At 39.7% G+C, this 72,089-nt stretch overlaps 1 protein-coding gene across 1 annotated transcript; it reads right to left on the bottom strand.

Moving 5' to 3' along the window:
• Positions 1-28,170: 28,170 nt before the first annotated feature.
• LOC115349554 (vitellogenin-1-like) lies at positions 28,171-71,665 on the bottom strand. Its single transcript, XM_030033976.1, has 36 exons — positions 71,626-71,665; positions 71,296-71,316; positions 70,920-71,071; positions 68,220-68,471; positions 65,869-66,030; positions 65,029-65,180; positions 62,101-62,251; positions 61,844-62,001; positions 61,565-61,730; positions 60,355-60,477; positions 58,565-58,783; positions 56,246-56,463; positions 56,067-56,164; positions 51,818-51,942; positions 51,631-51,732; positions 51,425-51,544; positions 50,976-51,165; positions 50,793-50,886; positions 50,498-50,683; positions 45,283-45,427; positions 43,487-43,706; positions 42,432-42,601; positions 41,373-41,793; positions 40,900-41,207; positions 40,761-40,817; positions 39,658-39,900; positions 38,394-38,600; positions 37,196-37,338; positions 36,544-36,682; positions 35,221-35,356; positions 34,314-34,500; positions 33,793-33,890; positions 33,093-33,187; positions 32,828-32,987; positions 31,465-31,626; positions 28,171-28,489 (listed from the first exon to the last, which is right to left on the bottom strand). The coding sequence occupies exons 1-36, from the start codon at positions 71,663-71,665 to the stop codon at positions 28,371-28,373; spliced, it is 5,739 nt and encodes a 1,912-aa protein (XP_029889836.1). The 3' UTR covers positions 28,171-28,370.
• Between the last annotated feature and the right edge of the window lie 424 nt (positions 71,666-72,089).

Below are 72,089 nucleotides of genomic sequence, written 5' to 3'. Positions count from 1 at the left end.
TGACAGCTGAATAACAGTTACCTGCCAGTGTGATTACAGCAGTGTCCGCCTTCATTTTCCAATCCAATTTGCATTTAATAAAATGAAAGATGAAAGCAACCTGGCTGAAAGTGCATCATCAGCACTGGCTTACTGAATAATGGATTTGAAAGACTGGAAAGAAGTCACCAAACTAGTTACAATGTTGGAGTGAATCTAGGGCAGGGAAACTTCAGCATGACTTATTGCAAGCTGATGACATAAATCATCCAAGAGAGGCGAGTGAAGACCAGCTACCGAGCTTATTTATTGTAGAAGAGATTGGCACTAATGAGCTGGAGGCGCAGAACACGTTCATCTGGGATCAAAATATCGGTGCGTCCTTCAAAGTAATGGTGACGATCCAGAAAACGCTATAGCCAACGTGTCCAGAAAGACCCCTTGCTCCAAAACACGGGAGTGTTTCCTGCTGACTGCAATGCCACACCGACATATTACATCGCCCTCTGTGCAGCAACGAGAGCTGGGAGAACAAGAAACACAAGAGCTGGACATGGGCCAGCTGTGATGGCACGGGCTAATCCATTGCACTGGCAAGGTCAACAGGCCTGTGTGGGGAGTGGGAACGGGGGGATGGATGCTACAGCTCTTGCTGCTTTTACAGCTTGGTTTTCCTGGGTTCAGCTGACATCACCTATTTTGTCCTAACTCTGACTGCATTTCCATAGGCCTGCTGCGGGTGTGAGGGTTGTGGGGGGAAGCTTGAGGCAGTATTACTTAAAGATTGTAGTAAACCAAAAATCAATCCCTAGTGAAAAATGCTGGGTATCTCTTGCTGTGATTCTTCTTTGTGGGCACAGGCAGAGAAAATATTTCAGCTTCGGTTCATGCAGGTTGAATTATTGTTGTTTGCTGCCTTTGAGCAGAGAGGATTGAAAGTTTGTGGTTTTGGCACTAGTCTTGATTAAGGCCTTTTTTCTGCTCTGGGGTATAAATATTCAGTACTCAGTTGGACTGGGATATTTTCCAGTGCACTTCTGTTTTCAGCTGTGATTTCCACTTACCTTCCATTTCTGAATCAAAAACCTTTACAATGATGATTCTGGATGCAAGAAAATGGAAGTAGCTGGGTTGGATTGTGGGGGATTGGATGTAAGACACCTTCCCTGACGATGTACATATGTTATTTTCTTTCCTTTATGTGCTGTACTTGTAAGGTCTGTTACCTAACTGTCATTTTCCTGGCTGGATTTTCTTTTTTGTGTTCCTGTCCCGGGGTTTTTATTTCTCTTCTGTCTACACCTGGCGCTCGTAAATGTCTTAATTTTGTTTTTTCTTAACATTTTTCTGTGATGCTTTATTTTATAAAAGAGGACACCTGGCAGGGAAGCCTTGTTTAGCCCATCAGTTCTCAAGAGTGTTTATTGAATCAAAGAACTTCCTGATGTTTCTGAAGGCGTAAATGAGTTCAGCTACATCTAACATTCAGAGTTGTAAGTTATTTTAGTGGTCGTCTTTTGCAGGAAATGAAAATTACACAACAGTCTTTTCTTTCAAGTTTTATTATCACATGGATTGCAAGGCATGGGGGAAACTCTTTGGTTTCAAAAATCTATGTGTCTTAAAAGGGATATGACTTTGGCTCTAACTGCAGGCATGGTCCCTACAATGCTTGTCATTTTAACAAGCTGAAGTAAATATCTAAAAGTTAAGCTATATAAAACATGCTTCTGAAGCAAGGAAGGAGGGCTTGAATATACGGAAGCAGTAAAGATGAGCGTAAAAGCTGTATAAATCTTACTCTGGGAGCTGATGTAACTGGAACCAGGATGTCAAAACTTTTAAAGGTCTGACAGCTATCAGCAGGACCTTAAGTGGGGGGAAGCTTTTGTTCAGTGGAGCTGATGAACAGCTCGCTGATGTTAATAGGATATTTTCCATGTACTTCAAATTTTTGGACTTTGAATCAGGTCTAACATTCTCACTGAATGTGTGATATCGCACTCCCTCTGTTGTCATAAGAATGACACCTTCTTCAGAGGAGATTATTTTCTTTTGGAAAGGGAGGGACCCAAAAAGGAAATAATTGATAGTCTTAAATCCTGTACTTTGGAAATTCAAGTTCTTTTTTATAATCCTCACAAAATAGGAGAAATGACTAGCAGCTTCACAATACTTAAAGCACACCTGATAATGGAGTAATTATTTTACACAAGAGCACATTCTTATTGCAAAGATGAGCATTTATTCTATCTATACACAGCTTTGTAATAAAGGTAATAATTTCCAGCAGAACATGTACGATTAAGTGAGCAAATCAGTATAGAGTTGTCAATCCTGAATGTTCTGGTAGCGAGGAAAGAACAAGGACACCTTGTCTCTGATTACTGTTATTGGGGTGGGAGTGGGCAGAAAGATCTTATGAATAGTGTCTCAACTCACCTTAGGTGTATCCTTTATATCCACAAAATACTGAATATAACTGAGAATGGGGGGTAAGGGGAATAAAGAAGCTAAAATGACTGCCTGCTTGCTGCTGAACAAAGCTGTCACTAGGAAAAATTGATCTTGAAGTAGAAGCAAAAGGTGGGCGAAATGCATGATCTGTACCTGAGGAAAAAATATGGAAGTAGAGAGAGGAAAAATTAGCACAATTTAAAGTTTAGGAGAATAGCATTATCTAAATTAAAATTATAGTGCATTGAAGACAATAAAAATATTTTAAACTGTAGTTTTCCACATTTTGAATCTGTTTTTTTCCTTTAAATTAGTAAGAATCAGAAAAGTGAAGCTCCAAGCCATTTTTTTAAAAGATGCAAGAAGCAATGTTATTCTTTCTAATGGTACATATGAGTGGATTACTGTAACTTAAAAAAAAATGATTCTATTTTTTACTGCTGCTTAAACTGATAATTGCATTAGTGGTTCATAATCTATTAATGGCAATGTTACTTTTGTGTATTTTGGGTAAAAGACACACTCCAAAAAAGAAAAAAAAAAGCATGAGAGAAGTGCAGTACGATCCTCAATGTGCTGGAAAATACTTGAATGCAATATAGTGGATATTAAAGCAAATTTTTAGGAACAAACATTTGTAATTCACAATTTATATCAATGGTGTGTCCTTGAAGAACTGTGTATCACAGCAGCAGGAACTACTGTGCCTATTCAAACTGCTAACCTGGTAACATCTTTGGAAGTTTTACTTTAGGGTAAGCAGTTATCTTGTGCCAAGTGCTGCACCTATCACACAATACAGAAAATAAAGAAAGGTCATTTTCTCATCCCTGAGATTTTACATTGCATGGTATGAATTCTGATTAGCTTTTGCTTGCACATTGTGTAAGCGGTGGAACTATCTGCAGTATTTCACTGGTTGATATCCTGTGGCATTGAACTCCAGACTGTGTTTGCATGAAGGGGTGGGGATGTTGCCTTTTTTTTTTTTTTTTACTTCTGACTTTCCTGTTATTTCTCACGTCGAACGTTAGTTTGGGAAGAAAAAAGAATGTGATCTCTGTTCCCTGAGCCCTGTTACAACAAGAGTTGTTTTATGGGAGCAAAGCACTGGCAGAGGACAAGGACAAGGATGTATTTGTTGGTGAGCATGCAACTGTAGCAAAACATCAAGAGCTGTGAGCACTTTGAATCACAGAATCATAGAATCATTTAGGTTGGAAAAGACCTTTAAGATCATCGAGTCCAACTGGTAACCTAGCACTGCCAAGTCCACACTAAACCATGCCCCTAAGTCCCACATCTACACGTCTTTTAAATACCTCCAGGGATGGTGACTCAACCACTTCCCTGGGCAGCCTGTTCCAATGCCTGACAACCCTTTCAGTGAAGAAATTTTTCCTAATATGCAACGTAAACCTCCCCTGGCACAACTTGAGGCCATTTTCTCTTGTCCTATTGCTTGTTACTTGGGAGAAGAGACCAACACCCACCTCTCTACAACCTCCTTTCAGGTAGTTGTAGAGAGCGATAAAGTCTCCCCTCAGCCTCCTTTCCTCCAGGCTAAACATGTCGCATCAGTGTTGAATTTGTCCACTTGCTGATTTGCTACTGTCCAGATGCTGTCCTCTTTGGTGGGAGAGATGGGATCTGAATGGATGGGGCTTTTCTCACCATTCTCCTGAGGGCCTCTTGGCTTTTGAGGTGTTAGTACTTTGCTACCTATGCTTACACAGGTACTTGGAAGTGAGGTGTTAATTAACACATAAAGGAAATATCTGCATTCTGTATCTATTGAGTTATATTTCTCAAGATGTTTCTTAGTTCTGGCTGTTCTTAGTGATGCAATTCAATGTTTGTTTTCTTACACAACCTGAGAAGATTTGCTATGGCACATGGTTGTTGTGGTTTAACCCCAGCCAGCAACTAAGCACCACACAGCCACTCACTCACTCCTCCCCAACCCAGTGGGATGGGGGAAACAATCGGGAAAAAAAGTAAAACTCATGGGTTGAGAAAAGAACAGTTCAATAGAACAGAAAAGAAGAAACTAATAATGATAATAATAATAACACTAATAAAATGACAACAACAACAACAACAACAACAACAATAATAATAATAGGACTGGAATATATAAAGTGATGCACAATACAATTGCTCACCACCTGCCGACTGACACCCAGTTAGCTCCCAAGCAGTGATTCCCCCCAGCCAACTCCCCCCACTTTATATACTGGGCATGACATCACACGGTATGGAATACCCCTTTGGCCAGTTTGGGTCAGCTGTCCTGGCTGTGTCCCCTCCCAACTTCTTGTGCCCCTCCAGCCTTCTTGCTGGCTGGGCGCGAGAAGCTGAAAAATCCTTGACTTTAGACTAAACATTACTTAGCAACAACTGAAAACATCAGTGTTATCAACATTCTTCTCATACAGAACTCAAAACATAACACTGTACCAGCTACTAGGATGACAACTTACTCTATCCCAGTCAAAACGAGGACAATGGTTTATTATAAAATGACTGCACAAATAATATTCACCTCTATTTAAAGAACCCAAGCTACACAATAGCATTGTGCCAGTGAAAGAATCCGTACAAACATTCAGCCACCCTCTCATGTTTGTGAAGCCTACATATACTGTGAAGGTAGATTCTTACTAGGTTTGAGCTACTGAAACAAGATGTTGCCCTCTGTAACATTTATCATTTTACCCATCTGGACTGGGCTGTATGTAAACAAATGCATTACCACCCAGCTACCAAACTGCTGAACCAGGTTAATGCAACTTTGTTCTTTCTTTGCAACTGGCAACACTGAAAGCCATCTCATTTTGGGAATCTGTTATTAATTCCGTTATTTTCTGTCCGTTAGGGCTGCTGGTGGTTTCATTTCTCTATTGAAAGGAAACTTGCAGAACATAGGGAAGTCCATGCCAGACCCCAGCACTCGCTAGCTCACTCCTGCTGATTCAAAGGTAGAGGTAAGTGCTATAAAGCTGTGGATTTGGGGTTTAGGGAAATCTAAGCCCCTGCAGTAGAAAAACTACTCTGTGACAGAAATATAAAAAAACAATTGCTTCACAGTCCAAAGCTGCAGACCAGACTGGGAAGGAAGCATCCTTAGACATGTACATGTTTTTTTGACACAGAGGTGGAAGAAAGCAAGTGGCATCCAGAGAAACTTCACAAACCTCTTTCTGAAGAGGATATACTAAATGAAATAGGAGCAGTCAGGTATGTGTGAGAGGAAAGCCAGAGTGAGTCCCAGCAAACTCAGTGTTCCTAAAAAAGGACAGGATGAACCGTGGCTATATAGATGCTCTATAGGTGTGGAAAGGGTTGGGTTTAAATTTCATACTGGCTAAATCCTATTACAAATACACAAGAATGGGCTCTGAACCCTTGAATTCTGTTGTTTCAAAATCTACTTGTATTTTTGAGTGCGTGTGTATGCATAGAATTGGTGATTGGTTCCTTAGCGTTACTGCTAGGCCCTTTCAACCATCTCAGGGAGGGTTTCCTCTATATCCCATCCTCTGATCAGCTAAAATCTTACTGAAATCCCATCCTTTCTCCAGTGATAATTTTAAGAAGGGATGGGACATAATTAAGCTGATTTTTTTTCATTTCCCACTTTGCTCAGACTGGAAAAATACACTTCTTCAGATGCAAATATAGCATGAGGAAACATAATTTTCCAAAGAAATACTCCTCAAAAGGAACATTTTCAAGAAACACACAATGATGCCTATCAATGAGTGGTTGAACTGGATGTTTGTATTTATGAAATCATGTTTGTAGAAGGTATTTACAGCACCTATGATGAGCCTGACGTATTTCATTCAAAGCAGAGTTACTGCCTTTTCCTTCATTCAAAATCCCATTTCTATAGGATTGTAGCAGTGCTACCGAATGCATCAGTATATGGAAAGCTGCTCATTCTGCATTGCAGCTCTTTACGAGGAACTATTCTTTTGTTTTCTGTAAATTTTTTTCTTAGTGATTTTTTTGTTTTGCTGATCAGTTGATCTTCTGCAGTGAGATCACTAAAACTTTGTATAAATTTTTTTAGTGAGAAGGACTGAATGGCAAACATGCCTAAAGATCTTTGAGAATAATTTCCTTGGCTTTTCAGGGAACAGTTATAACCCCTCATTTCAGATAGTGTGCCACGTTCAAAAGAACTTGTGGGTCCCTCTCGTTAAGCATTGGGCTGGACTGCACCAGTCATCATGGTCTGGTGGTTGTGCCAAAGCATCCCTAAGATATGAATATTTTCATTTTTCATTTGCATACATCCCTAATTGAGCATTTCAGTGTCATGCCAAAGGCACTGAGGGGTGGTTATTGTTAACAAGACTAAGGGGCTGAGTGAAGATGCAGTCATCTTGGTAGCTGCAGGATGAATTTCTGCTCCCAGTATGAGAACTTCTGTTAACTTCAGTGGAGCCTATGTCCTCAGTTCAGAGCAATGCTCTCCAATTTTTTTTTTCTCTGAATGTAGCATAAAGAAAACTTCAACAAGCAGGGCATGATACTTAGCTATTGGATTTGTCTGTAAATGCATTGAGTTCAGTTTTTTTCTCTTTCTTACAGAATAATCCTTCTCTATAAAAGTGCTCTATGTGTATATATATATATATACACATATACCAATATTTATAGCTCATTATCTCTCTTCCTATATAAAACACACATTCTATCACTGAATTCTTCGGAAAAAATAATTTGAAGGTTTAGTATATAAATCCTTTCTAATTTTGTGTCAAAAATCTCTTCCCTTTCTTCTGATGATAGCTTTGTAACATTGATATTTAAGTTCAAAATTATGATCAAAATTATCAGAAAACGGAAGGTAAAATGAGGTTCTCTTTTTAACATGCATGTCTCAGTCACCTGACTCAGGCTTTGGAAATGACAGAAGTGTCAGAGATACTGGGCAGACTTTCAGTGCTATAAAAACAGTGAGGTGATATAAGCCACTAACCAGAAGAAGATAACTTGGTTTTCTGAATTCCTTCCTTCAGTGGCATCAACACTCTGAAGCTGCTTACCAGGTAAGAAGTTCCTGGTCTGACACTCTTCCACTCAATATACACAGAAGTTCAAAAACATATTCCTGCGTTAAAACTGTATGGCTGAGCCGAGAATGTGCCTTTGGAAAGACTTGTTCAGTTATGCACATGCCACACTGTTAGTCCGTGTCCTGCTTTGTCCGTGAGAACCGCAGTGCTGAGTTCCAGATAAAGTTCAGGCACATAACTCGGTGGGGTTATGCGCCAGCGAACATGTTAAGCACAGCCCTCTCTCTCCATCTGCAGGCTAGGTGACGAACTTCCAAGTGACTGTAATGCAAGAAGTTAAAATATTCCCTCAACAGCAGAGAGAATAATTCAGTCTTTGTTTCCAAGTGAAAGCGCAGACACTCGCTCGCCACTGCAACAGAAATTTCAAAATAACAAGTGGTAGGGAGCAGTCCATGGGCTATGGTGAACTACAGTTTTATTGCCTTTTATATCTCTTGTATCATTTTTAATCTTCTGGGATTCAGATTACCCAGGAAATCTTGGAAAGATTCTTTTAAATTGTCTGGGACCTAGAGGAGATAATGTATGTATTTGAGGCAAAGTATATGCATTGTGGCACATGATTTATTTTTTAGTATCATTATCAAAATTTTGGCTTATTTACAGGTAGGTGACCTAATGATTCAAAGACATCTTTTGGTAATACAGAATAAGAAATGTGAAAACAATCTGACACACTAGTCAGGACTTTGCAGTCTGGGCTAGGCATACCTAACCAAAAAAGGACACTAACCTTGTTTGCAGGCTGTTTTTGCATCTGGCTGAACAGCAAAGTTTTATTCTGGCAAAGCTGTCAGTGTGGAGAAATGCAAAGGGCACAAGCAGGGTGTGGAAAAAAAAAAAAATTCAAACAAGAAAACCAACAGCTGGTTTGAGTTGGGTCAACCCAAATACGAGTTTATGACACCCATGCAAAAAGAGGAGAAGGCAAGTTGGTTAGGAAAATGCACAGATGAAATTGCTGTGTCTATTAAGAGATGCAATTTGCTGGAATTCCAGAACTTGCGAGGTTTTTGTAGACAATAAAAATGTCAGCAAAACAGTCTGCTCTATGATCAGTCTTTATAGAAACTGTTATTTAAAATATGTCTGTAAAAATGTATAAGTAATGCAAAAGATTAGTGAGGACATGGATATAGTTTTGCTTGTGCAGGACTGACTAGTGCAATGCTTTTTGATGGCCTTTGCTATGCTTAATAGAGACAGAAAACAGTCACTCCAAAGATGGCAAAGTCCATGAGACTGTACTGATTTATACTAGTTAAAGATTTGTCTTCTTGTGCTTCTTTTCCTTTATCTGAAAAATGGAGGTAAAAACAATTTTCTTCTACTCTTGTTTGTCTTGTTTGTCCTGACTCTGGGCCTTGATGACAAGGACCATCATTTCTGTTCGGGCAGCTTTCTGACCTCAGTAGCCCTGACCTCAGGCTGGTGTTTCCAAGCACCACAGTTAAGACTATAACAATATTAATGTTACCAGTAATAGGCACAGCATCTGACAAGGGAATATATCTGTAAATATTTTTTTTTTCACTTTCCCTTTCAAGAGAAAAGAATTATCTCCAAATTACTGGGATGTAATTTTTTATCTCTTCTTTATAAGAGCTGTGTCCATGGTTACCTTGCTGCTGCCAGTCATGCCAAGAGTTATTATCAAGGTCTGACTGTTGCAGTCATACGTAATAAAAGTGATTGTGTTTATGGAGGTTTTATTAGTCAAAATTATATTTCAGCGGGAAGGTTTACTAAAGATGAAATGGAATTTCACTTTTCATTAAACAGGAAAGAGTATGAAGGAAAAAATCCTATTACAATAAGAGACAATGCACTGTATGCGGGTTTATAAATTTGACCCTAATTTTGGAAGTGGATCTCTAATCTTGCTGTGCAAGCAACGCATGCTGCACAATAATAGCACAGACATAACATCAGGTATTAAAAACTGCACATTCAATGTGGCAGAATTCCTTGGAAATGATCTAACTTTTGTGGACTATGAGTTAAAAGCAGGTTAATGTCAAAAAAATGCGTGTTTATTGTGGAAACTGTGGCGACCTACCTTTAATGTTGCACTACTATATCTCCTGGTTATTTGCAAGTGTCTGACATTTCCACTGAGACAAATTGCGTGGTAGTTAACCCTTGCAACAACTACTCGTGACTATTGTTGGGCAAGCGGCTTATCTTGAGAACTAGCTAAAGTAGACTCATGTTCTCCTAGGAGGTCATCTAGTTGTCTTTGATACTTGAATCTTAGGTACTTCTTCACCCCTACGAAATCCAAGTGCCTTGCAGGTTTAAATGCATCTATGCTCAAACTGCTTCAGTTAGATAGGAAATTGCACAGAGTAAAAGTGAGAGCTAATTCTCTAAGGAGATACAAGACATTTATGCTTGGAGTCGAGGTATCTAACTCTTGGGTGCCCTGATACCCCACAGGATCAGTAGAGCTCAAGGGTGGGATTTGTGAAAGCTGCTATCCTCACAGCCACTTCAACAGGCCAGGGGGAAATGTCCTTTCCATCCGACAGGCACTTAACTCTGGACTGTAGGCAGAAGGCTTTGTACACCAAAGGTTCCATCCAGGGAGGAGGAATGAGGCAGTGCCTCTTGCATGGTCCCTGATCTTTCGGTGCCGACCTGGAAGTGCAGCCTTCCAACTAATCTCATCCCCATTGTAAGGAGGGTGAAATGTATTAATAAAGACGAGGGCAGATGAATCATAACATCTTACTATTCCTTGTCAAATCATCTTTAGTCTAAAATCCTTGAGGATATTTACCCTGAAATCCTTTAGGGTATTCATTCCTGGGTAGGGGATTCTCAATTTTGCTTTCCTTTTTCTGCAACCTAATTAAATATTACTTGGAACAGTGGGATGATGCCCCAATTAAATGGATGACTGCTGTAATCATGGAACATCTTTGAAATTAAATGGGAGGGATTCCTGCTCCAAGTGCAGGCAGTACCATGGATACCAAGGAAATGTACAGTCCCAATTTAGAAATGCATAATAATAGTGAAGCAGTAGTAGTTACATTAATGTTACTGACTATTACATGTAAGTTCTCTCTGCCCCAGGGAATGGTAAGGTACTTTGTACCAAACTGCTTCAATAAAAGAGAAGAAAGTATGTCTGTACTGTGCCGTGGAGGGGCAGTACAGAGACACATGCCTTGTGGCATTCAAGCTGCTGCAGAACTGAAATAATATAGTTGTATCAGCACATTGCAGATCAGGTCTGCCAAGAGGACTGGCATCATTATCTAAACTAGTGATTATGGAGCTTGGCCAAGAGTGATGTATTCTTGGTCCCAGTCTCTATGTCCTTGATTATTTCTGGCTTGTATTTGTTTTTTAATCCAGATGCCATCCAATGTTAGATGTTTGAATGTCCCAGGGAGCAGAAACCGGGTCCCGTGTGTCTTCCGCTCGGATCCAGGTTTGTGCTTCTTTGGAGGCTCTGCCTGGCCCAGTCCCTCCTGCGTTTTCCCGCAGGAGGTGGAAGCCATAGTTTCAGCCCTCCTCTGCAGGGAAAAGCCTGGAATCCAGGTCTACCACTTTCTAAGCAAATACTCTACTCGGGTATTATGCAAAATGCCATGGCTGTGAACAAAAACTTGGCATGCATTAAGATTGCTCAAAGCATACCAAATAAATCAGACTCTTCAGGAGGGACAGCTAGTTTGTAAATCCCAAACAGCCTTTGTTGACAGAGAAGTGCTTAGATTGTCAGCTCAGCTTGGATTTTTCAGAAATCTAGTGCAAAATCCCTTTGTGTCTTCAGTTTTCATTACCCCCTGAGCTGTGAGGCAGAGTATTCGTGTTCGGCATTCAGGATGAGGTGCATTTCAGCTCTTTGCCTGTCCTGTGCACCTATAGCAGCTGGACCCCAGAACCCCTTTTCTGTACAAGGTTTTGTGCCCAGAAAGCAGGAGCGGAGTGAGAGCAGGAGCGGCGCTAGCACTGTTTGAGGACACAAGCCTGGCAGCGTACAGGACCCAGTGAATCAGGATTCAGCACAGGAGGCTGGTGAACGTTTCAACAGGGAAGTGCAAACAGATCTCCAGTCTGCTTGCATGTTCAAAAGCTGCTTCCGAAAGAAAAGGAGAAAAAAGAGTGTAGGTAAAATAAAGAAGTTAATTTTAAAAGACCTGTATGAGCACAAATGGGTGGTTTGAGTTCAGCTCTGAAAGGAAAGTCTTTTAATACATACTTGAGCAGTTAACGTCTGAACCTTACTAGTTTCCCGAAAAGTAATGCGTATTGCTTGCAAACTGAGTGCTCAGAGCGACTGTCCAGAGGCTGTAGCCCATACCTAAGCAGCCAGATAACTTAATAAGTAGCAACAGCAAGCTGGTTTGTGCAGCTATGCTGCACTTGGCTAACTGCTCAGGGTGTCCTGGAAAATGATGTCTGATGTCAACAGCGTAGGTGAGACATTGGTGTCTTGGTTCTTATTTCAGAAATGTGAAATTAGAAAGCTTGACATGACTGTCCTGGGTACTGTTCACGTCACGCTACTCAGAAACTTCTTACCACACTGGCATATCTTTTCCTGGACAGCATTAATTCTCCAGTTGAGCTACACAATGGCTTACATATGCTAAATCTATTTATGTGTTCACAGTATAAAGCTTGCCAAGCCTTATTTGCATTTGTGGTTTATAAAACCTGAACATGATTTCCTGAATGCATGATGGTGCCATATATCGTCTCCTGATATGCTCTGAAAACCAACCTCCTAATGACTTTTAGCCTATTCCTAAGGCTGCTTACATTATTGTAATGTTGTTGAGTTACCTCTAACAGAGCCGGCAGCTCACTACAGAGATTTCATTCCCTTGTGAGATGGCAAAGCAACTCTTTTTCTCAGCTGCATTAGTTGTCTCACTGCAGATAACTCGGCCCAGATTTGCATAGGTGTTGAATGTCACAGCTGCATGTCCCAGTGGCTGCAAAAGGCACTGGGGAGTGCTCAGTGCTTTCTGAAAAATGAGACTATTCAGATTTCAAATTTACCACCGCAAATTAGAGGAGTGGAAAGTATGAGGCAATGAAGGATGGGATTTATTTGCATTCTCCTGATTCCACTATACTGGTGTGACTACTAAATATATTTTGAGATCTCCTGAGTCTTTGAGAGCATGTAATATTTTTGTCTTAACAAGGAAAGGAAGAAAATGATGGATGAAATCAGATTGTACAAATTTTATTTAAACACGCTGTCATTGATTTGCATTTTATTTCCTGGTCCAACTGGAGCAGGAAAATCCTGCTTTTTCAGCTCTGCAAGTTCTATGATTACAGGAGAACCCCCTAAAGAGCTGATAAAACAAGTGTGACAACTCAAGATAAATAATTGCTTCTGGCTAATTGTTTCCAAACTACAGATGCAGTCATATAGTCAAAAATCATCATGGCCAGTTCATGGAACAGATGTTTCACATAGAAATGCTGTGATTCATTTTGTGTTCCTGTCCATTATGTGCTCTTGGTGAATTTAGTGCAATTACGTGTAGAAAAAGGTTATTGCTTTTTCTGAGGAAGGCATTGGAAGCTGCCATTTTTCAACAGTGTATTTCTGTGTTGTATTATTCCCCCCAACAGAAAGCAGCCAGAAAGGTGTGTCAGAAAGACAGATTATCTTGAAAAAGCGCATGAAAGGTGGCAGTCTGGTTTCAACACAGTTCTGTGTAATTTATAATTGTTTTCTGTCACGTTAACTGTTAACTGTCCTATTTGGTAAAGATGCATGTTGATAGGAAAAAATCCAAATGAGAAGTGACAGGATATTCTGAAGAAAATTGCTTGAGAGAAATTTTGCTGGGCTGTTCCTCCTATAGCAACAAATAAACAAACTACCACACCAGTAGAAGAGATTCTGCCCAAACTTGGCTCTCCACCCATGGGAATGTATATGGAACTGAAGCTGCAGTCATCCTGGCTGTTAATTTTCCTGGGTGTTTGCTCTGTTACCTCACTTTCCTCCCTGTAAAATGGGATATTAATCCTTCCTTCTTTCAGAGAACTAGTTAGGTTTTGTACAGTCCTTTGGCACTATTAATGAAGGATTTCCTCTGCAAATTAACTTGCCTCTCCCCCTTCGCGTTGATACTCCCCACTACACCAGGAACCTTTCTTTGCAGAGTCAGATTTGCTGTTTTGCATTAGGAGCTGATGAATGTAAAGCTGAGATTTTCCCTGAGAATCTGGAAGAGAAGCTGAAATTGCTTCAGTGAAAAGTGAGCCAGTGTGGTGAATTTTATATCCCTAAATTAGCACTGAAGAGAAGGGGAACACTTAAGAAGTAATTTCACAGTGAAACCTCAGTGTGCTGGTGAGTAGGAAAATAAAGTATTCTTCATCCATGAATCATGCTCACTCCCTGGGAGGAGAGATAGATACTTACTGCTCTTGCCATTTACCCTCTAGCCAGCTGTCTGAAGAAGAGTCATGCACCTATAGCCACATGTTGAAAATATCTTCTCTGCTCTCTCGAGTTGTTATAATGGTTAGAACAGTGAGGAATTGTGAAGGACTTCATTATTCTCACCATTTAATTTTGCAGGATACCCTTTGGTGCTTCTGCTCTGCGGTACAGCAGAATCATCCTGATTGATGTATACATCTGGTGGACACCAAAGTAAGGCTACCACTACTAAGAAATACTGACTTTGATGTCAGGAATTACAAAAAAAAAAAAAAAAAGAAAAGTCCATTTTGGAAATATGAAGTAGCAATGCTTATTTATTTAGCAGCTATAGCACAGAAGGAGAACACCAAAAAGCAAATAAAAAACCCCTAAAGTATGGGAGTCCAGTGCTAGCAAGCACCAGTTCAGTCTTATCTCCTATGGATACAGTTGGACGCAGCAGCAGGAGTGTTATTTTCTCCCTGCATGATACGAGTTGCTTCCACAGGAGACAATATGCAATCCTAAGAGCTAAGCACTAGGTGTTTCATATTTGCTGAATCCCTTGCTTTGAGTCATTGATTTCTTCACATCGAATCTCATCTCTGGCCCAGTTAGTGAGCCATTAAGTGAGGAGTCTACTGTGTTGATGAAATAATAATTCTGTTTACAGAGCGCCTTCTCACCAAGGCACTGTAGGTGCAGCACAGTATCTGCTTAATTCACACTCTTTTAATAATTAAAGCTTTTCTACCTAATGCCTCTGTGAAAAACTGAATTCTTGTGCTGTCTTCAACCAGAAGCAATTGCAGAGAGGCTGCCTGGGGAGCAGTTACTAGAAGGTTGCCCATTTGTTTGGCACCGGAGCATCCTTTCCTCTAGAACGAAGAAAACATTTCCTTCTTTTGAGGAAGGTGCTCAGGCCATGTACACAAGCACATCAACTGAGAAGCAAAATGCAGTGGTACTCCATTTCTGTCACACTTTTGTCCCATAGGGACCACCATACTCTGAAAACATAATTCATGTGACACGTCAAAGTCTTTTTTTCCCCTTCTAAAAATTTAAGATATGCTGAAATTATACATAACCCTTAAAGAATAAATTGGCTGATGATAGCAGAGAAAGATACCAGAGACTTAGGAAAGTAAGGGCAAGGATTACTTGCTGCATCCATCCCAATCCAGAATGGCAGTTTACCCACCCAGCTGAGAATTCCCCTAAAGGGGAGGAAATCTTGTTCATACAGTTCAGACAATCACCATCTACAACACTCACTCATTTTTTTTTTTTTTTTTTTTTTAAATTCTTGTGTCTAAGTAGGGAAGGAAGGAGAAAGGAAGGAACTGAGGTGTGCTGGCTAAGCAGCCAATGTGCTGTCTCATCCCCTAATACTTGCACACTGCTGGCTTAACTATGAACACTTCCTTGGTGTGTCGCCTAAGAATCCATAGGGGCACTTGTGAAACCTGTCCAGAGTTTTACTTCCCTGGCCCACCAAAGCACATTTTTGTATGCTTAATGAAAGGAGAGAACGAAGGTTAGTCACAAAGGCAAAAAAAAAATCCTTTAACCATAAAGGCTTGGTTCTCCTTTTTTTTCAGTCTATGAACATCCACGAAGTTTTTGTAAAAAGACACGTTAGGGCTCTGTACATACCTTGTGTAGGTGTAAAAATGACACACAAAAAAAAAAAGGATGTAAAGGAACAGATGTCATAATTCTAAAGTGCCATCATTAGTGATTTGCATCTGTAGACCTGCTCTTAGGCTAATACAGTGTAATTGATTAGTTATATTGGCTGGATACAGCTCTGAAGTGACCATCTGCAGTGGGATGTGAAAAATGAACCTGAGAAACCAGCTATGAAACATGGTGACTCTCACACCTGGCTGACACGTCTTCCCTTTAGCTGTGGGAAGGGCTCCTGGAAGCTAGAGCTCTTGCAGCAGAGTTTAGGCTTTAGGTCACATTATTGTTTTTGTTTGAAATAGGCTTTGAGCAGGAATAAAGACTAGCAGGGAAAAGATGATAGTCATGTTGCCAGGAAAGAATTAATTTGCCTCTTGCACCCATGTGAACATTGGCTTCAGGAATTATAGAATCATAGAATGGTTTGCGTTGGAAGGGACCTTGAAGATCATCTAGTTCCACCCCCCCTGCCATGGGCAGGGACACCTTCCACTAGACCACGTTGCTAAAAGCCCCATCCAACCTGGCCTTGAACACTTCCAGGGATGGGGCAGCCACAACTTCTCTGGGCAGCCTGTTCCAGTGCCTCAGCACCCTCATAGTCAAGAATGTCTTCCTTACATCTAATCTAAATCCACGCTCTTCCAGTTTAAAACCATTACCCCTTGTCCTATCCCTACATGCCCTTGTAAAAAGTCCCTCTCCGGCTTTCTTGTGGGCTCCCCTTAGGTACTGGGAGGCTGCTTTAAGGTCTCCCCAGAGCCTTCTCTTCTCCAGGCTGAACAACGCCAAGTCTCTCAGCCTGTCTTCATAAGGAGAGGTGCTCCAGCCCTCTAATCATCTTTGTGGCCCTCCTCTGAACTTGCTCCAACAGGTCCATGTCCTTCTTATGCTGGAGGCCCCAAGGCTGAACGCAGTGTTCCAGGTGGGGTCTCACGAGAGAGGAGCAGAGGGGAGAATCACCTCCCTCGACCTGCTGGTCACGCTTCTTTTGATGCAGCCCAGGATACAGTTGGCTTTCTGGGCTGTGAGCGCACATTGCTGCATCATGTTGAGCTTCTCATCAGCCAACACCGCCAAGTCCTTCTCCGTGGGGCTGCTCTCAACCCACTCACCGCCCAGCCTGTATTTGTGCTTGCGATTGCCCCGACCCATGTGCAGGAGCTTGCACTTGGCCTTGTTGATCTTCATGAGGTTCGCACAGGCCCACCTCTCAAGCCTGTCAAGCCCCCCCTGGGTGGCCTCCCTTCCAGGAAGTGGTGTCTGTTCCCACTGCCATGGCATGTCCCTTGATGGCCGTGTCAGGGGACCGCCAGCGTACTCAATACATTACACTGGTTAAGCTGAAATACCTTTAAAGCGTCCAGCTTTCTCTTAATGTGCTTGTATTTCTGTGCCCTCCCTTCCTATGTTTGAAGGGTCCCTGGCTAAGGAAGGGTGTAGAGATAGACAGTCATTTCTGTTCACATTGCATCATCCCAAACACTTTTTTCTGAAGGTAATAGGCTGTAGTAGTAGATGAATAGTTCTGGTGGCATTAGCCCACTTCTGAGCAGTCTCTTTCCTGAAAGCCACCATTGTCATGGTGTCTGGGTGCTGACAGAGGGCTGGAGCTCATGGGGGAAGGGTGACCAGACCCACAGGAGAGGTGGTGGCTGAAAGCAAACTGTCATTGGCCAAACTGCACCTGAGTGGCACTATTGCATGAAGGCACGGGAACAACTAAAACTTGCAATCACCTCAAACAATGCCTTTGAAAATATTTTCCTAAGATTTTTACTTTGCTTCTGTCACAAAAAGCAAGACTGGAAAATAGTTTGAGAGCTCTTTAAGATAAATCCTTTTGTGCCTTTCCTACAGATGCAGGTAATTGCAGAGAGATTTGGGATCTGTCTAAGTCAGATCCTGCCCATTAAAAAATATATCTCAGGGTTGGATTTGACATGCAGTGTTGACATCCTTCTTTCTATAGTAAGGCAGATGATATGTTTAGCAGACAGCTACTTTGACAACTTCCCTTCTGAGGAGCTGAAGGAAAATGCTGAAAATTTCCTGTAGCTTTTGATATTTTATGTGCTTGCTAGGCTAATCTTTATAAAATCCTGACGCTGGGGGGTCACGCTTACTGTTACCAGAGGCAGATGCAACTCCAGAGACATAGTGAAATTGCATCTCCTTGCAGTTATGAAGATGGACCTCCCTTTGAAGAAAAACATGGCCTTGCTTATGTTAAGGGGAGAACAGACTCATCAGCTTCTGAGGCTTGATACCAATTCTGCACGCTTGTACAACTGCAGGATCTTTCCACACCTATCATTTCTTTCCATTAGGAAAATCACCTGCACAAACCTTTCAGGGAATTATCAAAAAAATATTATTTCCTCCTCGTAGATTAAATGGCATCTTGAGTTATTCCCTAAGCATTGTGTGTGTTCTTTACTTTCCTCCTTTCACTTCGTTACACTAGAAACTACCTTCTGTATCTTACCTTTCTGTATGTTACCTTCTGTAACGCTGAATAGCTAAATGCCCATATTATGTGATAATGACTAACTCCAGAAACAGTCCCTGAAGCCGTTATAAAGAGCTATTGAACGAGACTTGAACTGCCAATGTGCTTATTCAGAATGAGATGAAAGCCAGGCAAGTGCCTTGCAGAGGGAGTCAGTCTAGATGTTTCATTGTATCACCTCCTCCTTTAATAGGAGATTCGCAGAGCGGGGTCTCAACGGTTTTCCAGAAACCTTCCGACTGGTTACTGTGAATGTATTTTTCAAAATAATTCTTTTGCATAAGGTGAACTACATCTAGTTTGTTTTCACTTGTATTGGTTTGAATCATACCAAGGTGTATACCAGACTTTTACCTGAATATTTGTGACGAGTGTTTGACTTGCATATTTATAAAATTTTGAGAGCCCCATGTAATGAAGTGGCAACGTGTTTTGGCACAGTTGGAACTGTGAATACTTTTAGTGTGTCTGATCTTGGCGTGTCTGGCAAAAGATACCATTACCGTATCTTTTCTGAAGGTACAGTTAGACAAAGAGGCTTCTTCTCACATAATAAGCCATAATTAAAATTGATTGTATGTTAACGTAGAGAGCTTTCTTTTGTTAAATGCCTTGGTCACGTTTGCCCTCTAGTGGCAGCGAGTTTGCAAAGGACGGACCCCCAGGAGCCAGGCAGGAAGGGCGAGAGCTGCAGAGAACGGAGCTAATGGATTTTATTCAACGCTGCTGTTTGACTTACGGTTCGGTCTATTTATCAGCCTCTCTATATATGAGCATATAACTGTACAGGGAAGGCTTCTTCCCACCTAGAGGCCAGGGTGAAGCGGGAGAAAGCCTGCTTTCCCGCTGCCCCATTCCCCCAGAGGCAAGGCCGTAGAGGAGATCACCAAGTCTCCTATCTAGAAGATAAAGGCAGCAGCAGCTGGTAGGAGTGGAGGGGGCTGCCGCTAGGTTTCCTGGGAGTTTGCTGTAGGAATCTGTTCAGCTTGTTGAGACACACTTGATTTCGTAGCGCCTTCATTACAACCCTGCTTTCTGCTTAACGAGGGAAAAATAAGCCCTACAAATAGCATAATGAACAATTCAGGCAAAGAGAAGAACTTAAAGTAGGAAAGGCCTTTTCATATGAAGGAAATCTTTTGGGGAGGGAAAGGGGTAATGAAACGCAGTAGCTGTGAAATTGCTGTGTGATAACCAAGTAAGCAACCTCTCAGTCTGTCATTCAGAAAAATTATTGCAGTTTTCAGACTTGAGTCATTGCAATAGTATGGCAGACTATGCCACGTATTTTATTTCTCATATACTGTTTTAAAAGAGCTACCAACATTTCTGCAACAGAAGAAACTTTTTTTTTTTTTTCCTGAAGTGCATGTTGATATGGAGAAAATGGTGAGGTTCAATGATTTCAGTGCTGTTAGTGCAACTATTGCAGAAATGACTGAAATTCAAGGATGATGTAATGCGGAAATTATCAGATATCTTCCTGAGGGGACTGACCCTGGGTGATCCCACTTCATGTGTATTCTAAACACCCACTGACTTGAGGCCGTTAATTTTAAAAAAGTACTGTTTTTACCATATTGATTGTCTTAGGATGAAGTGCTTGTAGAACGGCGGAAGTGTAATGAGAGCCTTATTGGATGAAGGACTTCCCGAGCTAAAATATGAGTTTTGGCAGCTTGGCTAAACATACGTTTACAGCTAGCAGTGGTGAAAATCTAATGTTTTCTACAGCACAGAGGTTTTCAGAGGTTATGCAGCTGAAAGCTGTTGTGGCAGTGCAATGCTTGTCTCTTATGCTCGATATGGAGCTGCGGTTAAAAGGGGACTTGATGTCTGGAACAATGGTGAAGGGGTGGACACAGTTACAGAACATATTTATATTGCCATTATATATGAGGCAGTTCATGCATACAGTCCTGATCACCTAATCTCAAAACAAGTCAGTTGCATCTATAAATCATTGAAAAAACCCTTTAATGTGAGACTTTTAAGGAAGAATTGTTGTCCAAAAGGATGTTAATGATAAGGCAAGAATTCAAGAGGAGCAAAAACTTAAACATTTCAGCCACTCTTCAGTGCCATGCTGAAAACATGCAGCAGGTGAGTGATGGTAGCATTCAAATGTTTGTACCATAAAGGATTTAGCCTTAGAATTGGTGGTGGAGGCTTTGAAAGAAATGAGAAATCCTTCTTATTTATATTTATATTTGCATTTGAATTATTTGCATTTATATTTACATTATTTATATTTATATTTATATTTATATTGACATGTTATAAATCAATACTATAGTCTGGGCTATGACTCTGCCGTGGCCAGGCCAGGATTCTCTCTGTTGATGTTTGTTCATGTAAAGCTGCAGATTTGGTAGGACTGAGTGGCACACAAAGCACAGAACTTTGCCTGTGCCGGTAACCTAAACCTTGACCTTTAATTCAGGTAGTCTGTGCCTAGCCACCAAGAAAAAGCTGGAATTGGATGCCAAATGACGTAGAAAAAATTAGTGCTTTGGGCTCCAGATCCTTTCACAAATGTAAATTAAATAACCTCATCACACCACACCCGAAAAGCTCTTCTGTCCCCCACACGAGTGGCGAAATTGGGGCAGAGAGCAGCCCGTACGTGCTGCAAAAAGGAGCCGCATTTCAGGGGAGTTTCGGGCTGTCACATTCTGTCTCTGTCTGCGCAGGAGGGGGACGTCGGCATCCCAGCATTTCTCATGAGTGGAGCAATCCATTTTGTTGATCCACCAGCTGGCCAAAAGGTGGGGGAAGTGCCAGGTTCCCTGTCTGCCTGGTGCTAACCAGCTGGCCCTGGGCACGCTCGGGAGCCTGCAGAGCCAAGGCGAAGGCAGGAGGCAGCGCAGGGAGCTGGCTGCATGCTGGACTCGGAGCTGGCAAGTTTACCCGGCCCAGGAAGCTGTGTAATCCGTATGGCTGCAGCTGGGGATCTGAGGACTTGGCAAAGGGGGCAACCTGCCTGCCAGATTTATTTTGGTCTGTCAGGCAAGGTCACCAATTAATTCCTCTGGAGCATTTCAGTTTGGTTGCATCGGGATTTTCCAATGTGAAGTTGTAGCGTTGTAGAGATCGATGCCTAGCTTCACAGAGGAAAGTAACAGACTTAGATGCAATGTAGGTGCTCATACTCAAGACTGAAATCCTTAATACTCCCTTCTATACTTTAAATAGCAGAGTCTATTGTTGCCTAATTTTCACCATCTGTGCAGCTCTCCAGCATCCTGAAGAACAGCCTTGCCTCCGCTCAGAAGTGCTGGAAAAGCCGCGGGGCTCAGCCCCTTCTCACACGTAAGACATGAAAAGCCTCACACAAGATGTTCTTCCCTCTACACCCCTTAATCTCTACCGGTGAGCCCCACAAAAGCACAGTATCTGTGATTATGTTCATTCAATGATACAGCTGTGGTTCCCACCTCTTTTCATACAATGATTTAACGGGTTGAACAGTCACCTGAGATGTGAGACTTCTCCCTCCCCCACCATCCCCCAGCTGTGTTTCAGAAGGGGCAATGTAGCTGCCAGAACCTAGACGATGATTTCAGGTACGGAAACCTGTTCCCAGGGAGCCCAGGGGCCTGGGAAATGGGATGTGTATGATGACCTCTTCAGCATTTCCTATTGAATAGTCTAGGTATCTATCAGGCCGGAGGGGGAAGATACCTTAGATCCCACCTGAAGTGCTTAACTCTCCTTAATATACAGAATTTAGTACATCACTCTGGGGAGAAGATTGCACTCTGGCTTCAGACAGAGGTCAAAAAAGTCAGGTCTTGTAATACAGCGAATCGTAGTATCAGAGACAATGGGGGCACTATGACTCAGGGTGTAGAGATGTCCAAGTTAGTATCAAATGGAAGTGGTATAGGCGCATTTCACAAAGGTGAAACACCATTCAGAGATACCAATGTATCTGCATTGAGTCTGAAGTAATGTAGGCAAGTTAGTGTCACGGTGAGATAAATATTTGAGTGCCAGTTCTAGCCCCAGCCTAAGCCTGCATCAATCTCTTATGCCCATAGTGAATCTAATCTGTATATCATGCCCCAAGTCTCATGGTCATGAACAGGTCTTGAATATTAATAGTTTTGTTTTGACCACATAAGCAGGAATCTAAGTAGAATTCTAGCATGTTAGCTTATTCAGCCCCAATTCTTGGCTCTATTTCTTTTGCTATAATTATCTTTTTATCAGCTGGCAAGAAAACAAAGCATCAAAGCAGCTCTAGCGAGATAAATTCTCAACCGCATGAAAGGCAGATATGACCACTATTAAACAAGGCACTTCAATATTATTTCATAGAATGTCTATAAAGAATGTTGCCTTTCTACTTGCAAAGGTTAAGACGATGCATGGAGGAAATAATGTAAAAAAATAATGGGGATAGGTTCGAGGGGAGCTAGTCACGACATTTCATGCATTTGTCACCACTTACTATATTTTGAAATTCATTTCATTATCTATGAGAAGATTTCAAGAGTCGTGAAAGTGCCCTGAAGCTTCAGAATGAAAAGAGACTGTGATCCATTTTCCTAGTGATACAAAACAAAGATGTGGCAAAAGCCTGAGGACTGTTATTTCAGCACCCTAGTTTAGCACTATATTTGTTATAGTGAGCCTTGCAAAGTTCGTGCAGGACTCGGGGACTTGATGGTGCAAGTCTCCAATTAGTATTTTTCTCCAAAGCACTCACAATTTACCTAAAGGCAAAATGCATTAAAGATGATGGAGAACGTGGCTGTGCAGTAAGAGGACCCACGTTTACTTGGACTAATAGTATGCACAACCTGATGAATCCCAGTGAGCTGCTACTGTAAAGGTTTTGATTTAATTTTGCCTCTATTATGCAGATAGCAATTGGAGTAGTCCAGGATAATCCATAGGGATCTTGGCTGTTCAAACTCCTTCTGGGCCCTGAACTCCAACCTTGCCTAACATCAACAACCCGCCTTTACAACAGCTACTGTGTCACTCATGGCCCTTAGCCTGTTTATAATCATAGATGAGTGAAAGATACGGCAGAAGAAAAGCACAGTGAAAAGAGAGAGAGCAAGTTTGTGAAGCTCCAAAAGCTTCAGCAGGCTGATGTTCTAATGTGGGGTGCAAAGTGAATTTTGGAGCTGCCCGAATAGCTTCTAGATGGGGCACGGTGCACAGCTGCAGGGCTGCCTGCTCCCCCCGGGAGCTGGGTGAAGGTGTGCTGAGGTGCCCGCGTTTGTCCTGCTGAGAGAAGCTGAACAGGCCAGTGGACACAGATAAATAGGGAAGGGAAACTGGGACATCAGGGAGAAACAGGCTACAGATAATGAAGGGAAGTGCTGTCATCAGAGCTATCTCTATATAATTCCTGCTTCCCAAACCCCATCTGAAAGTAAACTTAATAATATTAGGACATATAAGTGTTCACTGTGAATTACAGCTAAGTGAACTGCAAGGGAAAAAAGGGAAAAACCAGATATTTTTTTGTACATTAAAGCATTTTCAGGTACCAAAATAACTACCTTCTCAAACTGATTGAGGAAGAACCATAAGTGCTATTTTCAAACAGCTTTGGATTTTCTTAGTAAACTGTTCTACCAGCCCTGCTTGCAATGTAATTACTGCCTATCCAGCAATAACAGAAATGAGAATGTCTTAGGCAATGTCTTTTTCCTCCAGAGACAATGTGAAATGGTGTTCAGAAAGGTACAGAATTGTAATGTACTTACAGGAAAAAAACACATAGTAATCAAGTGTGGAGGTTAGAGGGAAAAAAAACCACCCCAAACCTTGATTAGAATTTATATAAAACTGCCTGGAATGTATCAGACCTATAAATAAACCTGGAGGAAAAAGATTTAAACCATTGTTAGTAAACAAAAAAGCCAGTAGATGGCATGAGAGACCTTGAGATTCAACATAAAGCTCAGATGGCTACTAATAGCTACTCTCTTCTGCAACCTCCTGTGCTGTCTCTGGTTTTAGCCCTAACTACTGTATTTGTTAGATTCCCGAGGTTTCTTATTCATCAGCTGCACTTAGATCCACACAGTACATTTATTTTTAGGGACAACTAAAGTTCGTTTAATAACTCATTCAAACCTGCTGAGTAAAAGCCTATCTCTGTTGAGTTTAACCATTGACTTCGGTGGGGTTAGAATTGTACACGTTATTTTTTTGTTAATGCTCATGCTGCGGAGCAGGCATTTCATTTCCAGGAGGGGTCTGATATTAACGGTTTTGTCCTTTCCTATCACGCTGCAGCTCCTTTCTTTGGAGCAGAATGACCATGCTTTCCTGAGAGTCACTGTGTCATTTAAAATTAGTGAATCAAAAGAGCCAGGTCTGATGGACAAAAGGTTTGTTGTCTTTGCCTAGGATACAAAAGACTGTGTCTCCAACAGCCTTGTGCCTATCCCACTGTAATAGCAGGATCCAATTCTAGGCTTTTATGAATAATCCACTAAGGTTTAACCAAAGCTGACCGTGAACAAATTAAGTACATTGTTTTGATTTTTTCCAAATGTATAGTTATTTTACAGTTGGATGAATCTGAAAATGAAAACCTTCAACTTAGCAATAAAATATACTCATGTGGTTAGGAGATCTAGTGGAAAAATTTACTTTTCATCTCTAGAATCACTGAAGAACTTGCAAAAGACATACGGGACTATAAATTCATAAGCATTTCTGACTCCATCAAGTCGGTAAGTAGTCGTATCCTTCTGATGCAGAAAATGAAGCACAGAAATCCCCAGCCTCATGCAAAACCACATTACAGAGCTGCAAAGGCAAGATTAGGACTCAAGCCTGGCCTATGCTTAGGCCTGCATCTTTTTTCTGACGCTCATTTTTTTAAACAATACTGGAGTACTATAATTGCAAGGTCATATTCCTTGATTACTACAGTAAAACCCAGAGTTCATTAATTCATATCATTGAGAAGCACTAGGAATGAAAAGTAGAGTGCATAAAAGCTCAGACTGTGAAGTACACATTTTAATACTCGGTAGGCTATATAACTTTGGTTTGTTTTATAAGATAGGACAGGATGGTTTCCAAATGAGGTTTAAATCTGGACTGCAGATACCCTCCCACATGGGTTGGAAATGTCTACATGTGGTGCATTAGAAACTCCAGAAGAGCTTTTTTACACTTGTACTGCTAATGCTCTTAATTTCTTTGGCAAAATGAGCTGGTTCTAAGTGTTTTGCTTTGCCGTGCCCACTGCCAACCTCAGGCTTTACTAACTTTCATTATATTTAGATTCTACAGCTGCAACATCAGTGGAGTCTTTCAGTCAGTCAAAGGCACTCAGCTGCCTCAGCAAGAGGGCACTAACAAACAGGAACTGGACAGAAAGGAACTCTGCCCCTTGGAAGTGGAAATAAGAGGAGCCGTGTCTCACCCTGCCCTGCGCGGAGCACTGGAAGGACTGTGCCTGGGTTTTGCTGGTGACGGCTTTCCCCTCTGGCTGAGCCTGCACCCCAGCCCGGGCTGTGTTACTGGTAAGGTGATGGTGAGTGAATTCCCTGGCCGTGCTCTGGCACTGTGGGGCATTTTCACCTGTCTTTCCTTGTGTCTGGGATAGTGCGTGAGCTAGGAGTTTCTTTAGGACTTTTGGGCTCAAGCCGTCGCAGGCAGCTCCTCGCTGTTGGGAGCGTTATTGCCTGCGAACACCACAGCCAGTGGAAAGTGCTAACAGAGGAGCTTCTGCTGAGGGAAAGGCACACGTGTGTGGTTTTAGCGTGGGCAGGATACCTTTTTCCAGGCATGACAATTTAGCAGCAAGAGACGTGGAGCTGTTCCGGTGGCTCCCCTTAACTGGAGTGCTGGAGGTGCCTTCTTGTTGGTGCAGGATCCAAAGCGGGGCTTCAGCAGGCTCAGGCCTGACCTGGCACGCTTATTTTTTAACGCTGTACAGTACCTATTATTATTATTATATATCGCCATTGTAGAATAAACTAATTTAGGACTGCTGATCAATCTCTGCCTTTAAGTTTTTTCCAATGACTTTAACAATCTGTAAATTGTTTCTGGGAGAAGGCATTTGCCTTTATGAGCTGCTTGTATTTTTTGTACTGTACATCCCAGCTTGATCATTGTTAATTAGTGTCATGCTTCTGCGTAGATGACTGTGTTTTACTGCGAGCAGAATTACTTCTCTTACTAATGGCTCTTTGCTGTTACTAAATTCCTGTTCTAGTAGTTGAGCATGAAAGTTCATTTTTCTTCTCTCACTACTACCTTTGTCTTATCTGAAGTGGTTGACTGGCAAAAGTTTCTCTTTTGTAAACAAGCGGATTAAAGATAAAGGTGTTGGATTAAAGATGACAGTCTGATCCTACGAAAGTCAATGGCAAATCTCCCATAAGCCACAGTGAAAACAATACCAGGAAAAAAGGGCTCTCCAGGTGTAATATTAGTGTGATGTTTAAAGGAAAATGGAATGCAATAGTCTTCATCTCCCTTCTTGTTTGGGGCTACCCTTTTTGCAGTGTAGTACTTCTGACGAGGTAGCAAAACACAGCTTTTGTACAGGGAATTTGTGAATGCTTTATTACGAATAAAAACACAGTGCAACAACTCATGTTATTGGTCTTAGTTTGAACATACTTGCATGAAAAACAGCTGTTGAATAGAGCTCTGGCTATCTGCATATAGACCCACTACACATGAAGGTTCTCAAATACAACATACGGACTACATTAAGGCTGGGTGAAGGGAAGGAGGCAGGTAACCCCTTTTTGCTCTCTGTAGGTTATCCTCGGGAGAGAGGCTTAGGGGCAGAGGCAAACATGCTTGCCACAGGGTATGCACCAGGCGTCAGGGCTCAGCCTACTGAGCCCTGGTTTGAAGAAACTCACAATGACTTACTTTCTTCTGGAAGTAGTGAAGTGCAGTACACTGAGAAAGAACCCAGTCTTTTCTAACTTCAAGTTGGTAGCAAGCTGCAACCTGAGAGAGAGTAAAAGGAGTACTATACATTACTCATGTTTCTGCTCTTGAAAGAAAATTACTGAGAAATGTTATTCTGTAATTGTTCAGCTATTTAGTCTTCAATCGTCTTTCTGATAGCTCAGTTTTTAGTTAGAAAGAAAAGTATTTTCTTTAAAGACAGTTTCCTGGCAGCATTTGGGTTCAGCAGTACCTGGCCCATGCTTAAGGGTTCTCTGGAAGGGCATGCTGGCTGCTATTGCCTGTTATGGAAAATGTATCACGGCTCACTGCACGGCTGATTCATGTACAAGGTGAAGAGATATTGTACTGTTGCTCGGGGTTTGAAGGTGCCACCTATTCCTGGTCCCCTGGGGTAGGAGGGAATTGCCCTTCTGCATAGGCCTAGCGAAAGCTGGCAGATTGACACTTCACTGGTTAAACACAGTCTAACTGTCCTGCTTGTACTTTATTTTAGCTTTATGATGCTATTGATCTTCCATATTTTTCTATATACTACTTTTTTGGAGTATTTGGAATGCTACCTGATGTATTATTGTTCCCTGAAGTTTTTGAAGGCATCATTTTCATAGATATACAATAGGAGATGGTAAACCAAAAAAAAGTTCCTATTCATACCTTTAGCTCATGAAGCAACAGCACATCCATTGAAATTTAAATGAAAATGGGGACTGTGTCACACACTATAGCTCTCTAGAAAGCTACAGTGGGAGTTTAGCAGTCCAATTCATTCCTTTGTAGAATGTACTAAGGCTAATGGTCTTGCTGGGAGTAAAATGTATTTTTTTGCAGAACGGTTCCAAGAACAGACTTTGCTCTTTACCAGAAAACATAAAAGAAAACAAATGCTTACTGTGTCTTTAGTATGCTAAATATGAAATTCTTTGCACAATGGAATGTTAGCAGTAGCTGTAATGATGTTTTCCTTTCATCACCTACTGAACATAATTTTAAGAGAGGACAGCTGTAATTATATTTCAGATAAAAGGAAGCAGAATTTCTGGATAATATTATAGTTGGTCTGATTGTTTTGTTGATAGGGAAAAATAGAGAGACCACATGAATACTTATTTAATGAACAACATATTTATTAAGCAGTGCAGACTGTACTTAATGCTTTTGACTTTGGATGCAGTGCAGTAGGCTTATTTTCTTCAAGCACATTTTTAAATATTTTACTACAGCTATTACATTCCCTTCTTATCTTTCCAGCTATTCAATTATTTGTATAGTATGTCTATAGCACAACACTAAAGCATTTAGCTTAACTACAGTCGCCAGTGCAGGTACAATCAATGTCAGCATCCACAGACTCCACAACATCCTCAGATGCAGATTTCTTATCGCTGCTTCTCTGCCATTCCAGCAGGCTTACAGCAGTATCTGTCAGAAGAGCAAAGCCATTGTTAACTAACATCAAGCAAATTAACACATTTCAAGGAAACACTGTTTTGATGGCTGCCAACTCCCTCATCAAGTAAAGAATGAAATCCTGCCCCCACAACTGACATCTTACTGACTCATTGACTTGGAGCAGGATTTTCATCCATGATATAATTACTATAATACTTCCCTAAAACCAAAATGAATAACATTTCATGAAGCACAAAGACAACAGGCAGGCGGCTGTAAAAGTGCTGGAGGTAGCCACCGTCTATGTAAGACCACCACATACCAATACACATCAGCAATCTCTCTTTTTATGTTAGTGCTGCATATCACTGTGTATTTCAGCTGACTATTTGTCGAAGTTCATTCTGAAGGATAAGCCCTTTGGAGAATTTTCAGAGGTTCATAAACTTCTAATTAAAGTTTCCCATATATTGTGAAATCTGGCAGAGCATTGTCAGTTGCAGTATTAACCTTACCACACTGCTTTATCAACAGCAGCTTGAATAAGCCATATCCCTTAATGCTGAAATAATCTAAATGGAATAATGATATTCATCCTCCCAATAAATATTCTTAGGTAGTTGGAGGTTTATCATTGCATCTGGAAGAATATTAGGACATCCATTCAGATTAAGTTTGTGTAATGAGAATGGGTAAAGCTTTCATAATTTTACCTCCATTTGTTTTATCCCTCAGTTGGACAGTACATTTATAACTTGCCACCTCTCATCACGGGGAAATCTGGAGAGCACTGTATGGGTTCAGGTTGTATCAGTCACTTATCTCCTGAAATGCTAACATTCTCTTTGGCTAAATTACTGTCCAACCTGAAGCACAGGTTTTGCATAATAAACTGGATAATAAATATTTCCCAGAAAGGTGCTGGAGATGCTTTTTCAAAATATATAATATGTTCAAGCTGTGAAATGAGAAATGCTGTAAAATGTCTGAGTTCTGTTTTTTTATATACATTAATGCTTGTTATGTCTCTTACTCTTGGACACACTGTGGGTCTGATCATATTCATATCTGCGTAGGAAGTATATCCCTCGGCAAACTGGATCATGGCTGAGTAACTACAACCCCTATGGGTAGGGCTTGTGGCCTGTTTGAAATGTGAACCAATATGTGGGCTTAAACTTGGAGTGACATCTGCCTCAGTCAAGATCCTAAGACTACGGTCTCACTGATTTGAGGACAACAGGGAAAATTGTGCATCCTTGTACTTCATTTTATCCTTGCTCCACTGGTGACAGTGATGGGGTCCCTCTCTTCTGAAACAGCAGACTGTCAGGTCTGACTTCTCATATAAAGAGCTGAGAAAAGGTCTTTGTTCAGTGTATGCAAATATGTGTTCTCAGGTTGAGAAAGATGAGAATTTTGTTTCTTCTTCTTCTCCAAGTCATCGAACAAAGAAAGAAAGAACAGTTTTTAAGGGCTGGCCTTGTATTCCTATTGATCCTTAGCCTGAGGAAAAGCAATCATCTTGCTAAAAAAACCACAAATGGCATCTTTTCCCTTCCTTGTCCTCGTCCTCCTCCTCCTCCTTTTTCCCCTCCTCCTCCTTCTCCTCAGGAAAAATAAATAAAAAAGCCCTTGATTAGGAGTGCTGCTAGCAGACTTCCCAGTCTCTGGTTCAGTAAATGAACCAGAGAAGCCAGCAGTTGCTGTAAAAGCAGCACTGGCTGTGACAACTAACATATCTTTTTTTCTGATTTTCCTCTTTTCTCACACATTTTTGTGAGAGAATGAGACAGCTTTATTATAGCCTAATATTCTGAGGCTGTGAGTGGCCTGGGGTGGTGACATTTCAGAGATACAGACTTGGACACACAAAAGAAATCTGTGAAACATGGATATGACAAGATTTTGGAAGGTTTTTTTTATTGAGGGTGGGTTTTTCTTTTCATAAAAGGATGCATCTATTCACATCTCAGGGAGCCATCAGAAAACTATTAGCACTCTCTCTGTGCTACTTGTTGAATAGGCTGTTGTAGATGGTTGACTATTATAGACAGATACTCATTGCAGGTATTAATAACATGAGCAAAGTGCAAAGTTCTACATAGGATGTTGTTTAAAATCAGACATAAAATACTCTGTTCCTCTCCAGTATTATTCAACACGGGTCCATTGGCTTCAGTGAAACTACACTGGATTATCTCAGCTAACAATGGATTTGGCCAACAATGGTTAACACAGAGAACAGAACACTTCAGTAGATACTCCCTAATGGTAGGTTTCCCTCTAAGGTATATATGTACTGTGTAACTCATTAAAAGATTTAGGAAGGAATGCACCAGAAATATCTGTATGTTCCAGGTTGGATTCTCCTCTCATGCTTATATAACTTCAGTGTGAACCTGTGTTAGACAATGCATCACATCCATGACAAATTGGTATAAGTGAAAGCAGAAAAAGGCCCAGTATTTTTAAAAATCTGGGGCACGATTGTGTCTGTATAAAATACCTTCAAAAACAAACCTTTTTTTGGAACAATCTAGAGAACATTTCAGCAATGTGTTTTTTTGCTGATGTATTGCACAGTGGCATAGCATGGCAGCCTAATCACAGCAGTCATGTCACACTACTTGACTGACTTTCAACCACCCGGCTTGACCTGGTCTTCACAAAATTGCAGGCTGTAATGTGCATAAAAGGACTCACTGTTGCTTATCTCAACTTTATGGAGATCCTGAAAACGTGAAAAAAATTTTATCGATCACTGCTGCCCCTTTTACCACCTCAAATGTTTTTCTCAGATGATGCTACCTGCCATCATCTAAACTAGCTTTTAGCTGGCCAGTACTGTCAGTGGTTATAGCAAATACTAATGGGATTAAAAACAGCAGCTCAGAGAGGAGCCAGAGCAATACAGGTCTGTGCGTGGCTGTGCTGTGTTTTGTTCTTTTGAGTGCTCTGACAGAGCTCCTACAGTACGTGACACAGAGAGAAAAATATTGTACCTCTTGGGAAACAGTGGAAGCCAACCTTAACTGAAGTTTTTTCGATTGGAGTACAGTCTTTCATACATTTCAGTACTGGGTCAACAGAGTAGCACGTAGATTCCTCTCCATCAATAGTAGGCTTTCGATTCAGCTTCATATAACTGCGCTGCAGCTTGCACCCTAAGAGGAAAAGGAAAGGTAGTTAAAATTGTAGAAATAAATCCCAATCGATCCTTGCAATAATAAAGGTCCGTATTTTCTCTTCAGCTTTTATTAAAACACAGGTGCCTGACAAACCATTTTCACAGTAGCGAGGTTATCGAGGTAGGATGATAATAAGTTGGGGGTTAGAGGAAAGAGTCTGAAAGGGGAGCTATTTTAAAAATCTAATTGCACAATATAACCCAAACGGAATCGTGTATACCCAGTTTTTTAGAACTACATAATACACAGAAAATAACCTCTCATGTCTGAAAGCTATTAAGAATAGATACTGCAAGCACAATGGCTACTTCATTGCATTAGGAAAAATGTCAACTGTAGTGAATGGATAAAAAAAAAAGGCAGCATTTATATAATAACATCAAGGATAATTTTTGTATTGGATGATTTTTATAATGCTGCAATTATCTCACTAGAAAGGTATAATGTAACTTAACAGGATCCCAGCTATGACTCCGTTTCCTGACACACAGATAAGTACAATTCTGCTGCCACTGAAGTCAAGGAGAAAACAACCATTAACTTCAATAAAGTTATCTCAGGTCCAAGGTAAATGGAGACCTACAAAACAAAACTGTATTGATGTTAAGGGAGGCCATCATTATTTTTCCAGCTACATGTGAGAGGAAGCTCTATTACTTTAGCAGTATTTCTAAATATTTCCCTGAGATTGCACCCTCAGATGGTGCAGAACAAAAATGAAACTTTGTTGTGCATTCTGAAAATTTACATAAACTTAAGATCTGACACTGCATTCATAGTCTGCAACTTGTTTGAGTAAATTAAGGCTGCAGACAACAGCTGAAACGGCTTTGATTCAGTGGTGAAAATCACATTTTTTTCAGTGGGAGCAAGATTAGGCCTGATTTTGTCTCTCCAAGAAAAAAGCTACTCAGTATAAGAAATTATAGTAGAATCAATTATTTAACATTGAACTGCACATGAGACAAAGACTTTTGCTGTAGTATATATTCCCTATATTCACAGGCAGTGTTTTAAACAGTCAGTGGTTAATGAAGTTAAAATGGATATATACCGCTATTGTCTTTTCTAAGTAAAAGATATCTGATGCTTTTAAAAAAAATATTTTCTCGCTATTGGCAGAGGAAAAGTGAAATCATATTCTCCCCAAGCATAAAGTGTTTTCAGAGCTACTCACCACCAGAGCAGGTTTCTTCTAGCAATATCCATGAATGAACAAAAGCAGAACAGCTGTGTGCCAGCTTATGATTTGGCATTAGGAGTTCATTGTGCTTTTCTCTGTCATTATTTCCACAAACTCCACAGGTCTTTCCTCTCATCCATGAAGCTACGGTAACCTATAAAATAGCACATCTTTGTAGTGAATACTGAAGTGTTGGTCTGTTACACTGCCAAGGTACTAAACAGAAAGAAAGTAGTAACCTTGAAAGTAAGCCCAATACCTTAAGGATCACACCATCAAAAGTCACATTCTTCAGTCCGTGTGTTGGAACTTCCACACTAACTGTTTTTCCATTTTTATAAATTTTAACATTGTCTGTAAAAAGATAGTGAATCATAAGGTGATCTGCTTAATTTCAAATTAATGGAGAAACTGAGTAGCACAAAATACACCATAATGCATTTTCCTTCACAATGGTCATTTTGCTGCTACAGTTGGAATATTTTTTTTTTTTTTTTTTTGTGGAGAGAGAAAGCAAAAATAGAAGAAATTATCTCTTCATTTGTAAAAATACCCTACTGCTGTTCCCTATTTTGGAATTGACTTTCATATCCAGTCTGCTAAGTCTCAAAATGATAAGGACATTGGTGGTGCTCCAGCTAAATATCTGAACCAAAGCATCTAACTGTGACTATAACAAGAAATTTTTCTAAACAATCACCAACCTGTACATACCATATATATAAGAAAGGGCTTTATTTACCTGTCAGTTATGCTGGAGGAAAGTAAGAACGTATATACTATAGGACAGAGGAACATAAGTCAATATAAATCTTAAGAAAGTAAAGTCTCTAGTTTTTCTTTGAATTAATCCCGCTTGTGTTTTCTTTACATTGAGATTTTTCTGTGGAATTTATAAAAACATCTTGAACGTATTTAATTTCCAGGTCAGTCCTGGAAAAGTGGGTATCACAGCTTACCTTTTTCATACTCAGAAACTCCACTGTGTGATAGAACTGTTTCTTCATTGCATGCTACAAGGAGAGATGAATTTGCGGCAGGACAGATTGTGATGTTCCTTCAGAAAAAGAAAAAAAAAAAAGAAGAAACTAGTGGTTAATTTAAAATGTGAAAAGTAGAGATATTTGTGACCAAAGCTAGGAAAGAACCAATTTGAATATCTGAATTTTGAATGAATGAATGAATGATCTGTTTTCTTTCCAAAGTCCAAAATTCATTGGGACATTAGGTTTTGAGATTCAACATTTAAAGAAAAGACAGAGTGGGGACTTAATGTGCATGTTATCAGACAATGGTGCCTTGAAGACAAGAGCAACTAAACCAAAGAGTCTCGATGAGGATTCCTTCTGGAAATCCTGTGTTTCCCCAAATATCTGATTGCAAACCAGTTTCACCTAGGAGCTAGACATCTCCCATCCCCCAACTAACTCCCTGAAACTTTATACCTAATTCCTGAAACCTCAGGATAAACCACACTTACGCTGAGGTTGTATTTATGTGAACCTCTCTTGAGGAAGACTGAGGATCAACCTTTCTTGTAGTAATGATGAATTTTGGGTGTTCAGTACAGTCTTGGACCACTATCAGGTTGCAGTTTTTATTGAAAGAATATGTACGGCTCAAGCGATCAAATGTTTTGAAATCTCCCTCTCTGACTTCACATGTGGCTGCAAAACAAAACCAGAAAAGAAATGGCAGATGTGGCAAACAGCATACGTGTTGCTGCAAAGTATTGAAAGACACCTCTATGGGATCGAACTACCCAGCAAACAGGAAAGAAACTTCATCATCTCCTTGGCAGAAGCTTTCAATGCTGCCAGAGTCTGTAAGGACAGGATAGAACTACAGAATAACTACCAGATACAGACTATACTAATATTGATTTTGATTACACGCTAAACACAAAACTCAAGCTAACAAGGACTAAAACGTACCAAATTGTTGAGAAACTAAAAATAGTAACTAACCATTATAAAAAGTAGTTCACATTGCCCACAGAAGGGCTAGGGACCAACCAGCTAAGACTCACATGACTCTTTTTTGAAGAAAATAAAGAGACCAGAAAATAAATGATCTGTCTTGTACCCACCATCTGATGCCTCTCAATGCAGAGATGGCACCTTCTTAGAAGGGGCAAAAGACAACCTCTAGTCCTTGCAGATAGTAGTGATTCCTGAACACTGAATATTTACATCAGTTTGAAGTCTGTTCTTTCACCTGTCAGCAAACATGCTTCTAAGTGAAGGAATGAGCTGTTGAGGAAGCGGGGTTAGAGATGCTATACTTCACTATAAGACCACTACAAGGAAAAGCAAGGCCCAGTCATGGCAGAGGATGGATCTGCAAACGTTGCTTATTCATGAGACAAGCATATAAGTAATATTTACATTGATCTTCTTGTGCTATTTGTGAAGCTATTTCAGGAAATAAATTCCAGGCAGTGATATCTCGAGTCTTGTAAGTTGGAGATGGGCCTAAGGGCAGAGTGAATGGTATTCGGAGTGCCTGATAGTAAAGTGTTACCTGAAAAAGCAGAAATGAAAATACATTAAGATAAATTGAACCATATTGCTCAAGATATGACTGCAAACAAAAAAAGACTCTTGGAAAAAAATGTCTTGAAGATGTATTTATACAACTGCATTTGTGTTAGTCTCCCCAGGATGCACCCAAACCTTAAGCTTTTGTGAGGAATCACTGTCTTTTCTAGTCACACTTCTTGACTTTTTGAGAAATTGTAAAGGACATTAGAAAGCAACTGACATAGATGAAGTTTAAGTGATAATTAAGTCACTTCTTAAAAAATAAGGTAACAAGTTAAGTAACTGAGTAAGTTGATGGATGTGTCTGGAAAAGTGAACAGCATCCATTACAAGCTGAAAACTGGCATGATGAACATTGGGGTAAGATGCCTCACTGTAGCTACAAATTACATTTACCAAGAGAATCAAATTAATGCCTAGTGTGCCTACTTCTTCATTATCATATATTAAAGACCCTGCAATACTGAAGCACCATGGAAGGTTAAAGACACACTAATTTCTCTGTGTATGAATAGCTAGCTGTTATTAATTTGCCAGAGATCCATAGGGGAAATTTTTCAAAGCAGTGCATAGGGATTTGGTGGACAAGGACCAATTAATCAGTAGGATTCTTCAGATGCAGCCTGTGCAAACTGCTCTGACAGTGTAACTAAATACTGCAGTTTGGTTAAGGCAGAGTTGTATTTGTGGCTGTCATAACCTGATGGACCTGTCTCATCAAGCATGGTTGCTGCAGATGTGGGACTTGAGTGCCAACACAGATAGATGCCGTCCATGGTTGCAATGGAGGGCGAGGTGTTCTCAAGGCCTCCATTATCTGCTCTGAGACCCCTATGCATGCCACAGAACTAGTCACACTGGGTAAAATGAATAAAGGTGTGAGTGCAGAGCAGTCATACTTGAGACAATTTGGGCCTAAGTGCTGTTCTCAGCATGGAAATAAGGTATTTGACTACAGTCTGATATTCAACTTATTGCACCAAAGCAGCAAAAAATCAAGAGTACTCTTGTATGTATTTCAAGACCCATGTAATTTAGTCAGGTATATAGCACCTTCTCTAAAGGGGAATGTTTTGCTTTTTTTTCCCCTTTACATTTAGCATCAAAATGTTATTAGTTGAAAATCCATTCAAGGTAAGAAAAAGGAAAATAAAAATTGACACGTACCCCAGGAGCTTTAATTACTGTATCAATTGTTCGTGGAGATGTTGCAGCTACCCTTACTATGAATTCATGAGATGGATTTCTCTGATGTGCTTCTGAGAAGCCCAACATGAGTGCTGCACCAGGAATGTATTGCATGAATCTAGATATAAACAAGATGTGACAAACAACTCAGGTAGGTGAGCAAAAGCAGTCATGGGAGGATGAGGACTAGTGGCAGTTCTGAAAAATCAGAAAGAACTGAAAAGTCAAAGAAATAATACTTTAGATCAAATTAAATGGTTGATTTTATCCAGAGGAAACACATTGGTTTTATTTAGCTCATTTTAACTGGTTATTTTTTGAGACGGAATAGAAGAGCATTTCAGAAAAAAAAAGGCATTTTGAACTGAAATATCAAATCATTTAATATCGAAAATGAAATTAAGCCTGTCAAGTTTTTAAATATTTGGGGGATATCTTTTAATATGAAACGTGGAGAAAGTAGAACAGATTCACAAAATACTTTTGTGCCATTGAACTTGTGTTTTCCATCCAAAAATACCCCCAAACATGTTTGGGTTGAAAAATTTTATCCAATTCTTTTAGTGTTTTTATAAAGCCAACTAGTGTAAGAAAGGCAAATTAACAACTTAGGAAAGACCAAATTACATACCCTGTGCTTGTCTTTTTTATCCAGGATGGAAGATTTCCCCATTGCACCTTCAGCTGCACAGCCGGCTTCCTCGCCAGTTGGCCTGTGGTAGCCATGGCTGCTATCCTGTAGTCCCGGCACTCCTTGCCCCATCTCAGTCTGGCCTTTATGAACAGGGAAACAGTCACCCGAATTTCAGAAAAGAATCACAGAACCACCCTTGACCATTTCAAAATGCAAGCTTTTCTTCTTTCCTGAAACTTCACATTGATCCTTAATGCTTCCAAGTCTTTCTTTTGCTCTAAATAGGCTCACAGAGAAATTTTTACTACATCTGGAAAAATCTGAGGCATAATAGAAAAAACTTTTGCTAGGCTGTGCAGAACTACATGCACATGTTCCTGCCTCCAAGCAGCCCCTGAAACATCAGGTTTGTCACAATTTCCTGAGATTTCCTTAGACTTGGTAACTTCATAATCAATATGTATTTTTTTCTAGAAGACGACTGCACTTTAATTTCTATTAACCTTCCCCAATACCTCTTGATTTGAACCCCACCCTGCTTTTTTCAATACTGAAATATCATGCTGAATTTGTTAATTGCAGCTGTGAAAAGCAGAGGTTTGTAAATTGTTCTGCAAAGATCTCTTCTGTTAAAAGGCACATGGGAAGTGCAGCACAGGGAGACGCAAAAAAAGAAAAGGAAAGACCTGTTCCTTCATTTATGATGCTCTCTCAGGCATCAATCTATTACCCAACTTTACTTTTTCCATCTTTTCATATAAATCCTAAGAAATACAACATTTCAAATGCATTTAAGTTATGAGTCTTTTGAAATTAATTGTATAGAAAAAACCAGCCAGATTTCCAGACAAGAAAACCATGGTAGGGCAAATAATAAATAGGTAGTAAAGAAGCAGTCAATTTTTCAAACATTTTTTATACTTCTACTGGTCATATTTTGATGTATCTTGAAAGTCAATATCTTTTTTTTGGCAGATTTTGAGTGGATTTTTTTTTATTTTTTATTTTTTATTTTTATTTTTTTAATTTTATTTTTAATTCAAAAGACTGGCAAAAGATGGGAACATTTTCTGAAATTTCACGAACTTTGTGAAACATTTCAAAATATGTATGTTTTTCCTGTTTAGTTCTCCTAATCAGCAGGTGCTCTGGGCTTTTTAGATGTCTTTCTGGGCAAAGCTGCCTGTGTGCTTACCTGTGCTTTCAGAGGCAGTATTACAGCATCAGCACATGCTTTCCAATTGGTTTCAGCCAGCTGAACCACAACTAGTTGCACATCAACTTTGGCAGCATCAGAACGAACATATGCTGTAGCTTGATAACCTTGATTTCTGTTGTCACTCCTTACTGCCTGTGCCACAATCGTAATGCCAGGTGGAATTACGTCTCCCAGGAAGTTGCGCTGAAAAACAAGCCCCAACCATCTGTGCTTAAGTATTTCTGTCTATTCACTGGAGACCCTACAGTCCAGTTTATGTGTGCTGATAGCAGGAAGCAGCCCTCGTCCTTCATCAGTTTAGTTTGCGGTATGTATTTCTATATCCCCAATATTTAAGGATAAATTTGGTTGGAATCTTGATTATTTCATTACTACCAGGAATTTTCAAAGACATGATTGTTTTGATAAGGGATCCAAGACTCTTCCAAACTATCTTTATGCATGTAGTAAGATTTTGTTCATTATTTTAATATTTCAAATAGCTGCCTACAGTATGTACTAGATATCTTCATAGCAGGATACACATTCACAATGTATTTTACTCTACTACAGCTCCTTCATGCCAACTGATTATTTTGAAATCCTTCTTACTAGCAGAGTTCCCATAGACATCTCCTGCATTTGCAGAGCCATTTGTTCTATTATTATGTAGATACCTTTGCTCAGTACAATTATAGAATACTAAGTGTGTAATAAAGATAAGGATGATCTGTGCTTAATGGGACTTTACATTTACCAACCAGTAATAACCATGGAGAGTCTGATTTTAGTTATACTCTGCATGCACTCATGACTTCAGGTCTACATCTAAAAGTAATTAGGTGGACTTAAGTTAAAAAAAATCTTTAAATGAAGTCTATTTATTTCCTCCTCATTTTTACCTTAATGCAATTTATTTTGCATTTTGGGCTGTCATAGGAAGAAGAAAATTCTTTCCCCTTTAACTTAGAACCCCATTCCCTTCAATATTTATAATTTCCAAATCCAGGCTTTCACATACTGCAAACACCTTTAGAAAGGAAGGAAAACATATCCAAGAAACCAGAAAACAAACCCCTGAAGCCAAGAGAATTTGGGAAAAATGTTTTCACGGGGGGGAAATATCTCAGCGGACTTTAACTTTCAGTGTACAAACTCTACTCGCAGCGTACTTCCTGAGCCTAACCACCTCAGCTGGTCAGCGTGCCACCACATCTACCGAGAGCCCGGCTACTTGTTTGTTCCACGCAGTCAGTAGTACCTCACGCGTCAGCCTGGACCCACGGCTGTGGTGGATGCTGACTCCTCTGCTCGGGTGACTCCTCCTTGAGCTGTGGCCAGCATTTTCTCCATGGCGGTGGCTGCTGCTGCTGCTGCTGCTGCTGCTGGTGCTGCCTGGGCGGCTGCTCCTGCTGCTCCTGCCACTGCTGCTGCTGTTGCTGTGGCTGCTTCCCAACTCAGAGGAAGATGACGATGAGCTGCTTGATATCTTACCATCTGGATGCTGTGAAACAAAAATGGGTGAAAAAGCTGTGACGTGGCCTCTAGTTTTACAGTGTGGACATCAGTATCAGAGCTATCAGCCTCCCTCTATAGGCAACAGACAGACTTAAACATATCTAGAGTGTTATTTTTATTATCATATGCAGACATGAAACATGTTGGGTAGGAATGTGCCTCAGATCCACCCGGACCCCTCTGCTGATAGGAAGGCCGCATAGACAATGATTGCAAATGGCAACATCACATTGTCCAGGTCTAACGTTAGGGAAAATAAAAGCTGATGCTTAGTAAGTCGTCAAATATATCCATATTTTTTAGAAATAAAAAAGAGATTACGATTTAATTAAAAACACTGTAAATCATCTTCCTCTTTCACAAGCAGGATGCATAATAACTTTACAGGTAACACCTACAAAAGCCACTACATTATCGTACTTCTAATATGTAGTTTAAATACCTCTGTGCCGTAATGGATACTGAGCCTGGTTTCTGATACAATCCACATACCTGAAGATTTTGCCATAATTGCGTAAGAACTGTGGACACAGCTATTCCCATTATAAGATCCTGCTGTTCTATACTTCCCCCACCATCTTTGTTAACTTAGCTTGGCTACATTGTACAGCATCTAGCCCAAAGGTGTCCTGACCCAAATTTGAGGATTGCAAGTGCTGCAACAACAGAAAGATGTAGTGTAATAGTATTTTAGTAATAAATCTGCTTATTTTGGCCATTGTCAATGTTGTTATCAGACAGTATGGAACGCTCAAGTGAAATGAACCAAACAAAGCTCTTCAGTAATATGCTTGATCATATCAACTATAGCCACCATGGGAATGTGCACTTGAATAAGGGACCTACCCAATGGATGCGAGCAGACCTGAAGCGGAGCCGATATACTTTTGGAAGGTGATATTCCTGCAAAATTCCAAAAGAAGTTATTAACTACAGCTCAGTAAGGATCACCTCCTAGCAGAAGTAAAGCATTAGAAAACCTTACCCATTCTGTAGAAATGTTGTAACTACTGTGACCGTTAAATTGGGACTTGACACGTTTCTTCTCAGCTTGTCTGTCATATTTGCTGTGGCGATGGGAAGCACGAGTACTTTCACTGGTGCTGCTGCTGGTACCACTGCTGGTGCTTCTGCTGCTACTGCTGCTACTCTGTGTTTTATGCTTCTGCTCACCGACACTCCTCTCTCCTTCAGCAGCGCTGGCTCGTGGAAATGGTGTGGTCTTGGACTGCTTCTTAGCCTTAGGCTTTATACCAGATGCTTTGCTACTGCTGCTGCTGCTGTTGCTGCTACCTGGGCTGCTACTGCTGCTGCCTTTGCTGCTGCTACTACTGCTTCTGCTGCTGCCCTTGCTGCTGCTGCTGCTACTCCTGCTTTTGCTGCTACTACTGCTACTACCACTGCTGCCCTTGCTTTTGCTACTGCTGCTGCTGCCCTTGCTGCTGCTACTACTGCTACTGCTTTTGCTACTGCTAATACTGCTTTTGCTGCTACTACTGCTGCTACTACTGCTGCTTTTGCTGCTACTACTACTACTGCTACTACTGCCTTTGCTGCTACTACTGCTGCTTTTGCTGCTACTACTACCACTACTACTGCTACTGCTACTGCTACTGCTTTTGCTGCTGCTACTGCTGCTGCTACCACTACTGCTACTGCTGCTGCTACCACTACTGCTACTGCTGCTACCACTGCTGTCCCCAAAGGGGTAGAATTTCTTTCCTTTGGCTTTGGATGGTCTCGTTTTCAGATTTATCTGGGTGCCTCCCTGTGATGCTCTGTTGTCAGAGTCACTGCTGTAGGGGCTGCTCGTTGTACTCTGGGCACTTCTCCTGCTGCTGCTGGCACTGGACGATGAACTTCTGGATTTTCTTGTCCCCTAGTCAATGGTACCATTGGAAAAACAAAATTATTTTTTTTGTGTTCCTGCAGAAGGCTATAAGTAAAATCAGACAGAGCGAGCTATGAATCTCTCTGCTGCCTTAGAAGAGAAGATGTACGCCTGACAGCATTCTTGCAATACATCACAATAAGGCAAATTCATAATGTGTTAAACCCACACATAAGTAAAACAATATCCCAAACCCTTTTGTGTTAATGAACATGTGTAGAAATTGTTGGTCATACAATTACATGTAACTAAGGTTGGTAGTGACTGTGCTGTAGCTGGGACTATCTCAGGGCAAGTTGTGTAAGTAGGTGTCGTACCTTTTTGCTACAGTTGCAGTAACTGAAAAGAACAGACTACCTTTTGGGCCCACAACAGCTATTTTGTGTCTTAGAAGAGATTTTCAGAAAAACCTAGAAAACCAACCTGCTCTTTCTAATGCCCTTCACCTGCAGAAGAGGTGAATGCAAACAAAAGACCTGCAGAAAGACTTGTGTACCTAAAAGCCTGTCTTTTCCAATTTTTGTATACTATCTAAACAAAGGAAGCTACTTAGTAAAAGAAATATAAATAACTAAGCTTTGCGTAATGTCTCCCACAAATCTAGAAGTGGATTTTTACAGCAGTACCTGGTCATCAGTATCATCAAGGATTTTCTTCACTCTTTTAATTGCTTCTTTTCTGGAAGATACTTGTGCCTCTGGATCTTCAAATGTTACTAAACGTACCATTTTTGTAGGAGCTTGGTCTCCTGCTTGAATTGTGACTTGTATTTTTTCAATAGGTGCCTCTGTGTAAACTGAAATTGCCCAACAATGAGTATTACTGTTAGTATTAGCAACTGAATAATAGAATAAGCCAATTTTTGCTATAATTTGTTTAGCCATTCTTCCCCAAATGAAAATATGCTCAGTGATTATTTTTGGTATTGAGCAACTTTGTTAAAAAATTTCTGTAATAGCTAAAGCACATACTGGCAATAACCAAATTTTAAAATATTAGCATGATACTAGATTCTTTTCAAGCCAATAAACAGAACGATCAGCAGATTTAAGTCAAGTGAATTGGATTGTGTAACTAGATAACACTATGGGATAGTGAATTAGGCATTAGAGAGGAATTGAGGCTCAGCTCTTGAATTGTAAAGAATGACCCAATGGTTAGACCATTAGTTTGATACTAGGAGACCTAGGTTCAGTGGCCTGCTGTGCTTTTACTTCTTATGATCATGGATTAAGACATTAAGGACTAGATCCTGGCAGGGTTAATCCATAATTCACTTTAAGAGGCTGGGTTTTTAGAGTGTAGCTACAGGACACTGCATCAGATCTGTTGCCCATGTCCAATTGCTCTGTGCTTGCATCCCAAATCCAATGATTCAGGATGCATCAGACACACTCTGCAGGCACAGATCAGCTCTGCTTGACGCTGGCCATGCTGAGTGGCATTGCTGGGAGAGGTAGGAAATTGCTGTTCAGACAAGTGGGGGAGAAAGGGATTCCTGCTACAAGCGTAGTCTGCTGCCAATACTGGCAGGGCTGGTAGGTCTAATGGTAGTTGTAGTGGTACTTAAGATACAAAAGATATGTATGTACATATACAAATATATATGTGTATATACACACACCCCTACCCACCCACCCGCCCACCTGTTACTTTCTTTTTTGTGCACAGTTGTATTTACCCGGCTTGAGGCTTATTCTAAGGGCGTGCTCTCCAACTAGGTAATAAAGAGGCATGTTTTTGATAAATGCTGCATGTACGCTTTTCCTCTCAATGCACACTTGAACCCCAAATGTACTTGCATTGGAGCACTTGGACTGAACAAATGGCTCTTTTCGTGAAGAAGAGCGTCCAAAGGAAAAGGAATTTCCTGATGAAACATCTTCTGCAGACTGTCTGCCCTATTAGATAATACACATGTCAAGTTAAACTGGACAACAGTAAGAGGATTACTTGCATGTTATGATTCTGTAATAGTTACATGTATTCTGCAGGAGGAATTAAGCAGTTTATTTGAGATAGCAAAGCTGTGACATAGGACAACTTGGTTTTCAATTGGACAAAATTATCAGCTGAATGACTTGATTAGACTATCTAGTGTAAAAAGAGCTTCAGGCTATAAGAATGGAAAATTATATCACAAATTAATACTAAATATTTAATTTTGTTTTCCTGGAGTATTAGACAGTTTAGGTTTTTGATAAATCTGAGTGTGCTCTAGACTGACTGGAGTTCTTTCCTTTGATTTTTGATTGGGTCAAACAACAGAACCTTCATCTATGTCTATGAAAATTCTGTCTCAGCTGAGGTCTGACATGAATGTGAGACTGTATGAACTAGACGGTCAAAGCATATCAGATGTTAGAAATTTCCCCTCAAAACTATGTGAATTACATGTGCTAAGCAATGCTTGCAGAAGAACAAATTAAAATTAATTAAAATTAGAATCAAATCCATGAAATGAAAACTATGATTTCCTGGAGCAACGAAGCAAATAGCTAAAGACACATAATCACAAGCTTTCATTTCACATGTAATACAGGTTTGCAATTAATTTTTTACTCAGTTTATCATGTCTCACAAGGTTTTAAACTTGTATGAGCCCCACTGAAAAACTGGAATTTTAATGCTAGTATTTTCTTTCCAAAGGAAATTCTAACAATATTGGGAAATGCTCCAGTGAGTGGAATTTTTCAGTTGCTGTTCATTTAAGAATAGCTGTGGAATGCTGAGTTTTCAGGAAGGGCAGCACAGAGGCACAAAGCAGAAGAACTTTGCTTGTTCCAGGATACTGGAAACTGCTCTCACTGCCAGTATGTTTGCCTATTGACTTCTCCATAGGAAAGCCCTGTACTCATCCTCTGTTTGCCTCTTATTTTATCTGAAAACCCTTCAGAGTTGCAGGACAACAATGAAACCAGAACAGGACAGTGTATTCCTCACCTCTGTCAGTCTTTCACTGAATGAATTGTCATGATGATGCCTTCACAATGCTGCCCATCAGAGAAAGCCTGCACTGGCTTTTATGGAGAACTGTAGCTCAGGAAGTCGTTTGACTTGACACACAAACTGCCATCCATCCTTGAATCAGGATGCTTATAAGCATTAAATTTGGCTCTACAAGTTGAGCAATGGAGCGTCTCGTGGAACATTTGTGGCTGCCCCAGGAATGTGATGCTTACATAATGGTTGCAAAGTATTTTAAAGATTGTGGACCTATCCTGTAGATGGCAGTGTAAAATTAATTACTAAAGAAAATGCTTTTGCTTTTGAAAAAGTCTGCAAGTCTGATGTATTACACTCCAGATTTTAAAATAATGTTACTATAGGGCTATTTGTGTTATTAGATTGAACCTGACTTATTTTGAGTGAAGCAGCATTGGTCAGAGATGAATTGTACATTTTCCTATGGAGAAAAGAAACGGTGTCCCACTGATTAAAAGACCCAAAAGAATAGTCAGACACTACATAATTTACCCTGATGTTATCAGTCTCGCCTGATGCAGAATCTGCATTGAAGGATATCTTCATTATGTCAGGCACTGCTTCAGGTAGAAGAACTGGAGTCATCTTACTGGCAGCCAAATCCCCAATATTTCGTGTAACAGCAACTGTCTTAGACCTGCAGAATAAACATTAGAGGAAACCTGTATCAATAAAGCACTGAATAACGCCTTGTAGCATGTACTCAGCAACAAGTATCATACCTTGCAAATTGCTTTACAGATATTTACAGCATCTTTCCTGTTAGTTGTATTTTCAAGGACTGCTAAGAGTGAATAAAGACATGGACCAATCTCAGGGGCAGATAGCTCAGTTAGGCTTTTAGAATCACATGTACAGGTTAAAAGCGTTGCAGTTGATGGGATCTCTGAATGCCTAACACCTTGAAGAACAGCCCGCTTACTTAGAAGGCTGGCTGTGGATTACATTATTAAATTTTTGAGTCTCCTATTTTGATCTTCTCGAGTTTTAAATTTTTAAACTCATCTTCTGTGTGTTCACTGCTAAACTTAGTTCTCATTTCCTTTGACATTATATTCGGGAAAATACTGTCATAACTTCAGAAAACAACCTGGGACTGGTGGCTACTGAATGTTGTTTCCTATGCAACTTTTGTTAAAGCAGAATTAAAGAAAGGAGCCTGAAATCATCAAAGTAAGTGAATCCAGCTTGACCTGAATTCACTGGTACTCATGGCTTGGCCATTGCTTGGCAAGACATCACAGAGAGATGTGTAGGAAGGTTAAAAGCTTATTTACGTAAATGTGTTCAGTACATTGTTTCCAGTGTTGCAGACTCTAAGAGCATTAGTCAGGATGCAGAATGAGTGACATAAGGTGCCGCATGAGACTGAGACTATCATGGCTAAATATCCTGACCCCCTGGCTCCATACCCCATGTTCTTCATGGGAGTTTTTACAGTGCTGTGGTAAGTTTGAGGGGTTTTTTTGGGTCAGAGAAACATCTTGAATGCTGAACACTTTTGAGAGACGAAAACCTATTTCCCTTAGCTATTAACATTGTGCTAACTCTACCTTATTAGCTGTTTATCAGTGCTAACATCCAGCTTAAAATTTGCATGTGCTGTTTCTCAAGCATGAAGTTGATCTGCTTGCCCTAGGTAGGGCTTTTGTGGTCTGCCAATGGAGGTGGCCTTTGTGACAGTGAATGGAAAGATGGTCTGCAAAATGGTCTGTATTTTAACATGGTCCACACTGTACTAGCCTGAGCAATTCCAATCTAACCTATTTGAAAGATGAATTTGTATTCATTTGATAGCCCTCTCTTCCTCTTGAAGGCTCCTACTGTGCTGTGTGCGCTGTAAAGCACACAATTGCTCTTCATGTGGAACACCTCAATAAAACGTGTGTCACCTGTGGGCTTTGTTTTCTTTTCCATCTCTCTCTTTTTTTAGATAAGGACATGACAGCAACGCTCCACGCTGGGTGATAGGAGAACCTTGAAGAATGGAATCTGAAATAAAATATTCTCCCTAACAAGCTGAGGGGATAAAAGAAAATACAAATCAACTTGCATTTCAGATGGCTCATCTGGGTAAAGGGACAAAAAGGGAAATGGCTTTTATTTTAATCCCATTCAATAATTCAAATGACCACTGAACTGCAGGCTGGGTCTCCAAGCAGAAAGCCCTGGGGTTTCTTTTCCAATTTTTTTTTAGTATTTTTTATGCCAATAGTCTACTCCTGCCACCTAATGAAAGTGGAGAATCGATTCCTCTCTGTTGAGCACAGAGAGCAGACAAATGTAGCTGCATCACAGGTGACACATGTCAATGTCTGCAGAATCACACGGCACAGTAAAAATAGGCTACAAGAGCCAGCTCTGGTGCTTTAACAAGAAAAACAGTCACAAAGAAGGCCTAAAGCTATGGTATGAAAGAACCTGTTCTCTCTGATCCCACACAAGGGAGAAAAAATAAAAAGGAGATTTTCCAATATGTATTAGTGTATTTTTTGGATGAGAGAAGAAGCTGTGCTATAGTACAAGCCAAATTCACTGCAGGGGTAAGGGACAAGCAATTCAGCTGTGTTGGGCCCACTGATGTTTCAGTGAGTGTGGCCTTACGTACATCCCTAACATGGGGACAGAAGAGCTCAATGTCTGTTTAAAACAAAAAAATTCAACGAAAACCCATTTTCCCAGGTTTTAAAGCACAGCATGACATCGTATCTAAATAAATGAGAAGCAAGAGACAATCCTCCAACCAGATCTTTAGCTCTCTTTCTGCTGTGGTGAAATGAAAATTTCTGCCTTTCCTAGGTATCATCCTTCTGACCTTGGTGCAAAGGTGTTATAAAAACAGAGACTTGGAGCACCAGTCTTTTCCCTTCTCTGTCCCCAAACACGCTGTGCTGCCTTGTGAGCTCACGGCGTACGTTGGCTCTTCTGCATTTTCTGCTACACATGCTGTATACATGTTGTACACAGTGTTGTAATTTCGTAATTCATCTTATAAATAAGATGCCCATGTGAAGCAATTTCTGCTTATCCTACAGTTAAAACAAGCAGAAAAGCCCCATGATACAGGCTCTATTCAAGATTATGTATATACTTCAGTAGCCTGTCATTATGAATATGTGATATATTTGCATTCTCTGGCAGATTTCCATATTTCTACTTTAATCACAGGGCTTTAATTTTCCCTGAAATTTATTTGATTTTTACTTCTTCCTGTAAATTTTGTTTAAAAGTATGTTTAAGTAGCCATCTGTCGTATACTAAATAATTATGTTAAAAGAGCCTTAAAAATAACTATTATTTTTAATTAAATTTAACTTTGATAGGATTGAATTGAAACACATGCTATATATTCTCTCCATGGTATGATTAATTATTTTGCTCTGATTTTTGCTATAAAGAAAGTTGAGTCTGTAATGTTATGATTTGTCTTGGGAATGCAATCTCTCTATCACCAAAGTTTTTATTATTTTTTTTCTTCAGTCTGCAATTGCTCACCTGAGTTTCTCTCCGGCTCCTGAAAATTTATATAAATCCCACAGCTGTGACAGGTTATAACCTGTGTGGTGTGTAGGATATAACTGAACTTAATGCTATTGAAGACTGTTTGCTTCCTGCGTCTGGATGTGAGAGATGAAGGGGAAAATAGTATCACATCCTGACTACCTTTAATTACATGGTACTATGGAAGGTAACCCACTGACCATCAAGACAAAGTGCCCAACACTAAAATATTTTGAACAGAGCTCACAAACAAATGAAAGAGCAATAGCTTTCTAAAACCATTTCTTTAAATAGGGAATTTAAAGCTAACAAGGGAAGGTGTCAGAATATCTCTAAAATATTGAATTCAATAGGTTCTTTATTCTTTGGTGCATCTATGCAAAAGGAAGAGGAAGTCTATGTTAAACTAAAATTTTTGACTCATTCTATATAGAATATATATGTGTCCTTTCTCTCTCTATCATGCCTGCTTGTTTCTCTTCATACCTTTAAGATTTTACTTTGCTTGGTCTTTGACCTCCTCAGTGATGTGGTTCAATGTTACATTCTCTAGTTATTGCTTTGCCTTCACTTGTACTCATTGCTGTTTCATTGCTCTGTGTGGTTTCCACTGACCATTTGTTTTGTAACAGTGAACAGGAATGCTTTTTGGAGAAAAATTGATGGTGTTAAAAGTTAGCTAGTGAGTATTAGCTTTCTCATATACTTGGCATTATAGAGCTATTTCCGAGTGACTACTTCACTTTATAGATGATAATGCTGCAGGGTCTGGAGCAGGGCTTGGGCTGGAACTCTTGGACTCCTCTGCTGTAATCCTTTGCGTCTGATAGACTTGCTTTATGCTTTCTGGCAATGCATTTAACCCTTTTTGTGTCTGATTTGATTTCCCCTTAAGTCAAAGGAGGAAAATATTTTTTATTTTGCTTTGCAGGGAGGATCCTTCTGCTAGCATTTGTAGCTCTGCTTGAGGCTCTAAACTCTGTATCAGTGTCCAATATTCTCAGTTCAGCATCCTTATTGAGTTCATTAATATCCACCTCACGCTCTCCAACAGTGAGAGCTAGTGAGAGCAGGTGCCTGCTGTCCCTGATGACCTTGGGAGCAGACTGTCCTGGTCTTCACAAGAAACTGAACAAAACTTTTGGGCTGTGGTGCCCCAGCAGCTTACACGTAGCTAACTTTCACTCTATGAACTGCTGAAACCCTCCCTCCTCTGCACAGAGAACCTGACTACTATCACATTTGACGGAGTGGAGGAATCATCTTAGGGAGTAGGATGTGATGTCAAATGCCTGCTAGGATGGTCTGTGACCATTGAAGGGCAAGAAAGAATAATCATTAGCTTAACTGGTGGCTAAACTGAGGAGACCTGCAGAGCTTCTCTGGGCCAGCAGCCATGAATGCTAATTGCAGCTGGATCAAGCAACCGAGCTCTTTTGTTACGGCTGTATTCCTACAGCAGAAACTTAACATTTCTGTGGATTGTATAATAGCTGATTTCTGTTGTCAGTGATGCTTTTTCCTTTGTGATGAATTTTCGGCTTGTCTTTCTCAGTATTTTTTCATGTGTGTGTGTGAAGGTTTTCTAAGCTTTGGTCTACTGCTTTGATTCCTTGGAAATACTCTTTCTGTTTCCTCCTTCTTCTTGTGCTTGTATTTCCATCTGTTTTCATTTGTTTGGCATCTGGCTACAACAGTTTTCCAGAGTGTATTGTAATTGCATGCACTGACAATAAATCAAGTAGACCTAACAGGTAAGAAAACCAAATGGCAGCCACAGGGAAACAAGGTAAAAACACAAGAAACACCAAATACCTCTATGCTTCAAGGCACCAAATGCAAATATATATGGGTTATCTGTTATAACTGATAGGATTCAGCTGGCTTATATCTTACCCAGTGTCTCCAGTCCCAATATATGTAATGGGATGGAAATTTTATGCCATTTATGTTTCAAACAGCTTATGGGTCTCAACAACTGAAAAATGGTCCTAAAGAGGATTTTCAGGTGAAGACCACAGGAAGTAACGCATATTTTCAAGCAAAGCTTTGGTACATATCACTTCATTTAAAATAAATAAACTACACCAATCATTGCCAGTTACCCAAGCTGTCAGTCAAAGAAAAGATCCCTAAGCAAATGTTCTGTTTTATTTGGAAAGACTCTGCATTGCTACATAGAAAGATAGTAAGTGCCATGTCTTACCTTACAGTAATTATGTTAGTCTCATCTTTACATGGTGGAATTTCAATTTTGATATTTTTTTCCTTCATAAGGACAGTGGCAACGACATTGACAGGTACATGAGAGCTCATTTTGGTGTGTGCTTCCAGCCCTGCCTGGATCATGTGTGTGTTGATCCCCATTACAAAGGTCATCTCCTTAGCCATGCTGAAAATGTAGAATTAGGGTAAAATGTTCAGACAGTAAACAGCTGTTGAATTTTTATGGCCTCTCTCACTTGGAAATATTATTTTTTTATTTTATAGTAAATATTTACCTTAGACTAATTTTGGATCGCAGCCTAATGTTGGCATTTAGTAACTCAGTCAATCTGAAATCAGACTTTGGAGAAGGTGTAATCTGTGCTTGAACTATTACGAAGAAAGCAAAAAAAGTGTTAAAAATCCCTCCCTAATCCCGACAAGCATGTTTGTCTTGGTCAAGACTTGAAATACATTACCATTTCCTGCCACTTTTGTGACAGAAGAGTAATAGAAGCTGGTCTCCGTTGGGAACCCCGTGCAGGTGGGCACGATACGACGGATCTCAGAGGACAGTAAAGCCTTGGTCCACTGCCTCCCCACACCACTTTGAAGGCTACTGGTTATTCTCCTTATTGAAGGGATTTTTTCGTCAGGTCCATACCATGCCTGCAATTACAGAGTTCAACTTGTCTAAATAAGCAGAACTTGAAAATCATGATCCATGTCATTAACTATGCCTCAGGGAAAAGTCTGCCAGCAATGATTATAGCTAATCCTGATCAAAGCTTGACCTTATTTGCCTTGGTTAATACTAAAGACGAAAACCCCTCTTGAATTGAAAAGTTAAAAAAAGGTAGAGAATGTGTGAAAGAAACAGTATTTTAAAGCTTTTGATGCTTGGGTGGTGGTGTTTTCAAAATGATACCTGCAAAGCATTTTGGATGGCGTTTTTATCAAGTCCACCAAAGAACAACTCTTGGCCAAACATCTTCAAGTAGCCCGATGCAAAAGGTTTGTCACTGGAGAATGCCTTCCAATCAGAGAGCTGTGTGAGAAGAGCAAGAAAGTCTGATTCTTCATAACTTTTGGGGAAGCAATACCTTAGAGATTTTCTTTTCCCTGAGAATTTACCGTTTTCAGGATTTCCTTGAAGTTATAGTCAGTCTCCCAGTCCCTGTCAGGAGAGTAACCTTTAGCAAACATCTCCTGCAGTCCTTCAACTGTTATTCCCACCTGTGGGAAGAAGTACAGTGTAAATGTCATTGGATGATGGTTGTAAGAAGGGATGAGAGGGCAAACTGTGGGTAGACCCAATTACCTCGAAGGGATCGGCCACTCTTCCAAGGAAATGTGTCCGCAGCTGGGACATTGCCACCGTTGGAATTAAGCTGCCCGCATTATTCAATACCAAATATTTAGCTGCCAGTCCACTCATAAGGAACTCTGAAGAGAAATAGGCAGTAAAACACACCACAGTTAGTTTTTAAAGCCACAGTGTGCAGACTGTATCAATTTACTAATTGCATAATTCAACTGATACAGCATGATATGAGAAAGGCCAGAAAAGCCAGCTATAAAACTGATGTTATAAACCAGTCATAAACAGAATATTCTGCATTTTTGAACTATTAATGGGCAAAATTACAAGACCCCTGCTCATTGCATTGTGGTTATGCTATTTTTCCAATTGCTTCTGCTATATCGTTTACATCCGGTCAGATTCTGTAACGTCAGCTTATGAAATGCTTTTCCGAGACATCATTTAGGGCAACTTGACAAAGGGGATGAGAAATGAAAACAGATTTGCCATCCTTTGCTAATAGTTTAGGGAAAGTGATATAGATGTCCTATAAGGACAGATGGTGAGGTGTAGATTTGTCTCTCAAATGACTCAGAGGCAATTTAATACATCTAGTTCCAAATGTTGTAACTCCTTACATGAAATGCAGTAATTGTTAAATAATTGTTAACTATTGAGTGAACTTTAAGCAAACATAATTTGTGTCTATTTATTTTCTCTGCTTTAGATTTATCATCTATAATGTTCTTAGATACAGATAATCAGTGCAGAGCACAGTCAAATATTCTTCCCAGTCTTGGCACAGGTCTATACAGTCCTGTTTTCTGAGTTAAAGTAATCCCAAGGCTTTTCTAAGTTTCCATAGGTTTCAAGAGGAACAAGGCTGACATGATATGTAGGCATCTCTGTTGTGCTACCTTTCTTTCAGCACTCCCTCTCTCTTATCTTCCTACAGTAGTTGGAGGACTGGAAACTATTTTAGGAGTCCCTATGTTAAATTTCTGCTATCCTCATGTTAGACATAGGCACCATATACTGATTAAATCCCAGCACCACCAGAAATCAGCTGTGGAAATCCAGTACAGCCAGGATAATTGCAGAGCCCTGGAAGATTGAGACCAATAATATCAGTACCTGTACAGAAATTATTGATGAATTGTAGGAAACATATTTTCAAACATTATGAGAGGGAATGAGTCTTTGACCTCTTTCCAGAAAAGGAGTGCCTAAATTCTCATAAATTACTTAGCCAAAAGTTAAAGATTATTGCTTGGTTCACAAATGTGGGGTGTTATGAATACTCATGCCCATATTACTTCTCTAGTGCCACACTCCGTGTTTCATATAACATCTCACTTGCGAGTCAACACTTTCCCATTCTCTTCTGAATCCATACATGCAGACAGGCATTTGGATGGTCCTTTACCCTCGTTTACTCCTCACGGCTGGATGGTCCTTTACCCTCATTTACTCCTCATGCTAAGTTGTTTTGTATCAGATTACTGGGACTAATTTTGATTTCTAACTTCTCAGGACAGATTCCAACTTTTCATGTATTTGAGAAACAGTCTGTTGGAAAAGCAATCCACTTAGTCTACTAAGTCTGTATGAACTGGCATTTCACTACATTACCTTCACCGTTTTGCTGTATGAAGCTCCTGTGCTACCCAAAGTGCTAGGCACTATCTACCTACAACATACATGGTTCAGCAGAGGCTCCTACAATCAAAATACAGGTATTTATGCCAGCCAATTGATGGCAGAGGAATCAGTGAAGAACCTTCAGCAGATAGCAAGGAGAGATGACAAAAGCTCACATTTTAATGCTGATCCTATAGAAAATAAAAAGCAAAGCGATGCCACACTGGGACATTACTAATAAGCTGACATGTGATTGCATGGACTGGAAACTAGAATGAGGCATGGTACTTTTAGTGAATTTGTTAAGGCTCTTTTTTGTGTTCTAACCCACAAAAACTGTTAGTTAAAAAACCCCATGGTACTTACTGATACTTAATAAGAAGAGTTGCTCTTAAATGGTTAAATGATTATACAGAATTCATTGACTTGAAGGGAGCAGGGGTATTTTCCGCACCTCAGGCATTACATAGCACTAATGCTCTAAGAAAATATTTCCCAATGGAAAATCCTACTGACATAGTCAGATGATGCACTGTAGCCACTTCACTGTGAGAGTGTGATGGCACCTGCATATATCTGACTAAATGTCTTGCCCCAAGGAAGAGGGAAAGAAAAATCTGTGATCAAAGAAAGCAGTCTTTGGTACCTATGAACATTAGTACACATATTGAATTACACGAATCTTTGCCTATTGAGAGCCAGATTCTGTCAGTCCTCACACTGAGCAGAACCTGGGTCTTCCCTTTGATTTCAGTAGCAGCGTGTAGAGCATGAAGCACTATTTGTGGTGGCCATGTGTGACAGATTCCAGATTAGAGATAGATTCAGCTGGCATTATTGCCTGTCATTAAAAATTCAGCATCTAGCACCACGAAGATCTGTGATGCTGTGGGCACATTTTTGTTTTTATCAAGGAAATAGGAACTGCATTACAGCCGTCACTATGGAAACTCCTCCAGACTGGACTCGCTGAAACACATTTCACCTGTGGCTAGTGGTGACAAACCAAATCAGAAAGCTGGAGGATGGATCCTCCTCCCACACCAGTGTAATAGAGGATTGACTTCATTTAGCTAACTGAGTTATCCAAGTCTAAGATTAGCATGTGTGAGAAAAGGATCTTGTTCCTTATTCTTCAGGATGAGAGGTTTAAATATTACATATGCATGGTAAACAAATATCTGACGCTGGTCTTCACCAAGATGTTACAGCAGTTCACTGATGTGCCGCATTTCCAGGCTCCAGCCAGAACAAACTAACCCATTTCACATAGCCTTCTGCCAGCTACCCTCACGTGTACTGCACCTTCTTTCTCACTATGTGAAAACTCAGATAGCTTCATTTTAAAAGCAAAAATAAGAGAAGAAAACGAGTACCTAAAACTAGAAACACATATCTGCATATTGCTGGAAAGTTTCTATCTATCTCCCTGAATGCATTTTAAATGGTACAAAAGTTCACACAGTGCATATTAGTGACTGTATTTCTTTGGGCATTCTCTGTCTCCATCTCTGAGGCAGCAAGCATGCATCTCATATATTACTGTGGTTGTTATGGTATGCATTATATTTATTTTTATTGTAGAGCAATTAAATGGTCATGTAAAAACCATGAAACAGGGGCAGGGCAACAATAAGATCTACAAAAGACTTGTGGATTTCAGATGTTTCAGAGTCTTTTTCTATTGATTACTTTGAAAAGAATCTTTACATCTACCAGTGAATAACAAAAGTGCTAAAAACATCCAAGTCCTCCTAGATAAACAGCATGTGTAAGGAGACTGTGTTTGTAGATATAATCTCCCTAGTCTGCCAGCCACATATGCCAAATCACTGAGGCTGCCATGGTCATTTACATAGGGGAGTTGCTTAAAAAATCTCTACTGAGAAAAATAACATACATGGAAAATAGAAATAGCTACAATTTGGCCCAGCAAGAGCTGTCTTCTAATCTGGTCCTCCCCATTCTGACTACATTTTTATGTGCAACTCCCAATGATGTAACTGGTCAGCCTCGAGATCCCATACATGGATCTGCTCATTCTAGTCAAGAATCCTGGTAGGAAGGTGCAAGAAAAATCTTTAGACAATAAGCCTGAGTTTGCTGCTCATGGGTGCAATTAATTGTCACATCTGAATGTTTTCAGAGTTTGCTGTTTCACTGGGCACTACTGTTGGGGTGAAGAGTATTTAGCATCACATTTGAATTCAGCAAGAGTTGTAGGTGTTCAGCACGGGTAGAAATTAATCCACTTCAGCCGTAATTTAGGTCCCTTCTGTTTGTTTGGTGCTGAACAATGGTATGAAATTGTTAAGCACCACTGAGACTACGGCATTTAATACAGGAGCATGTGCCTCACTGGCTAATGAAAATGGAGGGTTAGAGCCCCACAAGCCCTCTGGTAATTTCATGCTGGCAGTGTACAATGCAAAATACACAGGGACCTAAACACTCTCCAAATGCAGAGCCTGAGATTTTTATATTTTTTTTTCACTGAACATAGGAGAATATGGAGGAACAACATGCAGCTAACCAGCTGGCTAGGAGAATTGGGTTCTCATACTGTACGATTTTTTTTCACACACTGACCTGTATATATTTCTCTACAAAATCTTCTGAATCTTACCTTTAAACATACTGAAGCGGAAAACCTTACTGAACTGATATCCAGATCTGTCAAATTTGGGACTTAATACTCTGATAGCCATTCTGCAGGCAGAAGCCCTGAAAAAATTCAGTGAGCACATTAACAACTCAGTTTGCAACAAGTTTTTCATCTAGGGAAGGGATCCAGATATGCCTTACATCACTTGAAGATCTGGAGCTGTGCTTCTACCCAGGGCCCTCAGGTGAGAGTAGATGAAACTTGCTACTTGCATGCTAGGTTCCTTCAGCACAGCATCAGCTAATGTCATCAGTATTGGAAGACCCGGTTTGGTTTCAAGCAAAACCACTGCAGCTAACATTCGGACCCGAGGATGAATTTTGTGATTCAGGAAAATCTCAAGGGTAATAGCCTGGACCTGAAAATGATAGATACATTCAAATTTACAGTATGTTTGAGCATTTTGCCAATAACCATTTGTCACCGGTCAATGATCTCTTCATCACTAGTACAGTAAAAATTTGTATTATTTAATTATTATGGCAACGGTGTTCCTGGTTTCATAGTCTGCGGGCTGGAAGGGGCATTATGGTAATGTAGTCTGGCTTCCTACACAATCAAAGCCAAGGAACTTTGCTGGATAACTTCTACATCAAGTCTATTATCCCTTTTTGAGCTATAGCAAAATATATCTGTAGCATAACCACTCTAGGCAAAAGAGATTTCATGGATCCATTACATACCTGAGAAGTGGTTTCAGTGATCACTTATCCCTACCCATAAAGGTATGCCTTATTTCAAATCATTTGATCTCCTGGGGCCCTTTCTGCTAAATAATAGAATAAAAATGAAATGAATAAAACCCTGTTTACCACCAGAAATCTCTATGTCACGTAGGCAGCTTAAAACCGAAAGTTTATGCAACAAATGTAATTTCCACAGTACTACTTGTGACCAATGTGCTTGACCTCAGCAATATTCAGTATCAAGACTAATTTTGTACTGGAGCCTTTGCATAAGCTGCGCTGAAGCCTTTGACCCCAACTTCAAAATGGATGCGGATGGTGTAACACTGTTCTGGCAGCCCCTCTGCACAGTCCTGTCCTGCCTGGGACAGTGCACGTCCATGCTCTCTAATGACAAGTCTGACCCAGAAAACGTCAACAAACTTTGGAGACACCCTGATTGGTTTTATTAATTTGAATATGTTAATTATCAAATACCAAGGGAAAAGTAGTGACAAGGATGCAGTAGCCTCTTTCTAAATGTAGTTACCTTTTCAAATTAAACAATAAAAAGACAGACCATGTATTAAGTCTGTTTAATGCATATATGGGTGTGCAGCTAGCTGCAAACCAGGCATTAGACTGGTTTTTGAATAATGAAAAATCCAGTCACAGTCATTAAGTTGCTCCAGATCAATTTTCTCTAAAGAAAATGCATAGAAAACAGAACGAAACAGTGGTCTGGGTCACATGTGGAAAGCCAGGCCAAAGGGCAATCAGAGACACAGCATTGTTTTCAAACACCAAATTGGCTTTTTTTCTTCTGCAGCAAATACCTTAACTCCTACCCTTGCTATTCGCTCCTCCCCTCTGCTTTTCCCCATCTAGCTCCTGCATTCTAGTAAATTGTTTCTTTATTCTTTTGCTTAAAAGCATACCCTGGCAAACTATTGTCTGTGGATCAATATGTGCACTCAAACTGGGATTCACATGCAAAAAATGAGTATAATGGAAAAAACTGATACAGATTAGTAGGAGAATAGTTAGTGAAAGCTTTTATTTTACTTTCTATATTAAGAATAGACTTATATAAAACAAAAAAATTTCAATATCAGGAAAAAAAATCTTGAAAATGCAAGGTTTCCTTTTAGAAGCAGATTGCTTTAAGGCAAAAATGATTGTAAAGTGATGTCTGTGGTGGATAACAGTATGCCTGTGTAACCATTGTATGGGATATCTAATCATTATCTCATTCAGGGACAAAAGTCACATTTAGTAAATGTTCTGTTTATTGCTTAAACCCACACAATGTCTGTAAATTTGTAATTAGGATGCAAACCTGTAGTATCTATTTACAATAAGATCTGGTCTTGAATTACGATTAGATGTGACACTCAGTATTAAATGTCAATTCTCTGAAAAGCTTGTTTTGTGGTTCTCTCACATACCAAAGTTGAAGTAGCACTAAGCATGTTTTGGTCAATAATTTAGCTTTCTGTCTAATGTCCTTGGAAAATAAATGTTTGCAATGGAATGGAATGGATTTGTCTTCAACAACAGGATAATGAATGTATCCTTTTAATGGGATTTTTGTTGCAGTCTGAAATACTAGAGGTTAATGCCAAAAGGAATAAGACATGCCAACTAAGGAATGGCTAAGTATTTAAAAAAACCCCCAACATATTACACATATATTTGAAAAAAAATGTCTGCTATCCCCTCATCACCCATCACCAATTAGCAGCCTTGTGTTGGGTTATCATAAGTGCAAAGGAGGCAGCTTTGTTTCCTTACCATTTTTGGATCTTTCATGCCTATGTTTCTCAGGGCCATCACAGCAGTCACATGGACGTTGAGTGGCAAATCTGAGGCACCAGCTGCATATCCTGGCAAAAATTTCTTGATGTGCTTGATGCTGGCTGGATGTCCTACATTCCCAAGGGCTTTCAAAGCCAGGGAAATTTCTTCTGTGTTAGACTTGCTCAATGCCTCTCCTGCAAAGCCATGAAGTAGCTGAAAAAAGAAAACAAATCTTCTGTTGAGTTCAATTCCAGCTCTTATCTATATCCCATCCCCCAGCCCATTCTGAGGTTTGACTTTGATAATTTCAGTTTGTTCAATTCACTTATTTTAAATATTTTCAAATTCTTTTTGTCCTCATGAATAGGACATTTTATTCATAGAACAAGCATAGCCAAAGAAGCTGCAATGAACAGCTTCTTCATCACTATGCGTTCAAGTTATCAAGTAAGATTTTTAAAGGTAAAAATACTGGCTAGGATCTAGTTCCCACTGCCTTTCAGGGAGACTTGGAAACCCTGCAATAATGCTGTCTGAGTATCTCTTTCTCATGGTTGAAGACAGATGCAAAAATGCAGATACAGTTAAATCCTTCAGACCCTTAAATAAGATTCCTGAAGATATGGCTAGTGGTGGTGCCCTTAACTTCAGCTATGACAGCCACTTTTTAGTGTGGATTAATAGCTGGCAATGAGATCATCAGGTCATTTTGCAGCCTCTGTCATAAGCAACTGGATCACACTTACATTCACATGGCAAGATTAGAAGTAGTTGTCTGAAGGCTGAATATGAGAAAAGAACTAAATCCTAATAGATAACTGTTTTCAATGCTAACAAATGGCCCTGAAAAAGAAACTGAGTTGTTTTAGAATCATTTCAATACAGTTCCTGTGCTTTAAAATATCACATTTTAGATCCATTGAAGGTGCAGAAACAGTCCATTTGATGTTACTAATCAAATGAGTGGACATTTGAAATGCATTGAATAAGCCTATACAATCATTTGCTTTGGGAAAGAATTTCCATTCCGTGGCATTGGGCTTCTCGGATTTAACTAGCTCAAGAGCATTGGTGGCAATCGTAACACAGGAGACACATGTAGGAATGTCGCCCATGCCTGTGTACTACACGACAAAAATCATGGTAGGCACACAATGTACTGGGAACACCCTGCACTTACTGGGGATGGTGGACTGACCAGTGTCGAAGACTGAAAACACCGATTTCTCTTTCCCTCTCTATCACTGGCTGAGTGGCTGACCTCTGTAAACCATGGCATGCATCTCTAGAACCAGGAAATGCTATTTACTGCCTATTTAAATTGTTTTCAGGCCCGCTGATTAAAAGCAGTGCAGAACAGGGAGGGTATTACTATTATTAAAAGCTTAGAATCTATGTGGATGGCTGGGCTCTGCTTCTGGCTGAGAAATGGCTGGACTACATGACTTTGGGCAAAAACCTGGGCTTTTGTGTCACTTAGTTTATTTATAAGTATATATAAGTACCTATATGTAAAGTATTTCAGAGCAGTGCCATGGGACTTCATTAATAATTGGCAATAAAGCACTCAGAGACACTCAGATAGAAAGTGCTATGAATTATGTGCTTCTTCCTCTCACTCTCTTTTGTGTGTTAATCTGAAGATAAAAATGCTGTATTTAACCAACTGGGGTTCCTTTCCCCAAAGGAAACACTGTAGTGAACTGAAATACAGGTTTCTGAATAATGAAGAAAGAACTCAAGGCTTAATTTTTCTTTTAAACGATAAATAACAATGTGGTTACCTGGAGACATTCAGAGCAGGAGTCTGATGAAGAGCACTGTTTGTGGCACAGTGACGCATAGCTGAGATGGCAAGCTTTTCCAAGTACAGTACTTGAGCGTGGACAATGTTTTTTCATGATGAGCTGGGGAGAAAGCAGTTGTTCATTACCACCATTAATGAAGAGCAACAATATTAAAAAATATGTTTCTGCCAAATGCAAGGCAAACCCAGGCTTTTGATATTTTTGTACTGATGGATTTATAGTTATAGTTTATAGTTTACAGTAGATATTACTGTACTTGACAATGTAATTGTAAAGTAATTCCAAGTAACATCTGGAAGGCAGATCTGTTGCTTTTATAGTGTTTCAGATTTAAATTTGGCATAGGATATAATCTAAAGGGAGGAAATCACACAGTTATGGAATGGAAAAACACACATTATTCAAGAAACATTCATCATTGTTTTATAATTGCCTCAGCTATAGGTACAAAAAACGTGAGATACACTGTGAATGGACCTCAGTACTTTGGGCAGACAGGAATATTTTGTATAAATGTAGGAGTTGACAGAAGGCACCAGCCCACTGCTCCCTTGAGTGGGAAGCAGAGCATTACCACACAGTAATGGCTGGGCTGTCACGGCTTTTACAGAGGGCAAAACTCTAGTCTGAGATTCATGGTCTCTACCTAGGGTAGGCAGAGATAACTTCCTGCATTTGAGGCTAGAATTAGACCCTGCAGAAGAGGAAAAAAATTGTAAAAATTATTAGACTTTCTTCTACATGGGCTCCACATTGGCATATTGCCCTTGATTTTGATAGATCTCTGATTCATACCCATCCTGCTAGGTCAATCAGGACAACTACATGGATATAACAAATATGTATTTCTTACTCTCTAGTCTTTGTAGACACTCAGACATCTAATCTGATGTAACTATAAAGTACATTTGGACAAAGGGAGACTAGAAACCAGTGTTTGCAGGAATAACCTCTGTCCCTGAGGGGTAGTCTACTTTTGCTTTCCTGTTTCATTCTGGATTCATTTTTGCCCTTTTGATTTGCATTCTCCACCCATTAAGACAGTCAGGAAATAAACCTCTTTCAACATCACTAGAGTATATAAAACCTTTATATTTTCAAAGCCTTTGCCATCTTGTCAAAGGAATAAATACAACAGATGCTAAAATCAGTAAGAAGTGATTTGAGAGTGTTTAGGGAATCCTACTGTTGCTTCCTCCATCACGTCCCGAGTTGGTGTGCTTGAGTGCAGAGCCACAAGCACCATTTGAGACGCTTCCCAGTTGGTGAGTTCTTGGCTTTCCATTTTATGCCTCAAGAACCTGAGTGCACGGTGACTGGCAACTGCAGGAATGATATCCAAAATGTAGCGCCTGTAATGGGAAAGACAAGGACCATTTTCCAGATCTGCATTTGAACATAGTCATTCCAGATGGTCTCCAATAGAGTTTATCAGCAGAAGAATCACCGCTTATATTGCTCATACCTGTATGCTGGTCTACTGGAGAACTGCTTCCACACTGACTCGTAATTCTCCTCATTCGCTGCACGGAAGAGGTGTATAAGCTTGAGGGCTTTTGCTGGTGCATCGTTGGGAAGCTGTTCAGATGTGGTCTCTACTAGGTCTTGCAGGCTTTCCTCTATCTGCAGGAAGATTAAAATGCAGGAAGCTCACAGGCATTGTTTCCCACACGCACAGATTCCAACGTCCAACACAGAGTCTGTCCAGTGGCTGAGCTTTACCTGGCTTTCCACATTTTTTATTCTGAATAAGTGGACAGGAAGCTGAAGCAATTCACTGCCAAACTGGTACTGAAGTGACCCACGATTCTGGAATTCTTTTGGTGGGACCTCTGCCATGTCCTTCTCCACGTCAGTCAAAGCAAGTTTCTGCCTGAAATGGAGAAACCCAGGGAGATAACATCACAAGATGCAGGGTACAAACTAAAAGCAAAACAGTAATTCTGCCTCCCTGCATTGCAGTGCAACTACAATTGTTTCAAAAGGGTTTTGTTATTGAGGGGCAAAGATATTTTCAAACAGATACATTTGGACATGATGCTCAGAACTGTACTCTGAGAAGGTGTGCACTTACACAGCACGGCTCAGATCAGAGCCAGCCTTTGCCTTCCTTTGGGAATAACATGGCTTGAGAATTTAAGGAAGAACTGGGAGGTGAGAAGCTGTGGCCTGAAGAAGATCACAGGAAATGTGTGTTTTGTCTTAAGGAGTAAATTAAGGATTATAGAAAAATAACTGATGGGAAATTTTTCCAGAAATTTTCACTTAATTTAAAGCTTTTAAGAAGTTCATAAAAGCTCTTACGTGTCTGTGCCTCCTGGAAGCTTCAAAAAGAATCAAAAATTGTTAGATACAATATGAAATCCTACAAACTTTTTACCTGCACTATTACAATTCCTTCACCATTTTGCCTGGCAAGCTGAATGTCCTGGGGACTGCAGAAGATAAAAGGTTCTCATGAAGTTTCAAATTGGATTTCCCCCCAAAAAGGGCCAGATAAATTCAGTATTAGTCTTGGGAAAAGTACTCAAGTTTTCGGAAATTTTTCAAGGAGCACCAAACCTTCATCCTTTCTTATTAAGAATAATTCCAATGAGAGACTGTCTTTGTAAGCATTTGCTATCTTTGCTACATTTTCAGCTAAAGGGATGCATCCTATCCCACCAATTATATTTAAAATCGGTCATTTAGGACACTATAATAAAGTTAGGCATTTGTACTGAACAACTAAAAACATTCCAAAAGCAATATTGCTGTACTACACAGTATCTCAAAATCTCTGTAGAAAATTGGCGTGTTTATTTTGGAATCTCTATGATGATCTTCTGTATCATTTCTATCCACTCCTTCCATATGGATTGCAGAGAACTGCTGCAGAAAATAGTGTATAACTGCTTTGCAGAGAAGCCACCGGAATTTGAATAGAAATCGCTACAGAATCAGCAGAGATTTTTTCTCTCTTGAAATTTTATACAATGTTACTGAATGGGCATTTAGGTCAGAAAGTATAACATCAGGTACACTTGGACAGATTTAACTCCCCCTTCCAGAACATGATGAATATTATGTCTTCATCTTCATCGTTTTGGGAAGAGATATATCTGCCTAGAATGTATAGGAAAATGTTATACACTGACGAGAAGAGCAAATGAATACTAAAGATAGGATTAAAATGGTGAAACAATAGTAAAACCTCTCTTGGCTTTGAAAGGTGCTGCAAGAGGCTTATGCTGAACAGGTCTGAAAATTCAGCTCCAAATATTTTAAGTCCTTGATGTTAGATTTTCTTTCCTTTTTTTTTTTTTTTTTTTTTTTTTTTTTTTTTAAACACATAAAGTGCATTGTAGAAATAACTTCTGAATACTTGGGTGACATATCTGCATCTTCCCAGCTCTCTTATATTTGGCCCCTTCTGCTGGGCAATGCAAAGGATCCAGAGAAAACGGGAAAAGTAAAGGCACTACCCTTTCTGGGGGTTCAATACCTGAGGAAGAACAGTAAGGAAGACAGTCTATGCAGGCTTGCAGAAGGAGAGTTTAAATCAGCAAGAGTCCATTGGCTCCAGACTAATGCTCACTCACAACAACCTATAATTTGATAAAAGCACTATAGTTGTATCTATCTTCACCTTGATTGCATGAGATAGTAAAGCCACTTTCACCTTTATTGTTCTTTTTTTTTGGTTAGCTAAACTGAACATCTTCATCATATTAATGAAGTTAATCAGTGATTTATTGACACGAACTTTCTGATGTTGTAGTTTCCAAAACTGTATATTATACCAATAGATTTTTGCAGAAGCTAATGGAGCAATGCAAGATTACAGCAGCTGAAAAGTGGGATCGAGGTATATCTTCTGTACAGTGACCTTTACACAAAAAGCCTCCCCTTCAGTAGGGCACTCCTGTCTACAGAGTCCATCGCTAAAGCAGGTAACTAAAAATTTTTTCAATAGATGATTTTGATACAGATGAAAAAATTTTCAAACACTGAAAGTTTGGGGGCTTGAGCTAAAAATGAGCCAGGGTATAATTTCTTAGACAACCATATTCTCATTTTACCCCAAACTTGTTTAAGAAATATGCAAAATTTGCTGTGGAAAAGCAAATACATTTTACATGCCTTGTGCCCAATCTTTTTGCAATAAAACCCAATTTCCTATCAAGAAACAGTTTTGATGGGAGATTTGCAAGCAGCCCACTGTACTTAGGAACTATATCGGAATCGAAAGTCCTATCTAGGTTTCTTGTGAACTAGTCTCCAGGGTCTCTTACTGCATTATTATTTTCCAGGGAACTCTCCTTCAGTGAGTAACTGTCTTTCAAAGTATTTTACTGCAAATATATTAGTTCACAATTTCTCAGATGGAATTACATTTGTTTTGGCTTTTATGACATAAATCAAATATCCCTGAGAAATAAAATAGTCAAACCCTGCCAAGTTTAGCTAACAAAATTTGGATAGTGATGTGCATGTTTCAGATTTACAACTAACAGTGAAGGTTGTTTTTATGAACTGTTTGGGATTTTATGTAATTACATACTGGCAAACAATAGGCTGTGGAAGTAAAGGATTTATTTCAGTTATGGAGTTTGACCAGATTACTGAGACACTGAGTTAGTTGCTGAATTAAAGGCATATGTACAGTACCTTGCTTCTACTATAGCATTTCCTCCTGTTATCTCATTGAAGGGTGCAAACTGGTGGATTTCCTCAACATCAGCTTGTGTAATTACAGCTTCATTACGTGTATATTTAATTTTGTAATTGTAAGTAGCAGTTGCCCGGGAATTCTTGTTTCTCTTTATAATATAAAAAAGCAAAGAAACAAAGAAACTAGAAAGTCATTAAACTTCTAAATTCTGTGACTAGAAGCTATTACATCACCCACTTCAACCCACTTATTTTCCAGGGCTGTTTTGCTCATTGGCCATCTGAGCGGTTTATGTGAATTCTGCATGCACACTTCCATGGGAGAGGTCAGGCATGCTGCCTGGCTCCGTTACTTTTACTGCTAAGAAGTGTTAGCTGTTTTTTCCCTTTCCCAAATATAAGTAATTGGTTATTCCCTTGAGAAGGAGACACATTTTGTGAGGAGAGCAGCAGTATAAGCCACATGATTTCTTATTTCAAAGACAGGATTATAACAAGATGCAGCAGTAGCTATCTTGAATAGCAGAAACTGGATATCGTGACTATCTTTTTTACTTGACGGAGTAGGTGAATTAACTCATGCTGATAATTAATGGTTTCCAAGCCAGCTAGTTTGAGCTAGTTGAAGTGTGTCTGCAGCACGTGACAGTCTGCAGCATAGACCTCTGCTGCTCTGTGGATCCGATTTTCATACAGAAAGAAAATGTTGATAACTAGATACAGCCGATCTGACTCTTCTCTCATTTTAAGTGTTACAAAGCAAGAGATAACATTGATGCCAAAAGGCGCTCTGCATAAAAATATAAAATACGTATATGCAATACCGCTCTAATTTACCTGCTGGCAGGTCTGGCACGGATAAGTGTATGCTGAACCTGTGACCATTTGAACTTTCTCTTCACAACTGTTCAGGTCCTTGGATTTGGTCACATAGACTAGGTTTGCTCTCTTGTTTTCCTGAATTGCATATGTTGTGTTACAAATACCTCCAATCCCAGCCTGGCAAAAATGAGAATATGATCAGAGAAGTTCACTCTTATGCAAAGCTTCATCAATTCCCCACATGGACTTTCCTGTTTAATTCTGTATTTTCAACATTCCTGATAGAAATGAATGCCTTTTTATTCATGGTACTATCCAGAAGCAAAATTGGGATGATCGTTACTTTCATCTCCTTTTTACATGTACAGGTTTCCAGTAAGCCAAATCAGAGTTTCACTGAGAGAACTAAAATTCTCAAGAGTTTCACTGAGAGAAGATTTGGAGCCTTAGAAAGGGTGAGTAACAATTTCCAGTCAGAGCTGTCGATTATGAAATACTGTTTGAGGAATATTAATAAAAAGTGCCAAAATAATTTGATCAGTCGGAATAAAATCTCAACAGCAAAGTATTTTAAGGTTGGAGATGACATTCTGCCCTTAAAATTTGCTTTTATAGGCAGCTTATAAATGCCTATGGAACAGGCCTTGCAATATCAGATGATCTGTCATGATATGAACGGCAAGAATTAAAAAGAATTTCAGGATAGCAGAGTTTTGATTGTGGGTTTTCTTGAGTTTGCAGTTTTAGCTCAGATCTTCAGTAATATTTCAAGCATATATATTTATAAGAGCTCTTATATCTCCTCAGTCAGTGAGGAGATTTTTGGAGAGGAAAATATTTGATTGCATTTTAGGAGGAAGGGTTATTTTCATTATTTTTTTATTGTTATTGATAGCAGAGCCACTCCAGAGAGCAGCTCTGGGCTATGTCAGAACAGCAAAATGGTCACATGGTGGTTAGGAGGCAAGACATACCCACTTCATCTTTAGCTTAACAGTATTCCTGAAGACACTGTGGTTCAGTAAGGGCTAGAAATAAGAATTGCCCAAGTTTTCTGAAAGACTTATACTCTCCAAATACAGGTGTGGGGCTTCTCTGCAGACTGCAGGGTGTGGTAGAGACATCTAGACTTTAAATGGGAATGTCCAGCCCACCAGGCCCAGTGGGATGAAGTAGCCTCCTGCCTAGCTGGACTTTCCAGCTCTGTGCAGTTCACGGCTAGCTCAGATACCCTTACCCTACACCCTGCAGGATGTGATGTAGATTTTTCCAGTTTAGTCCTTTAAACCTCTCTGCAGCTCAGATTTTGGGACTAATAACGCTTATATTCCTTTACAGAGTGACTTGAGATTGTCAAGCAAGGGTGCCAATGCTCACTAATCAGTTGCTGTCTGCGAAAAGCAAAGAAAACTTGGAAAGATTCTAGAAGGTGAAGTCACATATATTGCTCAGCAGCAAGAGTAGGACATATTGCTAACTGAATTAGAAAGAATGAAGATGTAAAACTAGATATGAGAAAATAGCGCTGCAGAATATGCGACACCACCACCTGGGTTTTTATGTGCAACAAGCAGCGTGAAAATATTAAATCATGTAGTTCCTTTCCCAGAAACAACTCTACTTACATGAAAATAAATTTTTAAAAAATTAAAGTTACTCCAGTCTGCATTTTCAATAAAAATAACATGAAAGTATAATAATTTCAAGGTTTTTGCTGATCTCTGAATTGAATGTAGTCTAATCAATGTAAATATGGTTTCACAAAAACTAAACACATTGCAATTTCTGCGGTGAATAGTAATATCAGATGATTTACCTTGACTAAAATATTAAAACCTGAAAAACAGTGGAAATTCCAACAGAGCATCAACTGCAACTGTCAAAGCTATTACAGTAATGTCATGGCTTTATATACTGTTTTCCTCCGAAAAGAGGAGCTAGAGGAGATTAAAGTATATATGATTGGTAAAAAAGTCAAATTACTGTTATTTTATCTTTAATCTTGTGCTGCATGTTTAAGTTTGTTTTAATACAGTATTCAAATTTTATGTAGGCTTCAGCTTTCACAGGAGTTTACTTTCTCTAGAATCACAAGCCACATTTTCTGAGGATCTAGTACTGCAAATGCCTTTTCTGAAATACTTTGATCAGGCAGACTAAAAATCTGTTATTCTGTTGTCCTGTTTAGCTACAGCTCCATCAAATGTTGTCCCATAGGAACAACTTAATCATGATTTCCAAAGCTTCGCTGTTTCTTGTTAGTGAAGTTTATGTCAAGGATGAATTCAGAAAACGCGGTAGAAGAATCTGAAGAGAAGGTTTATTTTTTTACAAAGTGACCTCCATGGCCAAAACAAAAAGCTCACCTCCTGTAAGCTGTATGAATGCTGCATCTTCTTTATACTTAGCTCCAGCACATTCAGAATCCCTCTGTAGATGTTCAGACCATCATCTGAGACAGAATCAGGAGCCATAAGGTTTCCAACATGGCCATTGCTGTACTCAAACTTGATGGGATTACTAAGTTGCCCAGTTAGTACCTGGGTCAGTTTGAGTGATCGAGAGAACGAGCTTGTAGGCCAGACACCATTGTACTCTGCTGCTTCGATTGAGTGAATCTAGAACAAAGGGGGAATAGAATTCCTTTTTCATTTTTTTTCAGTTAACTTTTTTCAAGGCACAAAAGCATCTAGAGCTTTACTCATGTCAAAATTACACTTTTAAATAACGCAAAGCCTCTTCAAAGGGAAAACTTAAAAGTTGTCATTTAACATAGCTAGTATTGATGGACATATTTCCATATATAAAAAGAGAGTAATGCAAATGACTGTGATACTTCCACAGTCACTGGACTCTGTTCTGCTTCACAGATAATCTATATTGCCAAAGGTTGACTTGTATGAAGAAATGAGCCAGAGAAGAGCTGCATGAAGCAGGTTGCTACCCAAAAGTAGTATGGAAGATCTGCAGGAAATTGCAGGAGAAAGTTAATGTTGCATAAAGCATCATTAACTCCTGTTGTGAACTCTGTCGCCTCCCTTGCTGGGGTCACAAAGCACAGACAGCAGTCAGAAACTAATAACAACATGGCTGCTGGGCCAGCCGGTCATAATTTGTTTGAGCAGTGGAGAGCAGATTCTAAAGATTGTCCTTCCCTACACGTTTTGCTGTGGAACTGAAGGCTCAGGCACTGGCCCGACCCCCGCTATGCACTTCACACTCCAGCCTCAACCTGGGGCACATCCAGGCAAGTAGAAAGTTGTGCTAAACTATGCATAACTCGAAAGATTTCTACCCCATGGGAATGGGGCATGTTTAGCTTAGTTTCTCAGAGGACCCTTCCCTTCCATGTATTTTGACAATTTAAAGAGACTTTTCTCTGACACCTCAGGCTGGCAATGTGATGCAAGACGCTGATTAATTCCTCAAAAAGCCACACAAACTAAATCCTTATACAGCAAATCGCTGGAGACTGCACTTTCATATTTATTGTTGTTATTGTTGGTGGAGATCACTGCCAACCCCGGTAACTGAAGCTTACAGAGAAGGCTGTTACGGAGCAAATCCCTCATGCTGCCTCTTGGACATGCTTCTGGCATATTGCATACGGGCAGGCTTGGGACTGCTCTGCAGGGTCAGGGCGAGGTAGTTTTCCCCAGCCCTCGGGGCCCAGTCAGGACTTACGCTGTCTGCTAGGTTTTGAACACAGCTGGCAATTCTTACTTGTGGGCTTGTGATGAAAAAATTGTCAGCTGGAAACTGCTCGGGGAGCACAGCTTTTTACTGGGGCTGAATGCGAACTAGTAGGCTACAGATGAAAGATTAATTCCCTGAACCATCCCTCCGAACTCTCTAATTTAAATATAACAGCAGGAAAATAAACTTTTCCCAGAGCAGAAGAGAATAAATGTATCGTTACCTTTAGCTTAGAACTTGCCCCAAAATCTCATGGTTTTTTTCCTTTTCTTTTCTTGCCTGAAATTATTTCTGTATTTATTTTTGAAATGGAAACTTTTCCCCAAATGCACTAGGACAGGTGAAATGGTGTTGGAAGGTTTTAGGGAACAGGAGTCAGTTTTTGGTGAAGACTCATCCTGAAACACCAAGAACGATTTCAGCAGGAATGGGGGAAGATGTGGGGTGAGGACAAGACTGCTTCTGCCTCCTCTCTGCCAGGGAAGCCATCTACTCACCAGTGCAGATGTGTGGCTCTTATTTCCTTGGGTTTTTTTTCAAAAAAATCCAGCCATTTTCAAAGGTCATGGAAAAGCAATGTTTCCTGTCTAGATCTATTATAATTTGAATTTACAAAAATACCTAGTAACAGAAGGCTAATCCAGGCTGGAAGGCTACAGCATTTACAAGCATTTATCAGAAAGTCACCAGTCTTTTTAATCTGCAGTTTTCAATTTGCCAAATAAAAGCTTTTAAAAAGGTCATTTTTCTTCCACATGTACAGAAGACTAAGTGGAGTTTGTGTCAAGCAATCGAGGGGTGCGTTTCAATACACTCATTAGAAGCACGTATAGGCTTCTGTTAAAGGCAAAAGTGTTTTTCACATAATCAAAACTCTTAGTAATTACTCAGCATGCAGTAAAAATATACAATTGAGGATGACAAAGAATGTCATTTGGGACCCTGCAGAAAAAGGAGCCACCAGATGACATTAATTATGCTAAATATTGAATCACATCCAGCTACTGTAGCATGTTTTATTGCTTTTCGTTTGCTGGTTACGAAATCAGTTGATTAAATAATCCTAGGTTGTACAGTTTGGAACAATTGGATTGATCCAGTAATAAATTATTGTGCATTTCAAATTACATTCCATTGTCTCCCTGATCACAAAGCAGAAGAAATCCTTCAAGTCCAAGGTTGGCTTGAGCTGAGAATTACCTGGCAAAGTGCAAATAGAATTTAGGGCACTGCATAAAAAATAATAGTGTTAGTTACATTCTCCCTGAGTAAGCACAATACATGATGAAACTTAATTACTTCCCAAAAGCTTAAAAAGGAAGTCAAGTATGAAGAGAATTTTACCTTTGAAACTGAGTAAATTTTCTTACCCTAATAAGACAAAGTTTTGGCCCAATACCACTAATTTCCACTTTACTCTTTATTCTTATTCCAGCTCTTGCAAGTCCTTTCTCTGGAAGTCCACTGAGAAGCATGCTTTCATAATTAAATGTATAAACCTTGTTTTCACTGAAATCAGGTTCTGCAAAGAAATGGTTCCCATAAAACATTATAGAGACTGTACAGAACATATTAAAGTACCTGTATTAGAATGTATGGAACAAAAAAGATGAATTTGTTCATTTTTGTATTGCACCTGAACAAAATTAGCTGTTGTGAAATTATATTAAACATTGATATACTTTTCAGATTCTATTTTGAATTTCACTCATTATAATTATATTAGCTGATAGAAAAATTACTTACGGTAATTAAGAGGCTGGCTCCCTGAAAGAGAGGGAAAAAAAAGAGTAATGAAATGACAAAGCAAAAAAAAAAAACCAAAATGTTAATGTATTTTAGTATGAAAGGCTATATCTCATCTTGTACATATGGCATGACTCTTTCTAATTAACTTTATTTCTAGTTCAGCACATAGCCAAAAGCCTTTTTTGCCTAAACAACAAAAAAATTGTCATAAAATAATTGTTTCTATAAAATGTTAAAGTTCATGTTTGTAAGTGAACTATATTTAGATTTTGAAACCTTTTCCTGAATCTATTATTTTAAATTCATCAAAGCAGATAAGTTACTTACCCACCAGGTTTAAAACCAGGGCTAACATCAAGCCCCTCATGATGGGGATAAAGTAAAGGTAAACAGGCTGGGTTCTCTTTTATAAAGGCATGTGCTATCACATGTTTCTTTTGGCATGTTAGTTTGACAAATAAGTGTATTTTAGAATGTGCATTGATCAATCAAAAAATAAACATTTCTGAGGTCATGAATGCTGACAATTTCAAATCACCTCATGGTTTCAACTAACTCACTTTCTATGTGAAATACAGATTTCATTTTCACAATATCTTGCTTGCTATTTTTTCCCTATTTCTCCACACTGTAGTTATACAGTAAAACAATAACTAAAATTTAAAATTAAATAAAAATGGTTCCTCAATCATAACTGAAATTATTTAGCTTTTCTCCAATCATGTCTTCAATCTCCTGATAATTTGCTCTTGCTAAGGGTCACAGCTTTGGAGACACACCTTGCCCTGTTA

This window comes from Aquila chrysaetos, chromosome 12 (genome assembly GCF_900496995.4).
Source record: "Aquila chrysaetos chrysaetos chromosome 12, bAquChr1.4, whole genome shotgun sequence".
NCBI classification, from domain to species: Eukaryota; Metazoa; Chordata; class Aves; order Accipitriformes; family Accipitridae; genus Aquila; species Aquila chrysaetos.
The sequence above is the reverse complement of the archived record's forward strand: the minus strand, read 5'-3'. Positions and strand labels throughout refer to the sequence as shown.

Coding starts and splice junctions, on each gene's coding strand:
- LOC115349554 (XM_030033976.1), bottom strand. CDS start 71,665: ATGAGGGGCTTGATGTTAGCCCTGGTTTTAAACCTGGTGG. Junction 56,165..56,245: donor GCTCCAGATCTTCAAGTGAT/GTAAGGCATATC, acceptor GAATTTTTTCAG/GGCTTCTGCCTGCAGAATGG. Junction 51,733..51,817: donor GAGTGGCCGATCCCTTCGAG/GTAATTGGGTCT, acceptor TTCTTCCCACAG/GTGGGAATAACAGTTGAAGG.